This window comes from Conger conger, chromosome 7 (assembly GCF_963514075.1).
Source record: "Conger conger chromosome 7, fConCon1.1, whole genome shotgun sequence".
Taxonomy (NCBI): domain Eukaryota; kingdom Metazoa; phylum Chordata; class Actinopteri; order Anguilliformes; family Congridae; genus Conger; species Conger conger.
Window position 1 is genome coordinate 40,785,344 of NC_083766.1, and position 72,089 is coordinate 40,857,432.

The window sequence follows — 72,089 nt, forward strand, 5'->3', positions numbered from 1 at the left end:
ATTTCAAAAACATGTCAATACACTTTTAAATATAAATTGTTTAACCAATCGACTAATCGATAAAACAATTGTCCGATTAATCAATAACAAAATAATTGTTTGTTGCAGCCCTAAATCACTAAGTGTATTTCCTTTTAATTAGCGGTGCAACCAACTGCTCTAATTAGTGAAATTGGTCAGAAAGAGGTGGGCAATGTTAATGAAGGCCTCCAATACCCTGCACAGATTTACAAGTCTGGTGCCACAGTATCCAACTACGGGAGTGTCACAACAAATTCTATCCCCCTTGCAAAACTTATCCCTCCCGGGGTCACGTTTCCGGTTCCGTCTCTGCAATGACATCAATCATATTTGTTTACTGCTGTGTGTGTAGGCTCTGTATCGGCTAGCTAGTGATGCTTTTGTGAATATGTAGTGCTTCATATGTAATATTTAGATTATTTATATACATTGAACCACAATATAGTCCACATCTAGCTAGCTAGGAATAAACAGCTATGGCTTATCTGCCTTGTTAGCGAGCGATCTATTGACGGAGCTAGCTATTTATTATTTTGCTGGCTAGGGAGCTAACTTAAATATACTGTATATACCTAACGTTAGATGTCCTGCTAATCTACTTCCCTAAGTTACATATATTAATTGCTTATCCGTTTCACTAACTAGCAAGCGGTACTGATATTAGTCCACCGAGAGATGAGCACTAGTTCTCTATCTCTATCGCTATCCTAAACTGTAGGGGAAATGGCCATTTTTATGTGTCGCTAACTTACATACACCGGACTAAATAAATGCTTACTGGCAGAGTAATGACTAAGCGTATGACGTTCAAAAAAAGACACGCTAGCCAGTTGACACTACCGTACCCATGGGGAATGTATCTTATACTGTAGATTGCATCATAGGATTGCATCATAGCTTGGCAACCACGCTGTCGAATTGACGCTAATTACGCATGTAACAGGAAACCGGAAACATGACCCCGGAGGGGATAAGTTTTGCAAGGGGGATAGAATTTGTTGTGACAGGACTGTGCTTTCTCTATAAAGAAGTTATCCAAGCAGTAAGGTTAAGTAATACCATTATGTTAATAAATATATAACATTACGAGCAGTGTAATTTACAGTTGTGACAGTTAACTCGGGGCATCATGGAAAATACACAGGATACCTTGTCGTAGATAAGACAGCTTCGAAGTTGCTGGAAAGTGTATTTCTTCACTTTGAAGGAGGTAGGCTACTGACGGTATAAAAACTTGAAGCCTATAGGTAAGCTAACACCGTATGCTAAAATGGAAACCGAGCCAGTGAGTGCACAGAAATGACAATGAAATCGAACATCTCATCTGGGTCAGTCTGGGTCGGAAAAAGGGTTTATTACCCAAAAGGTTGGTGTATTCCTTTAAAACCTAGAGTTGTTGTGCAATGGAAGCAGCCAGAAACACGGTGAGTTTGTTACTACCAAAAACGGGTAGCCTGAAGCTGCGTTAACGCAGTCTTTAAAACTTCCACTTCCACAATTCTCAGAGCACACCCCCATGGCTCACATCTTTGCTTTTGCTTTGCATTTACTGTGATCGTTCAGAATTAGGTACCCAGTGCGCATGCTATAGTGCCAAAAGAACCATAGTCCAACATGGCTGCCTCCATGAATTGGCTTCTTGTGGCATTGAGCAGCTCTCTTAGGAATCCATGGGACCAGAAAGCGGATGCTGTCTGTCGCCACTAGCTTTTCCCTTGCCCCTCCCCGCCGAGTTTACTCATCTTCTTTTGGTGCTTTTGTCCTACCCTCCAAAAGGAAGTTGGCAAGTGAAGTTTGCGAGGGCAGAACATAAAAAGGATTAGGCTGCAGCCATGGTTTTGGCTTTTTCTGCTATTATGAAAAACATATTTGTGAGTTTTCTGTAAAAAGCGCAAAAGAAGTCAAAATATTCTGATTTGATTTGATGCAAGAGTCTAAGATAATTGTAACCAGTAATGAAGGAGCAAGGAAGCTTGGAGTGGTGATGGACAACAGACTGTCCCTCTCCGAGAACATTGTGGCGGTGACCCGGTCATGCAAGTTTTCCGATACAAGATCCGGAGAGTCCGCCCCTTTCTCACTCCCTACTCGACCAAGCTCCTGGTCCAAGCAATGGTACTGTCCGGCCTGGACTACTGCAACTCTCTCTTGGCTGGCCTTCTGGCATCTGCCGTCAGACCCCTCCAACTCATCCAGAATGCAGCAGCTTGTCTGGTCTTCAACCTTCCCAGACATTCCTACATCACCCCCCTGCTCAATTACTGGCTGCCTGTTATAGCTCGCCTCTAATTCAAAACATTGGTGCTAGCTTTCCATACCATTCTGTTGAGCCACAGCAGGTCACCTGGCACCATCCCTTCATTGCACCTGCACTTGCTGGTCAAGACTGCTGCCTGTTCTGGCTCCACGGTGGCGAAACAATCTCCCCATAGAGGTCAGAACAGCAGAGACTCTGACCAGCTTCAAGCACAGACTGAAGACGTACCTCTTCAAGCGGCACCTCTCCCCACCCCTCCCTACCTCCCTGTAATCTCTTAATTGACTGTTAGCTGTTATTTTTTTGTTCAGTGTTCGTTAGGATGGTTCTATATTCAATCCCTTATCAAGACTTATACACCAAGTATAATTCTGCCACTTCGTGCCGTCTGGCGCCTCACCTGCACCTCACACGCACGACTGCTGTCTGTCCTGGTCCCACGGTGGTGGAATGACCTCCCGGTGGATGTCAGAACGGCAGAGTCTCTGACCTCCTTCAAGCGCAGACTGAAGACCCATCTCTTCAGGCTACACCTGTCCCTCCCCAACTCACCACCATGATTAGCCTTAGACTGTAATGGCACTTATGTATAGATTGTAGATATTGTTACTTGTATAGGTATTGTTGTATTCTAGCTGCCAACTGTGGTATGCTAGTTTGAAAGTTGATTGTACTCTTCAAGGGTTCTGATTTTCTGTATGTTTACACGAGGACTCGGAACTGTACTGTCCTCTCAGGTCCTCTTTGCACTTGTTCTTGTGTTTGATTTGCACTTTGTTGTACGTCGCTCTGGATAAGAGCGTCTGCTAAATGCCATGTAATGTAATGTAATTCTTTTGAGGTGTGTTGCATAAAATATGGTTCTCAGATATTTAAGATATAATCCATAGTCAGATTAATCTACAAGGCCCAAGTCCTTATCTTTGTTGTATTCTTAGCGCTTGAAACTATACTTCACTCTAGGGTCTTTCAACGCACTTTTCCCTGGTTATGGGTATGAACTCAGGATAAGAGCATCTGCCTATAATGTAAAAGTTAGCAATGAAGAGATGTGCATATGATTACTACCTATGTTCTTTGCCAACCAGCTAGCAAACATAGAAAGCAAACATGTTCATGGCTTACGGTATTTCATTTCATCAATTCATCTTGAGCTTCATAATGTGACAACAGGTGCAATGGAGATGTAAAAGCAAGACAACCCCCAAAAAGGTAATGGTTTTGCATGTGGTGGACACAGACTATTGCTCTCTCCTTATCCTTCCTGACTGATTCTTCTCTAGTTTTGTGTTCTGCTAGTGTCCTTGTCACTACTGGTAGCATGAGGGGGTACCTGCAGCCCAATTAGCTTGCACAAGTAGTCCAGCTCCTCCAGGATGACACATCCATACGTGCAGTCGCAAGAAGGTATGCTGTATCTCCCAGCACAGTCTCAAGAGCATGGAGGAGATACCAGGAGACCGGCTGTTACACTAGGGGAGCTGGACAGGGCCATAGAAGGGCATCAACCCAGCAGCAGGACTGGTATCTGCTCCTTTGTGCGAGAAGGAACAGGAGGAGCACTGCCCTACAAAATGACCTCCAGCAGGCTACTGGTGTGCATGTTTCTGACAGAAACAGACTCCATGAGGGTGGCATGAGGGCCCAACGTCCTCTAGTGGGACCTGTGCTCACAGCCCAGCACCGTGCAGCTCGATTGGCATTCGCGATAGTCCACCAGAATTGGCAGATGAGAAGCAGATTCATACTGAGCACATGTGACAAGGGTGAAAGAGTCTGGAGACGCCATGGTGAACGTTATGCTGCCGGTAACATCATCCAGCATGTCCGGTTTGGCGGTGGGTCAGTGATGGTCTGGGGAGGCATATCCTTGGAGGGTCGCACAGACCGGTACCAGGATGAAATCATCAGACTGATTGTCAGACATTACACTGGTGCAGTGGGCCCTGGGTTCCTCCTGGTTCAGCACAATGCCTCATGTGGCTAGAGTGTGTAGGCAGTTCCTGGATGAGGAAGGCATTGATGCCATTGACTGGCCCTCATGTTCCCCTGACCTAAATCCAATTGAGCACCTATAGGACATTATGTATCGCATCCGACGCCACCAACTACTGCCACAGACTGTCCAGGAGCTCACTGATGCCCTGATCCAGGTCTGGGAGGAGATCCCCCAGGACACCATCCGCCGACTCATCAGGAGCATGGCCAGATGGGAGTGTGTACAGGCACACAGGGGCCATACACACTACTGAATCACATTATGAATTACCGTGATAAAATTCACAGTTGGATCAGCCTGTGATTTAAATGTTTTACTTAGATTTTCAGTGTGATTTTGAATCCAGCCCTCAACGGGTTGATGATTTTGGTTTCCTTTGACCGTTGTTATGTCATTTTGCCATTTTGTTCTCAACAAATTATACAATGTACATCAGTAAAGATTTTCAACTTGAATAAATCGTTCATCAAGATCTGATGTGTCCCTTAAATGTTCCCTTAATTTTTTTTGAGAAGTGTATATAGAGGTAGGAATGTAATATGTTCCCAAAACATCTGGATGAAAACAATCATTGTTTTATGAACTACTACACATTCTGAACTTTATGATGAAAATAAATTGTCCATTGGACAGAATGTGCTTTTGCACCTGTGCTGAGAGGCTGTTTCCTGTTACTTCCAAGGCTTCACAGCCTGGCCCCTCTTACCACCTGGAGTTCCTATGAATTGTTGTCTCAATTCTCAAAAAATGTATAACTGTTCCTTATACAAATTATACTCCCATGTTAATGTTACATTACATTACATTACGTGGCATTTAGCAGACGCTCTTATCCAGAGCGACGTACAACAAAGTGCAAATCAAACACAAGAACAAGTGCCAGAGAGGACAATACAGTTCCGAGTCCTAGTGTAAACATACAGAAATTCAGAACCCTTGAAGAGTACAATCAACTTTCAAACGAGCATACCACAGTTGGCAGCTAGAATACTGGCAACGTGAGGTTGCGTGAGGTTGAACCCAACTGCAAGTAAAAAAAAAATAGAAGCTTTTTTTTTAAGTTGGCTTGGAGTGTCTGGTAAAGTGTCTGCTTTTTACTGCTGTACAACCTTTTTATTCAAATATTATGTATAATAATGAAGTCTCATGGGAGTGACAGGTAGTCCCAGTGTGGGCTGTGCACTACACACATTATTATTTATTTATTTTTAACCAGAATCTCTTTACCTCAAAAACACTTTCAGCAGCATATAAAAATGTATTTGCAATCCTTAGTCAGCTTAGTCAGCTTAATTCTTGCTCACCCCTGATCTACCACCCTGAAAGGAATACCAACATTTTGGGAAATATACCTTCTTCCAGACTTAGATGAGATGTTTGATTTTTGTGCATTCACTGGCTCGGTTTCCATGTTAGCATAACGTGTTAGCTTATCATAAAGACTGAGAGCCCATAGGAGCCAGTAGCTTCCCTTCTTCAAAGTGAAGAAATACACCTTATAGCAACTCCAAAGCGGTCACAAGGTATCATATGTATTTGAATGATAAACATTGTTTTCAGAGAAGTTAAGACGGTTGGAACTATAGCCGCTGAACCCATATTATCCTTCCGTCTTCCACTGGTTAAGTGCATTGATCCATGCACCTTCTGAAGGTAGAGCTAGATCTGGCACAAAGTGTGCTTACTCACTCGGTGAATGTCACAAAAGTATTTTGCACATTTAGAGATTATATTGAGATAAATGTCACTTCCTCAATGTCACTCATGTTTTTTCCCATATATTTTTGGGAAATGTTTAAATAACTCCAGGACAGTTTATTGCCAAAAATCTTCATTCAGTCCCTTTGTGCGCACTCCTCTTCATTATTGAGCCTTCCCATCGACAGCAGCACCAAATCCCACTCCGTGCAATAAAGACATTCAATTTCCGTAGGCATAGGTTAGCAAGCCCCACATTTACAGCATCACTCCATACTGGATCTTTCTCTCCCCTTGGCCCCTTGCTGTTCCACTGGCTCAGAGGATTCAGCCTCCCTTCTTGCCCATTCAACATCCAAAAGCAGTAGTTCCTCATCTGTAAACTCAGGCTCAAAAATATAAGGTTCTGGATCACCGTCTATCCAGAAAAAATCGTCTTCATCCTGTCTTACAAAGTCAGCCATGATCAGAAGTAGTGATAGCTAGCTACTCACCTGAGTTTTGTAGACAAGTGAGTGAGCGCACTTTGTGCCGGATCTAGCTCTACCTTCAGAAGGGGCACTGCGCTTAACCAGCGGATGACGGAAGAATACATGTGTGTTCAGCGGTTATAATTCCAACCGTCTAACTTCCCCTGAAAACAATGTCTCTTGTTTTTACTATTGTTTGTATATACACGTGTATTTCAAGTACACGATACCTAGTGTAAATAAGACAGCTTTGGAGTTGCTGTAAGGTGTATTTCTTCCCTTTGAGGGAGGTACGCTACTGACTCCTCCTATAGGCTTCAAGTCTTTATGCTAAGCTAACACGTTATGCTAACCTGGAAACAGAGCCAGTGAATGCACAAAAATAAAAATGAAATTGAACATCTGGCTAAGTCGGGAAAAAAGGTATATTTCCTAAAATGTTGGTTTATTCCTTTAAATCTTTTTGGGGCTGCTGAATGGTGGTTAAGGCACTGGTCTTATTCTTGTGTCTGGTCTTATTCCCAATACTCAATAAAATAAATTGTGCTGACTGTGGCTAGTTGCTCCACAGGGAGATGCATAATTAGCAGTAGCATCACACATGAATAGAGAAGGTTTAATCAGTAAGGATTTCATTGCTCTCCAGCAACCTGCATGTGCAGGTCAATCTTGTAAGTATAACTGTTACAGATTACACAATGTGTCTTACATTGGCTGTGGTGTGACAAGTGGTAATAGCATTGCATGATTCAGAAGAGTGGATAATTCTGTGCATTCCTGAATTGATGGCACAAGAGATTCAAGCAATGAGCGCAAATGGTCATACTCACTAGGAATGGCCAGACTGGTCTGAGCTGACAGGAAGCTGACAGCAACGCAAATGACTAGACATTACAACAGTGGTATGCAGAAGAGCCTCTCTGAACACACAACATCTGAATTAATAAGCTACAGCTGCAGAAGACATACAGTACTGTGCAGAAGTCTTAGGCACCCTAGACTTTATTATATATATATGTTTATGTGTTAGTATAAAAGAACACATTTGAGATTTCCAAACATTCATTTTCCAAAAGACTTAATTTTACAGAGACATTTTTGTATTTAATTTTAAAAAGTAACATTACTATAAGCAATTTACTACTTTTTACATAAAAACTTCAAGGCTGTCTGAGATCAGAAACAAGGAGCCAACCAAAGTCTGCAGAAGAACTGTGGCAAGTTCTCCAGCATGCTTGGAACAACCTCCCAGCTGACTGTCTTATAGAACTGCAGGACATCTTAGAGAAGTGATGCAGTTTTAATGGAGGTGGTCACAAAAAATATTGATCCTTGTTTTTAACTATTCTGCCAAATTACTAAAATGTAATGTAAAATGTATAGCCCTAGTACGTTTATTTATTGAATTATTTTTGAAAGAATCTTATCTGTGCAGGATGTTATACAGGTGCCTAAGACTTCTGCACAGTACTGTAAGTAAAAAATTCAAATAAATACCTAATAAAGTGCTCACTGAGTGTAAGTATTCAGACCCTTTAATTCAGTACCTTGTTGAAGCCCCTTTGGCAGCAATTACAGCTTTGAGTATTCTTGGGTAAGTCTCTACAAGCTTTGCACACCTGGATTTGGGCAGTTTATCCCATTCTTCCTGGCAGATCCTCTCAAGCTCCATCAGATAGGATGGGGAGCATCTGTGAATTTCCATCTTCAGGTCTCCAAAGATGTTCTATGGGGTTTAAGTCTGGGCTTTGGCTGGGACACTCAAGGACAGTCAGTCGTGAAGCCACTCCAGCTTTGTCTTGACTGTATGCTTGGTGTCATTGTCATATTGAAAGGTGAAACACCGCCCCAGTCTGCGGTCATCCACTCTGGAGCAGGTTTACATCAAGGACCTCTCTGTATGCATCTTTCATGCTCTCAGAGTCCAAGAGGGCTGTCATGCACTTTACTAAAGAGGCTTCCGTCTAGCCACTGAATCATAAAGGCCTGACTGGTGTTGTGCTGCTGAGATGTTGGTCCTTCCAGCAGGTTCTCTGCAGACGTCTTCCGAAGCTGATAGAGTGACCGTTGGGTTCTAGCCCGCCTCCCAAACCAAGCCCCTTCTTGCCCGGTTACTCAGGCATCAAACCTCTAAGTGGATAGGCTACAGCAGCAGAAGACTTAAAGAGTCAAAAAAATAAGTTGAATAAATACTTAATAAAGTGCTCACTAAGTATATGTTCTTATGGCTAGAGGCTAGTTAATGATCATTTCCTTCACATATATGTAGACAACTGACCACACAGCACATTCACACAAGAGGTTTAATCTGAGCTAAATTAAGCCTTTGAGAACAGTTTGAGACATGAATATCTGACATGCTAAGAGCAGAATACCAACAAGACTAAGCATTCTGTGGCAGTTTGAATAGCTGAGAATATGAATATTTATTACATTTATTAACAGCCATCACAGTGATGTCTATGCTCTTTACAGCATTTAATATGACATTATAAGCAAAGACTATGCACTGACAGTTGCACTGAGCTATGGGCAGGCATCTACAGTACCATATATATAATGAGAATATTATTTTTAGGAAGGATAAGACACAGCACATTAAATGGTCTAAGAACACACAGATTGTCTGTGTTTGTGTGTATTACTACCAGTGGAAGAGGCCCCTCTAGTGCTTGCGTCCAAACTTCACAGGCATGTTGCTAAATGCTACTCGCTGCATATCAGCGGAACAGCCACCTTGAATTGGACCTTTGTTTGATGCAGCCAGTCATACCTCAGTCTAGGAGTTAGTAATATCAGCAGTGCTAACGCTCTTGGGCCTGTGCTTTCAGTTTGATAGCGCAGATCATTGACAGATAGTTACTTCAGGTTCCCTCAGTTCCTCCATAGCACAAAGGAACAGTATTGCAGGGTCAGTGTGAATTTTTACTCAACGAAAATACCACAAACAAAACACACACATACCACAGCACAAACATATGCCAGGAATAGAAAGGCACCACCCTACAGACTTCTCAGGACTACATCCATGGGCACCTGCCTGGAAGTCCCTTATGCACCGTGACAATGTATCCACCAAGTCACTGGCATGACCAAGGCTGTGTTCACATCAGTGAAACTGTGCAAACTGTTTAATGAACTGAAACAGCAAGGTACTGATTGTCCAGTTGTAGGGTGCTGTTACTCTGGCGGTTGGCAAGTGATTGCCAGGCAGCTGCTGCTGGATTTGTCCCTGTTGTGGGTAAGCTGGTGTCTCTTCAGTGCATCCTTGAGTTTGAAGGTCCAGCCACACTGCAGACAGTGGAATGGTCTCTCCCCAGAGTGTACACGGCTATGTTTGTTCAGGGTACGTCGATGGTGGAAGGCCTTCCCACACTGTTCACAGCAAAAAGGCTTCTCCCCTGTATGGATGTTCCGATGCTCCTGGAGGCTGCTCACCTGTGTAAAGGAGCGACCACAGTCTGGGCAGCAGTGGGTGTAGGTACGGTCAGCAGGGGTACGGGGTTTGTGAGGTTGGGGTAGCGTCTCCTGGATCCAGGTGGGCAAGCTGCTTTCATGCATGGTATGAGGATGCTTTCTCTTCTGGCCCAGTCTGGACAGGAAAGGCCTCCACCTAAAATCCTCCCTGTCCTTCAGACATCCATTGACCATTGCATCCTGATACCGAGACAGAGCAGAGCTACACAACAGAGGTGGAGCTAGATGAGGGCTGACTGACAGAACCTCACAGGTGGTGGGAGCTGGCTCAGAGGGGGTGGGTGTTGCTAGGTGGGGCTGGGTGATGCTGCCAGACCTCCTGGGCTGGCTTAATGGTGGTACAGTCCCCTTGTGTCTCTCTGAGCTCGCCACTAAGATCCTCTCAACTGCAGCAAGTGATGAGTGATCTTTTGTTCGTAGCCTCCCTCTCCTGTCTGTGCACTCTTGCTGCAGGGAGTCCTGCATGCAGAGAAGGGCACTCTGTGGAGCATGCTCTCTGTCAGTGGGAATCTGAGGACTGTGGAAACCTTGTTCATAAACTTCCTGCTTGAGAGATTTTTTTTCATCCAATCCCTCTTCTTCCAGAAAAATCACCTCCAGCTCTGGGATATCCAGACTGAAATGGACAGATTCCAGTTTTACTGTGTCTAGCTTGTTCAGAAATGACTTGGTTATGTTTTCTTTGATGCCAGTTGGATCACAGATTCTGCGTTTAGTAGTCCTGAAAATAAAAAGTATGAAGAAGAAAATGGTATGAGGGATGTATGGTCCTGACAGCATTAATCTTTATAAAGTATCAAGGACTAGATCTCAATAAAGGTGTAACATTTAGTTGGGAATAGTCTGATACTGATATTAAAGCTGCTAACGAAAACATATTATAGCCTACCCTGTGTCCCCTGGCTCAGTCTGTCTGTCTGATGTGTCTGTCTGTCTTGTGGGTGTGGTGCTGGTAGAACAGCTTTCCTCACTGGATAGGCTCAGACACTCTTCAGCCAATCGGATTGCTTCCTCCATGTCCCGTGGGTGCTGTCTGTGCACCCAAACCCCAGCCTCATCCGGCAGGAGGGAGACAAACTGCTTCATGGCAACCTGCTGTTCCACCTGCACAGCAGTCCTGTGCTCAGGCCTGAGCCAGCGCTTTGCAGCCCAGTCCAGGCTCCGGCCCAACTCACGGACACCCTTCAGGGGGTCATACCTCACTGAAAAGAAGTCCTGCCGGCTCTGGTCCTCTTCTGCCCATGCTTTGCTAAGTATCCTGGCTTTAAGGGCATCATAATCAGGGAGAGTGGATGACGTGGAGATGGGACACTTGTCCTCTAGCACCTCCTGGCCCATCAGCCTTGCCAGCTTAGCACCCCACTCCGCCCTGGGCAGCTTGCAGGAGGCAGCAGCCTGCTCAAACACACTGAGGTACACCTCAGTATTCCCTTCCTCGACCTTTAGTCTTGGCATCCGCAGGCCCTGACCCCTGGGCCCAGGCCCATCCTTGTCCAGCAGCCGTGATAGGACTGCAGCCTGGATCTCCCCCTGACGAGCCAGAGCCTGCAGCTGCTGCTTGTGTAGGTCCAGCAGGGAAGCTACAAACTGCACCAAATCCATGGCTGCTCCTGCATGGAAGGATGCACAGGAAAATTACAAAACTAAAACACACAAAGTGACAGCAACATCATTCCGCTTCGATTGAAGTACAAGGTGGGCTGCCTTGCAGCAGTTATCAAAAAGGGGGAAATGCACAGTGGTTTTGTATTTAATTTCACGTGCTAATAATGCTGCTGGCTGGGACAAAATACTTGCAAGGTTCCGACAGTAGGAGGCAGCAGAGTGTCATTTGTATTTAGGGAAAAAATAGCTCTTTTTTTTTGCTGGGAAAATATTAGTGGTCACGCCTAATTATTCATAATTTCTATTCAATTTATACATGGAGTTGCTTACAGTACCTATCCTACAATGTGAATAGACATAAACCCTCTGTTTTGCGTACAGATTTACAAACTACACAACAGATAGAATCTGTTGCTGGGGTGCGTTTCCCGAACAACTACAAATGTCACGGCCACCATATGATGGCTCATTAGAGAAACTACCAATCTAGTCACTGTTCCCCAAAACTGTAATGACTAGGTCACAAATTGGCATGACTGTAGTTTCTACTGCAATACAAATACATAAAATTGTCCCCAGATTAGGGATGTGAGAAATCATCAGTTTTTGTAAACAGTTAGCATCCAATTTTTTAACCGGTTAACCGGTTAACCAATACTACTTATGAGCGCTAGGTGTTGTATCTTTTTTTTTTTTTTTTTTTTTTTTTTTTACTGGATTACTGAGAAAGTGAATTGAATTTTCAAACTTTATTTTGGACCATGTCAATAGTTAAATATCAACATTGTAAGTCAGATAATAGCCTAATTGCCAAATTAAAGATTCACATTTACAGTGACATTGTGCAATGTAACCTCACAGTTGCAGAAGTCTGGAGTTAAATCCCCGTAGTTTACATCCAAAGATGCTGATCGATCATGTCATCTTTTGAAATGCATCAGTTAAAATGATAATTCTTAATTTTTTCATCCCTCTTCCCAATGGCTTCTGCCTGATAGACTTGATTGCCATGAAATTTGTAAATATGCTGCTAATAACTTTGTTACAGAGAAGGTTGTGCACTCAAAATTGGGGTCACGCCTAAGGATAATGGGTTGCTTTATTTATATGTTGATACCGCATAGTGGAAAGCAAAGTTCAGTTTGCTGGTAGTTTGAATTCGCGTGTCAACAAAGACACACAGATAAAGAAACTCAATACAAATCAGCCATAAGTGAACTAAAAAACTAAAAGCTACCGATTTAAAACACACAGAAATTATTTGATATTTGAGCATTCAATTCCCTGTCGTATTTGCATTCTTAACCCGCTGAAATGGCGGCAGTTTGCTTGCTAAACAGCGTATTGTAATATTACATGCAACATTTGTCAAACGATCTATTGCTTTGTTTATTTTTATGTAGATACAGCATAGTGGAAAGCTACAATCAGTTTGCTGGTAGTTTGAATTTGGGTGTCAACGAATAAACACGGATCTTCTGTGTACCTTAAGAAACGACATGACATTACAATAAGCCATAAGTCAACCAACCGCTAGGCCTACAGAAATTATTTGATAACTCTAATACCATAGCAGTCAATTCCCTGTTTGCATTTAAAACCCCATGACATTTAACAAACTACATCACTGCAGCTTGTCTATTGCTAGGTTTTAATGTAAAGCACAAAAATACGCCTGGTCGTGAATGTGTATTTATTTGAAACTAAACTTACCATTTCAGCTTCAAAAATATTTTTTGGTTATCATTAGCCATTTTTTGTAACCGTTTAAAAATGTAACCCCTATTCCAGATACCATAAAAAAGTCCCTGCTGAGGAGAAAAACCCTCAACCAGTAGCAAGAAAAGTGGGAGGAAATCCCTGGAGGATCCCCGGCTATAGGGGAAGTGAAGCCCAATTACATTAATGCCATTTGGCAGACGCTCTTATCCATTACATTACATTACATTACATTACATTACATTAATGGCATTTGGCAGACGCTCTTATCAACAGCAACGTACAGTTGATTAGACTAAGAAGGGCTGTGTGGTTCTTATTGTGGCTACACCAGGGATCAAACCACTGACCTTGCGGGTCCCAGTCATGTACCTTAACCACAACGCTACAGGCTGCCCAATCTCTGCTGGCCAACAGGAAACAGTTGAGGTACAAAGTCCACATGAAGGGATACACTCAGTCAGCACTTAATTTGGTATTTATTAGACTTATTTTTTAGATACCGCTGTAGCCTATCCACTCAAGAGTTATGATGCGTTATGTGTTCAGAGATGCTCTTCTACATACCACTGTAGTAATGTGTGGTTATTTGCGTTACTGTCACCATCTGGCTGCTTTGACCAGTCTGGCCATTCTCCTCTGACGTCTCTCAGTAACAAGGCGTTTCTGTCTGAAGAACTGCTGCTCAGCAAAGTAAAAATGTTCCTAATAAAGTGCTTGGTGAGTGTATGTCGCTAGCTAGCTAGCTAACAGTGTCAATGTTAACTTACAATTGGTTACAGTCAGGCCTAGTCAAATATTATTTCCTAAGTATAACAGTTTGGTTTATTTTCCTTTAGACATGGATCCCTAAAAGGCAGTTAGCCACAGGCTATACACACAGTGGATAATGAATACTGCATCCGGTTTAAATGTCTGTCACAATGAATCGAAAGCAAACCTGAACTCGAAATGGACAGGAGACCTTTCTGCAAAGATTGCTTTTTATTTTCATTTTTACTGTTTATAAATTACAAAAAAAGGAAAATGGCCTCAGCTGGATTATTCTTTCTTACTTTTTAAAAAGATTAAGACTTTTTACGACCCAGGTGTTTTATTCATTAGGGCTTCAATGAGTCAGGTGAGTATAATTCCAGGGCTGAACTTTTTATTCTGAAGTAACTCCATGCCTTCTATAGTATCTAAATGCAGTGGCTATTCTGTCTCGGGTTAACAGCCATGGGCTCCTATAAACTGTTGTCCAAGGATTTCAGAATGAAGATGGCTCATTTCCACCATGTTTCAAACTACCTATTTCCACTGTCAGAAACATTATTAGAAAATGGAAGATAAAAGAACAGTTGAAGTCAAAGCAATGTCTGGAAGACCAAGAAAGATTTCAGATAGAATAGCCCAAGACCTGATAAGAAATGCTCAGAAGAACTCACAGATCATTGCAAAAGAGCCGCAAATAAGAGTAGCAAACACAGGTCTTGCTGTTCATAGGACAACAAGTACTTTAAGCAATGACCTACATGGCAGAGTTGCCATAAAGAATGGCCTCAACACAAAATTATGCACAAAAATAATAAAATAAAATAAAATAAAAAATAAACAAACAATGTGGAACAATGTGCTTTGGACTGGCAAAACCAAAATTGAAACTTTTAGCCACCACCAAAGAAGGTATGTCTGGAGAAAAAAAGGTGAAGCCTTTGTAGACTGTGAAGCATGGACGCAGATCCATTATGCTTTGGGATTGTGTGGCAGCTGGGAGCACAAGAAATATTGTGCGAGTGGAAGGAAGAATGGATTCCACAAAGTATTAAGATGCAAGAGGCTAATGTTCAGTCTAGACATTGAAGTTGAAGACAGATTTGGTATTCCAGCAAGACAATGATCCAAAGCATACCTCAAAATCAACCATGAAGTACCTCCAGGATGAAGGTTTTCGAATGCCCACCACAGTCCCCAGACTTGAATATTACTGAAATTCTGTGGAGAGATCTCAAACATGCTGTACATGCAAGGAGGCTGAAGAATATTTCTGAGCTAAAGGTGTTCTTGCGAGAATTTAAAGACTACAGGAAGCATTTACAAGCTCTTAGCATTGTTCGAGGAGGAGTTACAAGGTACTAACTGACAGGGTTCCCAAACCTTTTTACAGGGCCTTATTTTATCATTTTGAAACTGTAAAAAATGTAAAAGTAATCTTGCTTTACAATTAGAAGAAATGTATCATGTTTAACATTGTACCATTTAGAGGTAAGGTTTGCTTCTGTTCACTTAGATATTAATGGTAAAAGGCTTTTTGACCAGGGGTGCCCAAATTATTGCACACTACTCTATAAGTGCTAACTCTACCTAACAAAGTAATCTAATTTATCATAATTTCTCATTCGAAGCTGGTTGATATTTACAGAGCCAGCCAGCCATTACATTGTACGGGAATGTACAGTAAGTGTGCAGTGATGATTATACACTTAACACAATGAAGATAAATCAGAAACCAAGTACTATTCAAGTATTTATTTAATGTAATATTGGTTCATGTAGATGAAAATAAGTAAACAGGTAACAATATATTGTGAAAACAAAAATAATCGTCTCTTCTTCTCATCTAGTGTGGCCACCCTTTCCTTTGCATTTTTTTTTTCTTCACTCGTTAAACCATTCCATATGGTTTTGAAGTTTATTCCAAAGAGATTCTTTCGATGTTACAACAGATTTATTTATCTTGGTATCCAGCAAATCCCAGATCTGCTCAATTGGATTAAGGTCTGGACTTTGAGCGGGCCAAGTTCTAACTTTTATATCACCAGATGATTTATTTTCATCAAGTGCCATCATGTTTAACACTGTGACACTGCTCAAAGTTCGTATTACCTTAAATACTGGAACAACTGACCATCAGTAAGTAATTTTGCTGAATATTGTTGCTTCAAACCAGTTTAAACAAATTGTTTAGCATCAACAATCATGGAATGAGCCTTCAAACATGCATTCATGCTATGCAAAAGTAAAAAAAAAAAAAATAATAATAATAATAAAAAAAAAATAATAATAATAATTTCAGTGTTTCTGTTTTTTTACTTTTACTTTTACCCCAATGTAATTGTGTATAATCATCACTGCACACTAGTGGAGCTATGTTAGCTTGCTAAGTAACACCAGACAGGAAGAGGCAGAAGTAACATCCATTTGTTCGAGCCCCTGCCTACAGTTTGATTGACAGGTCTTCTTTGAAAATGAAAATGATAATGGAAACCCTCAATTTTTCATTTACATTTTTGACTGGGTTTTTGTTTGATCATATAAAAATGATAATGCAAAAGGAAGCCATGCCATTTAATTTGATTTATGTTACCCTTGTGGCACGAAAACATGAAAATGGAATGCTACAGGGCCATTTTAATTATCATTAGATTTTTGTCATGGATAATGATTAAAATAAACTTATCTAAAATGTGTTTTTTCTTTTTAATTCAAAATATGACAGGGTTATTTCGTAGATGTCGATACATTAACTTTTAGCAGGCTTTTGCATTTTAATCGAATACATTTTTTTAACAAGTACAATATTGGCGAGTCAATTATGCCGCTCTACGTGAGCCAGCCGTTTTTATCTGAATTATGACATGCTTTTAATGCACATGGAATGAACCCAAAATGTTATTGCCGATTTGCATTTTCATTTTGCTTCATTACATTACATTACATGGCATTTAGCAGACGCACTTATCCAGAGTGACGTACAACAACGTGCAAATCAAACACAAGAACAAGTGCAAAGAGGACCTGAGAGGACAGTCCTAGTGTAAACATACAAAAAATCAGAACCCTTGAAGAGTACAATCAACTTTCAAACTAGCATATCACAGTTGGCAGCTAGAATACAACAATACAACAGCCAATAAAAAAACAACAATACCTATACAAGTAATATCTATACAATCTATACATAAGTGCCATTAGCTTCCATAGATATTATCGGTCCACACTGTTCCCATGGCACTACAGGAAAAGAGAGCATTACTGGTTAAATAAAGGTTAAAATAAAAAATGTGAACAAATTGTAAAGTGTCTCATTTAATTACAGTAGACAATTACATTTCCTGGACAATGAATGTGTTACATTCTATTAATATCTGATTTATGATCTACAGCAGGCCAGTGAGGAAAAATGGGTCCTGCAAAGAAATTGATTAAGGGCTACTTCAAAGATTTGCTTAAACTGTTTTTACACCTCCGTCCAAAATGTTAAAAAGGGGAACCCATATAAAATCAAGTATTGGGATCCCTGTTCAGTTCAGACCAAATGTTTTTCATGGGATTTAAGTCTGGAGACTGAGATGGCCATTACAGGACATGGTTGTTGTTTTTACTTAAAGTTACAATAGGTCATTTCGGACTTCTAATGGTCAAGAGAGGAATTTCAGTAACAAACACCCTCAAACCACAACACTGTTTATCCCTCCCCCTTCTCTGTGAACGTGCTAATGTTGAAACCCCCCACCATTGGCTGTGGCAATTAGAACCAATTTTTTACCAATTACCTTGAATTACTGTATCGCTATACAATGTTTTGGTTCAGTCGATCAACTGTACAACTGTATATGCTCTGGGACCACTGGCAGCAAAACATCTCAAAAACATTCATGAGCGACTGCCATATTTAACAGTAGAAATTAAGTGCTTCTCTTTGTATGTATTACATATTGCCGCCAAACATGTTGATGGTGTGTGTATAGCCAAAGCTTTCAATTTTGGTCTCATCTGACCACAGTACTCTCTTCCAGTCATAATTCCAATGAGGTATGGCAAACTCAACAAGCTTGCTTTTGTTTTATTATTATTATTATTATTATTATTATTATTATTACTCCAAAGAGTTTGCTGGTATGAAGGTGCCATTATGTTTTTTTCTATAGTATTGTATTGCCAATTTCACTTGGTTTGATTTTATTTACAATAATTGTTAGAGATGCCAATAATTTATTATATGCAGCTTTTTCCCACTATTTTATTAAGAGGTCCAATAATTTTGAAGCCCACTGTAAATATTTGGGGTACAATTCTACATGCTGCCACAGTATGCACCAAACAGATAAACGGGCCAAAGAAACACTGGTCAATCTAGGCTACTGAAAGTCATATCATAGCAGGGAGCATTTAAAATTACAATAGATAATAAGCTATCTTACAAAAAGAACAAATGCATGTTACACATGAAGTTTAACCCCTTAGGTATCGCCCCCTTTTCTTAGCTTGAAAATGATATACCCAAAATAAGATGGTTACAATTCTTGAACCCTTTTGAGTACATAATCCTCGTCTCTTCTGAAAGGTAACCCTTTGGGGTTAAGCTCAAACAGTGGAGTTTTGTTTTTTTTGTTTTTTTCTCACTGAAAATATTTTCTGTTTTTGAGTGGATACAGATTATTGTGGCTTTTTAGAATGAGAAACTACTATACATTTGGTTCGCTGGACCCTTGCCGTGAAAAGGACACTGACACTGAGGGGGCGGCCTGTAGCGTAGTGGTTAAGGTAAATGACTGGGGTTCTAATCCCGGTGTAGCCACAATAAGATCCTCACAGCCGTCAGGCCCTTGAGCAAGGCCCTTAACCCTGCATTGCTCCTGGGGAGGACTGTCTCCTGCTTAGTCTAATCAACTGTACGTCGCTCTGGATAAGAGCGTCTGCCAAATGCCAATAATAAGAATGTAACATTACCTTGATTTGTGTAGTCTGTGGATTTCCAAAAGGCAGGTCGTGAGGTCCCCTACGCTTGTTTTGCCACACACAAAATGAGGAACTGTTGTCGCTAAAGGAATGGAATCTTAAAAAAGGTTATAAAGAGAGAACCGGGTATATCCTGCTACCATAGTGATTGAAATTTGCAGAGCTTGTTTTTTTGTTTTTTTTTGCATTCTCCATCGAGACTTAAGGGGTTCATGAAAAGAAGTGACTATATGCCCAAGGGGCATGAACCCCTCTTTTGTAGGGGGGTGATGACAGTATAAGCATTACATTACAGGCATTTAGCAGAAGCTCTTATACAGAGCGACATACAATTAAGTGCAAATCGAACACAGCAAGCAAGTCTTTGAAGTAGCCCAACCTCAATTCCTTTGACCCAGCTTTCTCACTGGCTTTAGGCATGCTGTAGATCGTAAATTGTCAGATACTGATTGAATGCAACTCATTCATTGTCCAGGAAATGAGACACTTTCCAATTTCATTTCACATTCTGTATTATTTATTTTAACCTTCATTTAATCAAGGAAGACCAAGTGTGAGTAATGCTCTCCTTTCCAGTCGTGCCATGGGATATCAATACACAAACGATATCAATAAAAAATACATAGAAATAATAATCACAATCACACAATGACAAAATAAAGATAACAAGCAGTGGACAATAACGGAAAGAAAGGCGGAATACATTTACAGAAGCGAGCGTCTATCCGATAATACCTGCACACCGTTCAATTTATGAGCATCTTGATGAAGCCGCTTTCCCCAGTTCTGTATTCATAAAACTGATCTGTAGTGTAGCATGACCCTGAGAGCCAGGAGGCTATGGTAACTGATCTAAAATATTAAAGTGAATATAAATAATAGCTTGTTTAATAGTGCCCTGTAAAAAAAACAGCGTATATGGATAATGTCACTCTTGTTGTAGATTTATGAGACAATAGCTTGTATGTAGGCCACGGGTAGGGCTTTATTTATTTTTATTTTTTTTACATTTTAGGACAGCGCGATCATGAAATGTCTGAGCCTCAAAGTTTGATCGAAATGGGTGACAGAATATCGGTATTTTTTTCATCTTCTTCTTCTTCTTCTTCTTCTTCAAAAACGGCTATTACTCGGTACAACTGCCGCCGTGTAAACACATTTGTAGGCTACATTTGCAGGTCAGGCACACTTCATGGTAAAAAATATTTTTTAGGACCGCGCATGGCGAATGCACTGCAACCAAAACGAAGGTAACCATTCGCTTGAATGCACATCTGTAAGACATGTAAACAAGTCGGGACTTTTCACATTAGAAAATTAATGAAAACGTTAGCTAGCAGGCAGTAAACATAGCTGTCGCTCGCTAAGTTAACTTAGTTAATGTAACTTAGGCTAAATGTTTCAAGCCATATTTTTTCTAAAATGAAGCCACATTAAATCAAAGTATAACGATGTAAATGCAGTCGATAAATGCGCACTATCCTTACCTTATTTGTCTATTTATCTTGTCAATACAAGACGTTTAGCAAGCTTCTCATCGATATGGAGATCTACGTCGGAGGTCAGCTCCGTAAAGCTGGCAATCGTTGGAGACGGCCGGTTAGAGTTTTTTCAAAATAAAAGTTCGGTAAGTTAAATTATTTCTGAATTGTAATTTTGTCTCTTTTTAAAAAAAATATTGGCTGTAATTGTGCCATGATTGCATAGAATATAAGATTATACACTCATTTATGTGAAATCTGATCCCCAGCTATTTTTGTGTTGCTTTTTCTTTGCTTTATACTCTTCGGAGGGGTTTCGCTTACTGAGAATTTCCCTGTAATTTACAGATTTTTAGAAGCTTTGACTGAAAAATTGAAATGCCGACCATCATAAGAAATAACAATAATACAAAATTCTAGATTATAATAATGGTTATATAATACTTATATTATATAATAAACATGGCGAAACATTATTAGGAACATATTTACTTTATTACACCTACTTATTCATTCGATTATGTAACCAGCCCATTGTGTGGTAGCATTGCAATGCATACAATCATGTAGATACGCTTCAGGAGCTTCAGTTAATGTTCACATCAACCATTCAAATGGGGAAAAAATGTGATCTAAGTGACTTTGACTGTGGAATGATTGTTGATGGCAGACAGGGTGGGTTGACTAGTCTCTAGAGTTTGCAAAGAATGTGCTCAGTGAGTGAGTGTATGTATGTATGTATGTATGTATATCACTGATTCTTGAGAGTTGGGACAAAACATGTCCTACATAGAAAAGTCTAATTTATATTAAAAATCAAGAAATTCATCATGATTTACATACTTACAAAGTTAAATCTAAAGGAACTGTGTTTACCTATGTTATTTTTTAGCACATCTTTTTATCTTTTCTGGGGAAATTTGTTTAAATGTATGGTCTGTGGTTAGAAGGTCCATGTTATTGTACTTGTCCTCAGCAAGAGGTCACAATATTGACCAGCCCAAAACAACTTTAAAAAACTCTACAATTGTGAATACATATATATCAAATAAAAAAGAAGGGTTATAAATATATAAAACAGTGCATGAAGTCAAACAATATTTTCCGTAAAAATCTGCCTATCAAAGTTGTGTCCTCAGTTTCTGTCAACTCCGTCTGATTTTTTCATAAACCTCATTAAATCAGGAAATAGCATGGTCAGCTATATCCCTGAGGACCCCTTTTCATCTCCCTGCCTGTGCTGAATGCAACACTACCACACATGCTCTGGTAAGTTTTACATTTTTTGATATTTTAGACAAACAATGTCAATATTCCTATGGTCACAGCTGGACCATGTCAACACCATCTCTCCGTTATGATAAGTTTTTTTAAACCATAGTGGATTGAATTTAAGCATTTTAGTGAGGTTATTGAGACAGCTAGCAACTGAGGAAAAACTAGCTAGCTGCAGTGTACAATACATGTTTTGGAGGGAAAATACATGCCCTTACGTCAACTCCGGCAGACGTCAACTCCGTCAGGTTCTACGTCTGACGGAGTTGACGTGTAAGCTGACGGAGTTGACAAATCCACCTATAACCTCTTAATGTGCTAATATATTATTTGTGAACATAGTAAAGGATTAAAATGTTATTTCAGGGTTTTATTTACACATAAATGTACACATGTAAATGTACATGCATTACATTATTTAACCATACTGTATAACCTACACTTCTGACTTGTAGAGCATGGGCAGGCTGTGGTCTGCTTATTATTGTGTAACTTTCCCAGCACTTATATATTAAATAAAAAAGCCAGTGTGTAGATTTTCGCAACATTGATTTTCCTCTTCCATCCTCTTATGTCTTATTTATTTAAGGAAATTGTTTTTATAATATTAAAATTAAAAACAAAGTTTGAAAATGCCGATATTAGAAATCTAGGTTTTCAGAATAGAAGAAATCACAACTTAAGTTTACATGTTGTATTTTATTTCATATCAGAGTAACTAAACACTATTACAACATACTTCAGAACTTTAGATTCTTGTTGGACTGGAAGAATTAAAATTGTATACTTTTTAGTGTGTCTGACGGAGTTGACACAAATCAAGTTCTAAAGGGAAACATGTTTATTTGTTAAAATTTGTTTTTATTTTTAGAACCTGTTCCTTTACATGGAAATATATCTACAGAAATATATAACTCTAATGAATATAGTGCGCTTTTTAAAAAATATATATTTTTTTTAAACGTGTTTTGTCCCAACTCTTAAGAATCAGTGATATATATATTTTTTTTTTTAACCTATATTACCTATGGGGACTCTGTACTGCTAGGTGTCCTAACTTGAACAAAGCTCACATGCAGTAAATCAGCTGGAGGAAGCGATAGTCAAAATAGTCAGTGACACACTTGATCACTGCATTGCCAAAAGTAAAGGGATTATTATGGATGAGATGACAAATATAAATGTTGAGAAGTTGTTGATTGTGTAGGATCATGTTTCAGAACGAAGGAAATTTTGAAAGTACATCTAGGGGCCTTGCTATTTGGTTAATTTGGTTAAATCAGGTTAATTTTTTTGTCATCGTTGGGAAGTTTTACACTGCAGAAAATTAAAAGGAAAGTCAGGCCAAAACTAAGGTCCCAAAATGCCAAGAACATAAGAAGAAACATTTTTTATGAAGTGTACTGTCAGTTCCAGAATTACTGGTACCCTTTATGAAAATTAAGAAAAAATGCTGCATACAATAAACACAGATAATGATCACATGCTCAGTAATTTTCCTACGATCAAATCTTGTTCCGGTTTTAATGTGCAAATGGCCTTCATGCTCATGCTCCCAGTTCCTTTAGTTTTTTATATCACAAACTAATCTTGCATCAACTGCCTTTTCGTCATTACAAGCCTATGCCCGCGGTTGAACTTATGAGACCTTACTTCTCTCATATTGAATATTATTAGGTAAAATTCTAAGATAAATATAGGCTAATGTATTACCAGGAGTTAGTGAAATGACAGCACTCACGTCAAAGGGAGGAAATGAAATATAATATGAAGAGGTCTAGCTGTTCACAGGACAACAATACAAGTTGCCTGAAAGAATGAGCTCAACACTAAATTAAGCATCTTAAGTATGCAAAATAAAACATTGAGAAGCCTGAAGCCTTTTGGAACAATGTGCAAAATGTAACTTTTTGACCATCACCAAAGAAGGTATCTTTTTGAGAAAAAATTGGTGAAGCCTAAGTAGAAAAGAACATTTTGCCAACTGTTAAGTTTGGGAGTGAATCCATTATGCTTTGGGGTTGTGTAGCAGCTGGGGGCAGAGGGAATATTGTTTGAGTAGAAGGAAGAATGGATTCCACCGAATATTAAGAAATGCTAGAGGCTAATGGTCGAAGAGAGGTAGGGTATTCCATGAAGACAATTATCCTAAGCAAACCTCAAAATTAACCATGAAGTACCTTTAGGAAAGAGAGATGGTTTTGGAATGGCCATCACAGTCCCCAGACTTGAATACGATTGAAAATCTGTGGAGAGATCTGAAACATGCCATACATACAAGGAGGTCAAAGAATATTTCTGAGCGAGAGGTGTTCTGTTGGGGAAACTTCCAAAAGCGAGAATTGAAAGACTCTTAGCTGGCTCCAGGAAGCGTTTGTAACTCCTCCTCTGGCAACTATAATAGCTTGCAAAGTACTAACTGACAAGGTTCCCAAACTTTTGCACAGGGTGTTTTTCCTTCTTATTATTTTGAAACTGTAAAAAATGTAAAGAAAAAGTATACTTGCTTTCAAATATGAAGAAATGTGTCATTTTTAACTTGAACCAGTCAGATTCACTCTGTTCACCAAGATATTTATTGTAAAAGGTTTTTTTGACCAGGAGTGCCCACATTTTGCATAATGTACCTCCTCTCCTCCAAACGCCAGCCCAGGTAAGACTTTTGGTATAATAATTATTTAAAAGAACCTAGTGATTAATTTCAAGAAATGTCTGGGCAGCTGTGTTGACAGTCATTTCTGCCGGGTGAATTGTGACCATTTCGTGATTTAAAATTACAGCGATCTCAGAGATGGCTTCTACACAATATACTATATATATTGGAAAACCACAGTGGAGACAGAAAAGTGGAAAACGGTTAAAGAGCAGAAGTGCTCCTCCTTTACCAATGCACAAGGGAAAGTGTAAAAAGGGATAGACTGATCTGCGAGCCGCAGACGTGGTGAACAGCTTGCCAGGGTTGCTTGCATTAATAAACAAATTTATTCTAAATCAGAAATCTGATTAGTCTACCACACCTTGCATGCAGAAATGAGTTGAAAGGGACACACTGGGTGACTATTTGTAATATAAAGTTTTTCTAAATACTCTGCAATGTATTCAGTACGTTTCGACAACGTTGTACAGAGTTGCATAATCCTCATTGAGAGTTGAGGTTTTCTTTTGCACATACAGATTCATTGTAACAGATATTTAAACCAGGGGTGCCCAAATTTTTGCACCCCACTGTCAATGCTGTAGGCACAGGGCTAGAATTTGGTGTCAAATTCTTTTTCTGTGTCATCCTGTTTCTTTCCCTGATTCTGGAGTGTCCAGACCGTATTTTATTTTCCTCTTTGATGCGAGTGGGCTTTAATTATTAGTCTGAAATGGACGTTTTGTTTTGGATAGGTGTTGGTTTTCCTATGTCGCACCACTAGAAGAATATACATTTTACACTCTATGAAATAGTGAGAATGACCATTTGAAATGTATATGTCTCAGTCCTCAAACAGGGCGCACAAAATGTAGGGGATATGCCCCTACACACTGTGTAGATTGTGAGGATTGAGACATACAACTTTTCGTGCTAATAATCCTCATGCATGGCGCCAATTATGTGGTCCAGCAGTATAACTGCAAAAGGTAATCAATCTCATAAAATGACTATTATCTAAAGTACCAAACCAAAAATGTGGAAATGTGATTACTAATTAAATTACGAATATTAATGGTCAAATATATTCAGATAACCCAAAGGTTGGAAGTCCTTCGAAAGACTGATTTGACTTGGCAATCTTGTTCATGTTACACCAAAACAAACACCGGGTTTAATAAAATAAATTCATTAAACAGACATTCAAACACAGAACATAGACAGGGTTGAGCTAACAGGAAGTTAGGTAGGATGAGGTAGGAGTTTGCCTGTGCGCATGAGCACGTAAGCACACGTGTCCTTTGTCTGAACAAAGGAAGGAAATGGGTAAAGGTAGCTAGAGTAGGCCTGTGTGGCGCTATGGGTATCAGTTGACAAAGAGAGAAGCATAGCTTAAACTCAAAGTATTACAGTACATGGGTAGTGGGTTATTCCCAACTACCAGCTATGTTGGTTAAGAGTTCTGAGTGAGTGTTCAAGTTAGCCGTGAGCAGCAAGAGAGAGGTTACATGTGTAGCTTCACTCTATACATATGTGCGAGCTGATTTACGGAAGTATACATCTAACACAATGTATTCAAATGATAAACAAAAGACAAATAGAAAAACACAGATTCACAATATCAGTTAAGACTTTGCTAAACACTGGCTATGCCTGGAATGTTTGTTTAGTCTTACTGAGTCCACACACATTGCTGGTTCCAAGAATGGTGAGGTGCTGTCCTTGTATTAGTGGCGGAATTGATGTCCTGGGGAGATGCGCAAAGCTATGGTCTTTCCCGTGCTGTGTGATGTCGTCTGGACCATTATGTCACTGGTCCTTGTTCCATGTGGAAAAGTTTGTTCGCTGCAGTTTCTAGCGGTGAGCTCATGTAGCAATTTGTGTGCACCAGTTTCAGCTTAATATAGGCCACTTTACGTTACCACGAGCTATGTGTGTCTGTGATGCCTAGTGGTGCACTGTGGAGAACTCGGCCTCTGTCAGAGTGTCGGCAGCAGAGCGTGATGCAGTTTCACTGGCAAAAGGCAAGAGAGTGAACAAGAAGGCAAGAGAAAAAAAGAGGGCTGGACAATGTGATTGTTGTAACTCTTATACTGTGAAAGTTTATTGCTCCCAGCATTACAGCATTGGAATCATGGGAAGTGTAGTTACGTAGTCCCTACACATATTTTCTTCATTAAAATTCTATTTCATCAGCTTTTGTATTGCGCTTGTCTTCGCTCTTCCAAAAGTTTATATAATGATTACAGGAAACTGCATAGAGCACCAGGCTAGTATAACTCTGCTGTAGTTTCATCCATTCATTGGCACTTTTTGCTATTTCTGCATAGGCTGAGATGTGTTCTACAGTGTGCGGTGTTCTGCTGCCGAATAGTGAGTATTGTTACGGTAATAAATTCAGCGCACCTTGTGGTTGTTGGCAGCTATGTAAAATAAAGTTCCTTTCTATATTTAATTGCTTGGCTTTAATCTACTTGCTGTCATTGCAGCATGAGTCACTGCTGGTTTTGCCCTACTATTTCATTCATGCTATTTTGTTCACTCAAGTCTTTAATTGAAATCAATAGCATTCTCATTTTTCGAAGCAGCTCATTGTATGGGGGGACGTGGCTCCTCTGTCTTATTGGTATAACATTTGAATGAGCCGCCCTAAATTCGGTAAGGAATAATCCACTAAAAGGTTGTCATTACAAGGTTTTAATGCACGGGAGGCGAGTTACCTCCATGGAGTGCATTAAAACCATATAATGACCACCTCGGAGTGGATTATAAAATTTTCTAGCCAAACATTAGAGGGCTTACAGCTATTAATATCTTGATGTAATGTTATTGTACTTCAGAAAACCATTCCACAATTTTTAAATGCAAGAGGCTTTATTGGCATGACAAAGACAAATAAAAATAAAAAATAAAAATTATTACACACTGATGGGTTTGGGTCTCTCCTTAAGTTGTAGCAAATTGCAGGCAGCCTATGAATTTAGAACAGTAATTAGGCTTGACTGGCACAACCTGCCAAACACTGAACGATTAGCCTATGAGAATAATCACCTGGGCTCTGTCTAAAATGGCTCACCATTCACGAACTAGTAAACTAGATTGGGCATCATCTATCTATCTCTGTTCAAATTCAAAAAATAAATTTTACTCACATTTTGAGGGCACTAGAAAATATTCCACACTACATCGTAAAATCTAGTGAACAACCGTGGTCACTAGAAAGGTGATTATTCAATAATCCAATACCCTGTTCACCCAGAAAGTGGCACTGTTTGTTAGCTAGCTAAAACAGTATAATGTCATATAGTTGACATTAACATTATTTGTAATGAACGAGTAGTTTACATCCAGTCTATCATCTAAAAGCACAAACAGCATTCTTCTAAACTGTTCTGTTAAATTTTCTGGGGATGTGTTGTAGATGTTTACTCAGTGAAAATGTGTTCTTTTTAAAAAAAACATTGTACATGTATTTTAGCAAATGAAAACTAAGGAAACTTAAGCAGTGAAATTTTAACAAATAATTACAATTAATAAGACCTTCAAAATTGACAAAACTTAACGAAATCAATACAAAAAATTTCCCGGAGGGCACAGTGTCAATTTTGCTTGGGTTAGAGCAGGTGCTGGGGAACAAGTGCCCCTCTAGTCCACTAACACACCGGTTTTGGATCCTCCTCCTGAGAGTGGGGCGACATGGCTCAGGCAGTAAGAGCAGTTGTCTGGCAGTCGGAGGGTTGCCGGTTCGATCCCCCGCCTGGGCTGTGTCGAAGTGTCCCTGAGCAAGACGCCTAACCCCTAAATGCTCCTGACAAGCTGGTCGGTGCCTTGCATGGGAGCCAATCGCCGTCGGTATGTGACTGTGTGTATGAATGGGTGAATGAGAAGCATCAATTGTACAGTGTTTTGGATAAAGGCGCTCTATAAATGCCAACCATTTACCATGTTTTATGATAGACCTTGATGTTCCTCATCTCCCACAGGACCTGCTTTACGGGGTTCAGGATCCCCCACTGATACTGGAGCTGGATTGTCTTGCATCCCCCAGGTGGACTGAAGAGGGCGCCCTCAGCCGTCAGGGAGGACCTCAGCAGGAACCTGCTCAGGGAGACAGAGGAACCAGACCCACCTGGCCACGGAGCACTCCCAGAACAGGTGGTGTACAGTACTGTGCAGAAGTCTTAGGCACCCTAGACTTTATTATATATATGTTTATTTTTTTGTGTGTTAGTATAAAATAACACATTTGACATTTCCAAATATTCATTTTCCAAAAGATTTAATTTTACAGAGACATTTTTGTTTTTAATTTTTAAAAGTAACATATTACTGGAAGCAAATGACTACTTTTTACATAAACATTTGATCAAGGCTGTCTGAGATCAGAAGCAAGGAGCCAACCAAAGTTTGCAGCAGAACTGTGGCAAGTTCTCCAACATGCTTGGAACAACCTCCCTGCTGATTGTCTTATAGAACTGCAGAACAGCATTGGCTCAGAGAAGTGATGCAGTTTTAATACCGAAGGGTGGTCACAAAAAATATTGATTTGATTCAGTTTTTAACTATTCTGCCAAATTACTAAAATGTAATGTAAAATGTATAATACGTTTATTTAGGACCTTTCATTTAATTATTTTTGAAATAATCTTATCTGTACAGAATGTTATACAGGTGCCTACAACTTCCGCACAGTACTGTACCTATTGGACACATCATATCTTGGCCAAGGAATGTGTTTTTGAAACAATATTTGTATGTATAACACTACAGGCCACTCTGAACACAAGCCCACAGAAACCTTACAATCTTGACTTCGCAATGCACATATCGACACATAAAATTAATAGTTTTAAATTAGATGAATAAGACCACTGCGATTTCTTAATCTTTACTCATTAATATGTGAGTTTCGCTCCATTCATTCTCTGGCAGGGGAGGGGCAATACTATGTGCGAGAACACCAACTGTAAACCACGATAAAATGACATACAAAAGCATATTTTCCTCTTTTGAGGTAAACATCACGCAACAAGTTTCATTACGGAAAATGGCACGGATGACTGGACGTCATGAGTAAGTGCATTTCTTCTGTGTGTACTGCAACTTTGTTTAAATATTCACCAAAATGCGTGTTTGTAAATTCCCACACTCTAACCATTGCATCTGAAAATAATACATATGTGATGTGTAGTGGCATAGCCAGGATTCTAAAACTGGGTGTCCATCGATATTAGCATACTGTATCTACGTTCAAGGAAAAAGCAGAAATAACTTAGCTAAACAGACCAACTCCAAGAGCAAGTGTATTTCTTACGATCATATTGGTAAATATGTGTGCTGTATTGCAACTTCTCTCTGTGTTCGTCTGAATATTCAGTAATGCGCATTTGTACCAATGAAACAAGTGCTATGTTTTCTCCCAATGTTGATCCTGCAAAGAGTGTGATGCCCCCTTGTGCTTGCAGCTAAACAGGAACCGTTTTGAAAAATGGCACGCAAAACTTAGAGGTGTGAATGGCATCTTCATTGTATGTAGTTTGTGTGGGGATTTCAATAAATTCCTGAATCAAAAAAAAAAAAAAAAGTATTCTTTTGATTCAACTTGGTGAGCCGAGGCATGCTGGTTGGCCAGTTTGTACTTTAGCCACCGTCTCCTCCACTGGCCAATAGGGCGCTAGCTGGTCTCGGTGGAACACCACCACACTGAAATAGATTCCCGTATTTATACTATTCTCCCAGCTCCTTCTATTGTGGTCCCTAAATTCAACTCCTCCATAGGTTTGCTCAACCTTTTCAGTTGAGTCACTATTATATATTCAAATTTCACACAATTCTGTTTACCATTATATAAAAGTCTTCCATTTAATTAAATAAAAATGAGACAGTTAACTATTTAGTGTCTGCTGTTATAATTTATAATTATTTTAAAATTATTTATTTAATTCCATAAAAAAATATATAATTTACTATTATTTAAAAAGTCCTCATCCAATTTTATAAAACAATAAATAAACAATTCACTTCTTATTGGCTGAGCTATTTTCAAGTTATGCCATTAGGCCTAGGAGTTATATTTACTCTTCCATGGATGTTTACACTTTGACCCCTCTTAGGCCCTGGCCTCTGGGAACTACTGTTTCAATGGCCAGATTTCCCTGGGACTGGTGCCTCAATGGTCAGCCTTGAACATGTCTTATCTGTGTCTTCCCTAAGCTCCTCTTTCTCTCACAGGCCCCCCAGCACCTCTGAGAATGATATTTACACACAGTGTTCTGAGAATGTTTCTCACATAGAATACCTCCAAGACTGTTTCAGCCATCTACCGCTTTCTCAGGCACAGTCTTTTTTTTTAGTAACTTCCACATGTCATATGCCTCTTCTTTCCACTGGCCCGTCACTCTGAGGATGGAGGGGGTTTGTTTGGGTTTTCTTGACGCCCAACCAGTTGCAGATCTCCTGGAACACCTGGGCAGACCTAACAATAACTGAAAGCAATAACTCACTCCAAGACGTGTTGTATATAGAAACTACGAGGCTGCGTGTTAGGCAACGCCCCTTAGCTGTGATAAAATTTCTATATACCTAGAAATATATATATTCTATGTTTATGATTCTGCACCATAACTGTATGCCTGTTTCATTTTACTTGTCTAGTGTTTCAGTATTAATAAATTGATTTGGTTTATTTCACTATTGCTGATTTTTGTATGAAATATTATACTGTATATCTATTCCCCTGTTCCCAGATATTACTTTATATATTAGATATGCAGCAGTGTGGCTGTACTGCATGGGAATTGCTAGTATAGGGATCTCCATATTCCCCTGCATCTACATGTGGCAAATATTGCACCGCACCTACCATAATCACCTTTTCTTTTGCAGTGTCTGGGTGTGTGTGGAGGCACGAGCACATGTGCTGTGGTAAGTAGCCTAAGTGCCCTCCTCCCTGTGCTGCAACTATTTACTGCATTTTAATCTACTCGCTTTTTATATCAAGTACATCAATTTATAATTGATAATAAACTGTTGAATTGATGCATTTGCCCTCAGTCTATTCATAAATAAATTGGTCTTAGCCCTCGAACTTGAAATCAACAGTTTAGCCAAGTTACGTTAACGCAACAGTAAACAGCGGTGGGATCAGCTCTAGTGCTGGTAAACTGACTTACCTTTCATACAAGTTTTCAAACGTTGAAATTTGTCGTGGTTGCTCCCGCATCTTTAATTTAAGTCTCCATATTTTGCTAGTTTGGCTCGATGAGCCTGAATTATTTAAACTCAAAGGCGGAACAACTGTGGAACTGTAATCTTGGCGAGCTATGCATGATACACAGCGTAGTTGCAACTAAAAGGTGCATGGTGTGGGTGTGTTTTAACTAAGGAATTTCATTTAAGTAATTGAAAAATAATTATTGGCTGTGACATTATTCACTTCGTCATTTTCACATTGCCATTTGGCAGACTCTTATTGTTCACGAGTTCTTATTGACAAGTCCGAGTCGAGTCTCAAGTCATTTTTGGTCGAGTCTGGAGGCAGTGTATGTGAAACTTGAGTCCGAGTCACTGACTTGAGTCCCCATCTCTGTAATATGGGTCTTATGACATGTAAAATACTGTATTTTTCTTACTAAAGTATACACTTTTTATCCTGAAAAAAAGGGTTTGCACTTCTCCCCACCTGTCACCCACCCCCTACCTCTCCCTCTCCTTGTGCTTTCCTCAAACAGCAACAGGTCGAGAAGAAAATAAGTACAATAATCACAACAATAACATCTTGTTGACTAATATATTCATTGAGGTCCATTGATTGAAGTTGTCAAATACGCAATCTCCATCAACAAGTCAAACACATTTTCACATGCTATTCATTATTCAAAAGCAGGCTTATTAAGCATTAGCTAGCATTTGCTTAGCTGTACCATCTTGAAAATGGAAATGATTAATGTCCTGAGTCAAGAATAGTTTTAAAATAATTAAGTTCTTATCTTTGTGAGATAACTTTGCTGAATAAATATGTTTTGACAAACAAAAATTATCTTGTGTTTGTGTTTATTAATGATAATTAATTTAACATTTTTCCGGGAATCACAGGGACACTGAAATACAAACATAACCCAGCCACGAGATTCAATTCAAACCCATAAAAACTCAATAAACCAACATTAGGCTGTAATGATCAACCCAGTTTTGCTTGGCTAAACCTAACCCAAATCAATGTGTTGGATCAACCCAGCATGTGCTCAGCAGCTGGGTCAGAAACTACCCATATTGGGTTATTTTCAAACCAGAATTTTTTAGAGTGTAGCGCTACGTGAAGCAACTGTGTTTAAAAAAAGCTAAACCAAATAATCATAAACATGTATCATGAAAATGTAGCTACCATTAACTTCATATAAAAACAAAGCTCATAAGAAGAGAATGTTTATGTAACCGCAAGAGTACAGAAGAACATGTATCTCAATGTCAGTTATGTAGACTCACTGTGACTTCAGAGAAACAAAGCTCTCGAAGCTGTTGCAGATGAATATTCCATGAATTACTGTACAGGATTAGATCATCCAAATAGGCCCCACACCCTGTCATTCCTTTAATTATGATGTTAACAAGCCTTTGAAAGCAAGCTGGCGCGTTGTGCATTCCAAAGGCCATGACTGTATATTGTAAAAATGAATCAAGGGTGACAATCTTTTTGGCTCGTTCAGTAAGCTTGACCTGCCAATAACCTTTTAGGAGGTCTAACTTAGTCACGAACTTCGCCGAGCCAACACGATCGACACAATCATCCATTCGGGGCAATGGATAACTGTCGGGAATGGTAACTGCATTACCACGTCTATAATCAGTGCAAAAACGGTATGACTGATTACTTTTCAGGACTAACAAACACAAAGTCACTCCACGTTAAGCATTGTACTTCCAGCGTGTTCCACCCTGAGTCCCAAGGCGCTTTAGAACGCTATCACCAATCGTTTAAGTCCATGTTGCGTGCCTATTGCCTTGAAGTTGGTGGAGATTGGGAGGATGCAGTGCCAAGTACAGGGGATGTGTAACAGCTGCCAAATTAGCTGTAAGTTTGCTCTATATGTACACTGCCCTTGCTGTCTGGTCTCTTTTTGGCCACCCTCGCTTTACTATATCCTACACATTTTCATAAAATGCAAAGTGTTTTCCACTTTGTACAGTCAGTGAGACTGCGGGCACTGCTGTTGTTGTGCTATGTAATGTAATCTACAACCTGCCTGTGAAACTGTTGCTGAACATAATGCTGTTGTGATTCTAATGTTTTTTTCAAACTTTAGATTTGCCTGATTTATGTTAACATTGTGTCTCCCCGTGTTAAGTCTATGGACAATTCATTATTGAAATTTAGAATTTTGATGTCTAATTCAAATTTAATAAACTACACAGTCATGCAATTATAAAAAGCATGTATGTCTCTGAATTACAGACAGAATGAGTGGTCCCAGCAGTGTTTGTTTCGTATTGATCTGTAACAGCTGGCTTGCCAACTTTGAAAACAAGCCGTTATAAGAAAATTGGCTGGTAGATTGTTTCTAACATATCAAAGAACTTGCCACAGTTCTTAGGTAGGCTTTGACTGTCTCAATTTATTTTAACTCTCAAGGTAATCCCAGACAGCTGCGATCATGTTTTTTAATTTTTTACTATTTATTTCAGATTTTTTCCCTTTTTTCCCTTAGCCAATTGTACCCTATCTAATCCAATTAGTGTTTGCTGGGGATACATCATCCCTTGGTGGCCCAGAGAACAACATGCCTTCTTCAAGACGTCTCGTCTCATAGCCTGTGACCGTGATTCTGAGGCAACCGGGATGCTATTGTACGCGGCGATCCTACCAGCCCCAGCCGAGTCCCTCCCTCTGTAGCAGCGAGCCAATTATGACACTCCATGAGAGCTGGCCAAACTCGGTTTTTTTGGCAGGACTGGGAACTGTAACAAACTGATGCCTGCATCAAGGTCTGTTACTTTAGCTGTGTGCCACCGCAGCCCGGAGCTGCGATCATGTTTTTTATCAGAAAAGTGATCTATTGTACCCCATCTATTATCAATTCCTGTGTGCAGCTGAGGAAACACCATCGCAACCCTGCCGCGATCCTCCTCAAGGAGTCCCTCCCCCCACCCGCAGAGCAGCAAAGTTTCAGACCATGCGCCTTACTTTACTTTATTTTATGAAATACTCTCTGTAACATCTTTTGGGAAAATTGATACTTGGAAATCCGTTTTTATTTTCCACTGATACAACTAATTGAGAAAGAAATTAAAAAAAAAATGTCTAAAACCAAATTTATATTACAAAATCTAGGGTGCCAAGCTGAAGCTGATTATTCTCAGTACTGATCTTTCATGCTGTCAAACGGTCTCTAAAACAGGGTGGAACTCTAATTCGAATGGCAAATGGACACAGTTGAGCCAACCCCAAACCCAGCAAACAGTGGCTCAGAAAAGCGAGCCTGGAAGCGGTGGATGAGCTGCATTGAATTGGAAACGGCATAAAAGGCGATCAAGCCCCCAGCATAGTCCAGGTACACCCCAATCCTAGAGACCTTCAAGGAGGATGGTAGGTCTTTGTTGATCTTGTTGTGCCAGGCAGAGTATCCAGTGTCAGAGCAGAGCAAGGTCCAAGACTTGTCGTTGTAGCCCAGCAGGCTGCTGGAATTCTTCCCCTTACGACTGATGCTTTTGTAAGCCAATCCAAGGGAAAACTCCCCAATCCACTGTACCTCCCAGTAGTACCGGAAGCCACTCAGTGGTTCCTGGCACAGCACTTGTGAAAAGCTGTCAAATCGCTCTGGGTGGTCAGGATAGAACTGAGTTGACTTTTTTCTGGTCACTTTGTGATTACCGTCAGACAAGACCAACTCTCTGTATGCCGTGTTGGGGTCCAGAGTAAGCTGACACAAATCTGAAAAAAAATAAGAATTATAAAATTATATATATATAAGACAATACTTAGGTACAATCATACACTTAACAAAAAGGAGTACAAAACATACTTTAACCTCAGTGTTTTACTAGTAAAACATGAGGTGCTGGAACAAAACATAAAGTGAGGAAGGTTAAAGAAGGATATAAGAGGCATACAAGTTAAGCTAAATCATTGCAAGTATGCTACGTAAGTCAGTTAGTAGCAAAGGACTAAAGCAAACTAAATAAGTTACAAAAAAGGAAATGGCCACCAGTCAATGGAATACAACGAGGATTATTAAAAGCACAAACATATTACTGAATTTAATCATCAGGTACCCACATTAGTGTGCTAACTAATTATACAGATTGTAATTATGCAGGTTAGAAACCACATACTTTATAACTAACTAACTATTCAAAAGAGATCTAGTTTATAGTAATGCACACACACACACACATATTTTGTAAGAGTAAATTAATTAACTCACACTTTAGAAAGTCTGATCTGGTTTCAGGCTCTTGAAGCTCTTTCCTGGACGGAGCTTTCGAACAATAAAAAACAGATGAATTCATGAATAATCCACACAAAATGCTACAATAATCACAAATCACAATGTTTTATACATTTTTCAATGGCGTTTTTGCCTTTCACAAATTTGAAAATGTAGCAATTTGTGAAGCGTTTTAAGTTGGTTTAAGTGTCTCCTTGAACTTTTAAACATTTTTATTGAAGAACTTTATAAATAAAAATAATTTTATGGGAAACATATCTACATTTGTAGTGTCAGCTCCTCATCGTTATAGTAGAAAACATAATTCAACATTAATATTTTTCAACCACTTGTGATTATCATCAGATGCTTTGGTGGAATAAATGGTTAATTAAGCACAAAAAACACCATTTTATGTGAAATTCTTGCATTTGCTAAAATCCTTAAAAGAGAGGAAATTGAATTGATCAGCCCTAATGCTAACACTGCTATAGCCATGTATAATGTCTACTCTACATCAAACAACATGTGCTCACCACTGGGCAGATTATGGTTTAAGATTCAAAACTGTCAAATAATTCATAATCTTAGAGTAGTGCACTGTATTGGCAATGTTGCACATTAAAGTTAGCGGCAACAGACTTATTTTGCACTCTTTCTAAAGCATGCTTTATTTCCAACATGCCCATGTGTCCTATTTGGGACCGCATATGTTGTATCATTCTTTCAACATAACTTGTCCATAAAGTGCTTCCGTACGTAGCATACGGCTTTGAAACTAGAGTGGTTAATTGATCAATCCTGCATTACAGTTAGGCCTGGTGGCATAATTAACTAGGCAAGGGGGCATCAGAAATGAATGAGGGGGCACAACTATTTTTTGCTTGGTGATAACACAAGAATAAGAATAATGCAGAAATACAGGCTACTGTACCGCTTTAAAAATATGAGCAATTCCCAACTGGCTCAAAAATGGTATAGGTAGAATTAAATTATTTAAGGGTATCCATAACACAGAATTTTGCGTAACGTAGCAATACCAAAATCAGTAGTTGGTGAGCCATTTGCCTTTGCAGTAGACCTGCAAGATGGCATTGAGAATGGTTTTGAAACGTGAGATAATGTGATATTTTGACTGGAAGTGCCAACCAACGCAAACGGTATACACTCACTAAGCACTTTATTCGGTAGATCTGTACACCAGCTTATTAATGCAAATATTTAATCAGCCAAACTTGTGGCAGCAACTAAATGCACAAAAGCATCACAGCAAGCGGGTGAGATCAAACGACGTCCACCACCAAAACCTTCATTTGGATATTTTAATTAATTGGATTATCTACCTCTTCAACCCTTGAAAACTTGTTTAACCTCACTTTTATAACATGGACATGGCAACTGAACCCAGCAAAAAGCAGCCAAGGAGAGACTGGTCTACTGAGACAGAGGAAGAAACAACCAAAATCGAGGTCAGTGTACTCAAAGACCTGAAATCCAATCTCGAATTCTCCCAGTCACAAATCGTATCGCTTCAACAGCAAAACAATTAACTTAAACAGTCAAAATGCTATCTACTGAAGTAACAAACCCTGCTAATAAAACCCTGAAAAAAACCCTGAAAATAAAACAATTAAAGCATCTATCTCGGATCTCCAGTGCTGGTATGCCTGAACAAACACTAGATAACCCAGAAGAATTGATCAAACAATTAATGCAATCATCCCTGAAACTACCACCAGAAACAGTAAACAAAATGACATTTGATCGAGTTCACCGCATCAGCGCAAAAAATGACAACAACAAAAGACCGAGCAATTGTCGCCAAATTTTGTACACTACAAATAACTCATAAAGGGCAAAGGAAGGGAACTTACTACGGTATGAATGACCAATATCCAAGACAAATTCAAGAGAGAAGAAAAAAACTTTTTCCAATTATGAAGAAATTCCAGGAGAAGGGAAGACGAGCTGCATTGACTGCGGACAAGCTCTATGTCGATGGACACCTCTATCGCGACCGCAACATCACCACTTGGCTCTAGTCACCCCAAACATACAATAGTCCATACGCCAACATGAAAACAGACCTTTAAATGTACAACCTGCTGTCCACTAAAACAAATGTTACACTTACTGCTGACTCTACAAACACTACCTATCTGTCTCTGTCTCTCTCTCTCTCTCTCTCTCACTCTTTCTCCTCCTCTCTCTTTCTCTCTGATTTTACCAGATCATCTTTCTATGTTTAATACATGTCTCAGTCTTTTTTCTGTTTATGTCTATCTGTTAAAACTAGCATGGGAAATGTGTATAAAATGGAATTTGTATCATGTTATAATTATGGTGAAGCTGCTTCATAGTGATGTCAGTATCATTCTTTTTTTTACAGGTCAGCTCAAAATGTAACCCAAACACTGCAAACCAATGTTGACACAACACACATTCATCACAAATTTTTACACTCATACACACACAAACTTCCTTGCACAAAATATAGCTGTAAAACTGATCCTAAACCATATCAATGTCTTCACTGAAGTTTGTGACCTGGAACATCCGTGGGATTAGTTCACAGGCAACAAGAGAATGATGATACATGATTACAAGCCTGATACAAGAAACTCACTCAACAGAATCCGAGAATTAAAAATTGAAAACCCAACAATTTAATCAAGTATACTCATCAATTTACAATTCTAAGAAAAGAGGTGTGTCAATTTTAATAAACAAAACCGTGTCATCAACGCCTCCATTAACAACAACTTCCATCCATCCATCCATCCATCCATTATCTTCACCCGCTTATCCTGAACAGGGTAGTGGGGGGCTGGAGCCTATCCCAGCATACATTGGGCGAAAGGCAGGAATACACCCTGGACAGGTCGTCAGTCCATCACAGGGCACACACACCATTCACTCACACACTCATACCTATGGGCAATTTAGATTCTCCAATCAGCCTAACCTGCATGTCTTTGGACTGTGGGAGGAAACCAGAGTACCTGGAGGAAACCCACACAGACACGGGGAGAACATGCAAACTCCACACAGAGAGGCCCCAGCCAACGGGGATTCGAACCCAGGACCTCCTTGCTGTGAGGTGGCAGTGCTACCCACTGCACCATCCGTGCCGCCAGTAACAACAACTTAACTATTGCAAACATATATGGACCCATATATGGACTCTTCTCCAGACTATCACACCTGACATTCTCCCATTTGTCACCTCCCTTGTCAACTCCTCCCTGTCTTCTGGCTGTTTTCCAGCATCCTCCAAGAGGGCCCACATCACTCCGCTGCTAAAAAAGCCTACTCTGGATCCCTCCATCATCCAGAACTACCGCCAGAACTATCTCTTCTTCCTTTTCTTTCTGAAACCATCGAACGAGCCGCTTCTACTCAACTTTCTTCTTTCTTTTCTAACAACAACCTGCTAGACCCCCATCAGTCTGGCTTCAGATCGGGCCACTCGACAGAGACCGCACTCCTCTCCGTCAGTGAATCACTCCATGCCGCACGAGCAACCTCCCTCTCCTCTGTCCTCATTCTTCTAGATCTCTCTGCTGCCTTCGACACTGTGGAGAATCCGCCCCTTTCTCACCCCCTACTCGACTCCTGGTCCAAGCGATGGTTCTGTCCCGCCTGGACTACTGCAATTCCCTCTTGGCTGGCCTCCCAGTGTCCGCCATCAGACCCCTCCAACTTATCCAGAATGCAGCAGCTCGTCTGGTCTTCAACCTTCCCAAATACTCACACGTCACCCCCCTGTTTACTTCCCTCCACTGGCTGCCTGTCATGGCTCGCATCAAATTCAAAACATGGGTGCTAGCCTTCCAAGCAGTTAAGGGGTCTTACCCAGCTTACCTACAAAAAATCATCAGACCCTACACCCCTGCCAGACTTCTTCGTTCAGCCTCCACAGGCCACTTGTCACCTCCCCCTCTCCGAACCTCCACCTCACGCTCACGACTACTGTCTGTTCTGGCTCCACGGTGTTGGAACAAACTCCCCGTTGAGGTCAGAACTGTAGAATCTCTCCCCACCTTCAAGCGCAAACTGAAGACGCACCTCTTCAAGCAGCACCTCTCCCCGTCCCTTCCTACCTCCCTGTGAACCTTAATTGTTGTCTTTGTGATTTACTTTGTGTTTTGGTATTTTTAGTTGGCTAGGTAAGCAGTGTTTGGATCGTTAAGTTTGGTCACTTTTGCTTTGTTGTTTGTTTGTTTATTTGTTCGTAAAAAAAAAAAAAAAAAAAAAAAAAAAGGCCCTGGTCCTTATCTTTGTTGTACAGGTAGCAGTTGTACAGGTAGCAGTTCCATCTAGGGTCTTTCAGCACACTTATCCCTGGTTATGGGTATGCACTTTGTTGTACGTCGCTCTGGATAAGAGCGTCTGCCAAATGCCATTAATGTAATGTAATGAATCATGGTTATGTTTTGCTTCTATTTATACACAACTCAGATAAAAAAGTTTTGAATTGATTTCTTTGTAAGGGGTGCAATTTCTTTCTCTTTCTTGGAATGCAGACAACACTTGTGGAAAATAGACAACAGTGTCTTATGCACAAACCTGCAAAAACCTAGGTTAAAGGTTAATTTAGGAGGATAACATATACATAGTCTATATAAACCACCTGGCTAAATCATACTCAGACAGCAGAAATGAGCTCAGCTCCACAAAAAATTAGCCATTTTTAATTTGATTAGCCAGAAGAGCATTGAGAAGGGAACGTGTTTTTTTTTTCTCTGAAGGAAAAGACCTTTTAATGTGTAGTCATGAGGGAATCAGTTACCTCCAGCAATTAATACAATGTCCTCTCGTTCCATACATAAATGCAATCTAGGTTACAGCGCATAATCACAAACAAATAAATATGTCCATAGCGTTCCCAAAAGGTTAACCACTTGCACTTTGTTGTGTACAAGTAATTGGTTACAAATTTACGATTTTATTCAAACAAATATTTTGATTTAGGGGAGACCGAGGCACAAATGAACATGGAGATTTTGCATAGTTGAATTTGTGCAAGAATGATGGGTTTATAAGAATATAGAGATTTGTCACCAGCAAGCAGAAACTGAGCTTTACTTGAGTACAACTAGCGCAGCCGGGGCACGAACGCTGTGTTCCAACATGTCCCTGCCTGTTAGAAATGCATCAGCCACAGTAACTTTTAATGTATAATCCATGTAGACCATGTATTTATTCAGTCCGATTTAGCACTCACTCTTCTATAATGCCATCACATTGAAACGTTGAATGGGAAGTCATGACAAATTATAGAATGTTTAATTGTGCAAGCATTATTAGAAAGCAAGTAAATCCAGGTATTATTACAAATTTAATTTATCTGCAAATACCTGCCAGTTTCTCTCTCTCTCTCTCTCTCTCTCTCTCTCTCTCTCTCTCTCTTTTTGCCACAAGGTTACATTATTGAAGTTTTAAATACATTTCTTCTTATCAAGAAAACATGCAGTTATCCGAGATGATTCAATGCTATTGTCAGGTATGTGGGCCGGAGGAACCAAACGTAAACTCAGGAGTAACGAGAAAATAGCAGGTTTAATGACGTAGGCAGATAAGGGGCAGACAGTGCATAATCCAACGAACAGGCCAAACAGGATACAGAAATTGTGATCCAGAGAGAGTCCAAAGAGCCAGGCAGGTGTGAAAACAGAAACCCATAAGTCCAAAAACCCAAAACCCAGAACAGAACAGAATGTAAATTGACAAAATAATGGGCCAGAACTGACAGCATACATCTAACACAGGGAAATAGAACTGACAAACTAGCCACCAAAGAACAAAGCAGGCAGGTTTAAATGAACTAACAAATTAACTAAACGATTAACAGATGTGAGTGCTGGGGAAGGACCGGAGTGAAAGGAGAGAACATAGAAAAGGGGAAAACAAATAGAAGGGTAGGGACATAACAGCTACATTCACTAACGAAATCGTAGTTCGCGTTTATGAAAGGCCAATTAGTATAGTAAAAAAGAAATACCTTGGATATTTTAAAGAGCTAGCAAACTTGATTTTTGTCACAGTCATTGGCTAACCATTGTGTTGCTTGCTAACATGTATCTGCAATGTGGATAAATAGACCCTTTCTTTTTTCAAGAAGTCAGGGTATGGTATTTTTCTTGAATAAGGGACATGCTTTTCACCTTATTACGAGCATCTACAGTAATTCTGACAAATAGCAGAGCCATACACACATTAGTACTCCTTCCGAGTCTGGGAGTGGCTGAAGACAATGAAGCAAACTGATCTGAAACCTCACTTTGATCCTCATAAATTCCTGCGTTCCTCTGAAAATAATCTATTAGGTTGTTGATTCAAAGAGAATATTTTACTGAATCCTCAGCAGCCTGCCCAGTGGTACATGTTATTTGAAGTCGACCCCTATAATTACAGTACCCATAGCAGGTATTAATGCATTATACATTGGAAGCCTTGTCAGTGCATAGGTCAAGATAATGTTCTCGGTGCTTCTGTGAATTTCCTGTCTTTTTTGGCTTTTGCCAAAAATTATTAATGACTAATATAATTTGTATTTACCATTTAAAAAGAATAGAGAACCATAAGTCTGTTCCCTATCAAATACATAATGGCCCTTACACGTAACCGTCACAGCAACAAGAGCTTCAATTAAGTAGCCAACAAGCCTTTTAATCGTTTTTTTTTTCCCTGCTTATATTGCATTGGTGTGACCACTGATATAAATATGTCTGTAATCAGTAAAAACAGTGTTTAATGATTAAAAATGCTTTAAACTGTATAAACTTGTCTATAAACACTTAATATTTCATTATATGATGTGTGTACTTATATAAGTAGATAATCATAAGTGAATTGCATTCAAAAGTTACATTTTTAAATGAAAATGGAAATCTTGTAAGCTCATTGAGCCGAGGGGTGCATCGTTTTGTTATTTAAATATTTTGGTACATCGTGGTGTTCACCCGCCATATTTACGTTACATTACATTATTGGCATTTGGCAGACGCTCTTATCCAGAGCGACGTACAATTGAATAGACTAAGCAGGAGACAATCCTCCCCTGGAGCAATGCAGGGTTAAGGGCCTTGCTGAAGGGCCCAACGGCTGTGCGGATCTTATTGTGGCTACACTGACCTTGTATGTCCCAGTCATTTACCTTAACCACTACGCTACAGGCCACCCTGTATATTTAAAAATGCATCTATCTAATCCATCTAATCCTACATCAGTTTCACCTTCTTCCCTCCATTGGAATTACATGGCACTGCATGTGGTGAAACCTATGTAGGGTTGCGTGAGCATATTACATTTTTTTCTTTCCAGCTTGCTGTAGCAACATTCCCCCAAAGTTACAAAAACAAGGATAAAAACAAGAATGAAAAACTTATTTTCATTGTGATCGAGGGTCTGTAGTTTTTTTATTTACAAACAGCTAAGGTTAGGATTTGGGGAGCTCCATCACAAGATCACTTCAATAGCTGCTGACTACACAGGTTAGCTAAATATATGTTAGCTAGCTAGCCACGTGACCAACCAACCATAGGTGACACATTTTGGCTAACTTTACAAACTAGCTACATGATTGAAAACAGTTACTAGCTAACTCTGCCTATATTGCAAGCTATGATAGTAATGTAATTAATGTAGTGGCAGGCAGTGAAAGATAATGAACAAAGAAGATGTGATGCGTCATGCCAGGATGTGCAAGCTGTTGATAGCTGCAAATCTGGAGATAACGTTACATTAAGGCAATGTCATTTTGTAAGCTTGGTGGTAACAACTAGTCTGCTGTTGTTAGTTTAATGTATTTACTTTACAGGACTTAATAAATGTATTAATAAAGAAGTTGCCATTATAGCTAAATTGTCCTATTTAACATTACATAGCTAGCTAGCAAATGCAATTAGCTAGTAATGTTAGCGTTACTTTACCACCAAACCAATATAAACTAGCTAGCTCATCATAGAAGCATAAAGCTAGGTAGCTATCCCAACAAGACACACGGATAGACATTTGATGGCTAGGATAGCTACAGACTGACCATAGATGCTGTTTTTTGTGGTGTAAAGTATGTTATCCAATTATCCAGGGTCAGACATAATGTTCTAGAGCAGCAGGGCAAAATGAGATCCTAGAGCAGCAGGACAACAAAAGCTTGAAGTATAGATAGATAGACAGACAGATAGATAGAAACTCCGCCCTCCTCCACTCCCCTAGAATAGTGTACAATTCTAGCAGAAGTGACTTCATCATGTTCACACCCAGCAGAGCCCTTAAGTTCCTTTCTGGAGTGATGTCACTTCCGTTCTACCATTTTGGCCCCATATGGCTCTGGCAATGTAATCCGTATTAATTGGATAAATTAATCCTGGAAATGTTTCATGTATATTGGTCCCAGAATGGCGAAACTACGAGGCTGGCGATTTTCGTGGTTTGCCACTGTGTTATCACAACCGTGCCTCTGTTAATACTTTATCATCAGCCCCAAAGCAATGAAAAGTGAACAGAAACATTGGAGGCTAGCTAGCTTCATTATAATCAAATGTAACTTTCCATTTGGCTGTCCTTTAAACTAATAGCCTATGACACAAATACCCTGCAATTAAAAAGGAAAGGCATCGAAATAACCTTGCAACTTTTCACGCTTACTGAGTGCATTGAGCAGGGAGTCAATAAATAATCCATGGATAAAACTATAGCAAAAATGTATATAAAATCTGTTCATATGTAGGGTATTATTGTATATGAATATGAATCTTTGTAATTGACAGGTTTATCATCTTCATCATCACTACCACCACCATCAGAACCATAGCATATTGTCTCAAAAATAAATGAATGAAATAATGAAATATATTAAGCTATTTTGTTATGAATCCGTGGCGGCACGGATGGTGCAGTGGGTAGCACTGCCGCCTCACAGCAAGGAGGTCCTGGGTTCGAATCCCCGTCGACCGGGGCCTCTCTGTGTGGAGTTTGCATGTTCTCCCCGTGTCTGCGTGGGTTTCCTCCGGGTACTCCGGTTTCCTCCCACAGTCCAAAGACATGCAGGTTAGGCCGATTGGAGAGTCTAAATTGCCCGTAGGCATGAGTGTGTGAGTGAATGGTGCGTGTGCCCTGCGATGGACTGGCGACCTGTCCAGGGTGTATTCCTGCCTTTCGCCCAATGTATGCTGGGATAGGCTCCAGCCCCCCTGCGACCCTGATCAGGATAAGCGGGTTCAGATAATGGATGGATGGATGGATGGATGTTATGAATCCCTCTGTGCTGGGAAATGTATATATAAAATTAAGCCTTTAAGGTGCTGGCTGAAACCGTAATGCTCCTAATTAGAGAGATTCCTAACCTACAGTTTGTGCTGCGGGACTAATGAAAAATAATAATTTTTAAAAATGGCACGGGACACATCCACCATCCACCTCTGTGGGAAGACGGCCCCCTCATTCTTGCCAGGGCCATTCCATTCTTTGGCAGCGTGATCTCCTCAAGCTTTGGCGGGAAATTCAAATTATGAGTGGAAAAAAAAGAAATAAAAGAAAAACCATGCAAAACAAAATCCTTGGGCGCGGATGAGGACAGTGGAATCCCGGAAGCAGTCTTGAACGGTCTTCTCCAAAACTCAATCTCTTTTGCTTTTCCCCTTCCCCCCCACATTAGGAGGCCAACTTAAATCACCTGTGGAACAGAGGTGTGTCCCGCTGCCTGACGTCACAGCAGCATGTGCCAAATCAAGATAAAATAAAGGGGAAAACTAAAATAAAACAAGGAATGTCAGTGTACGTGATTCCCAGCTCGCAAGTGATCTAATTATAATTCTGGAATTCTGGAACAGAACACAAATACGTCACCCAAAGAGAAAATTACTCCCCTCTAATTGAACAGCCATATGGGCGCTGTGCAAGTATGCCCCAGGGCCGGAAGTAAGGGCTTGCCCAGCCCAGACTGACATAAATGAGAGAAAAAAGGAAGGTCTTATGCTTCTGTAGCCTATCCACTTTTGACATGCTGTGTGTTCAGAGATGCTCTTCTGCATACCACTGTTGTAATGTGTGGTTATTTGCATTACTATCACCTTTCTGTGAGCTTTGACCAGTCTGGCCATTCTCCACTGACCTATCTCATTAATAATGTGTTTTATTTTCCCTGCACCATTCTCTGCAAACTATAGAGACTGTTGTGCGTGAAAATCCCAGGAGATCAGCAGTTTCTGAGACATTGAAACCACCCTGTCTGGCACCAACAATCACTCCAGTCACTTTTCTTCCTCATTCTGACATTTGGTCTGTAAAGAAGCTGAACCTCTTGACCATGTCTGCTGTTCGATTCATTTTCATTTTTGTCCATTAACTGGCTCGGTTTCCATGTCTGCATAATGTGTTAGCTTAGCATAAAGATTTGAAGCTTATTGAAGTCAATAGCCTACAAAATACACTTTACAGCAACTCCGAAGCTGTCTTATTTACATAAGGTATCATGTGTATTTGAAATACACCTTCTTAAGGTATAGCTAGAGCCGGCATAAAGTGCACTCATTCACTTGTAAACAAAACAGTAGGTGGCTAGCTAGCTAGTTAACACTTTACTTCTGATAATGGCCTACTTGATTAAGGATGAAGATGATTACTTCTGGACATATCCTGAATCTTATCTGTTTGAGTTGAGTTGAGTTTACAGATGAGGAACTGCTGCTTTTGGATATTGAGCAAGCAAGAAGGGAGGCCAGTTCCAGGGGTTTGTTCCAAAGTGGGATTTGCAAATTGTTAAAATTTCATCTGTTAAATCAATTTGGGGGGATCAGAGAAAGCCTGTGTTATTTACTGTGGTAACTTGTGCTCTCAAACTAGCTGCTACCGGCCATGTAAACTTGAACTAAACCCCCAACTTAACCCGCAGCGTTTGGTGAAATTAATTAGGCACACTTGTCACTTAAGGTGACCTTTATCTGATCATGTGCTGTAAAAAAATCCTGGATGAAGACAGTGTTGCCAGTGAAAAACAGTAGCTTCCTGCCCACGTTTGGAATTAAAATGACTCCAACACTGTAAATGCAATCGGTCCACTTTCCCAAATACTTGGGCTTAAAACAATTGTGTTATTTTGAAATCCATTAAGGAAATACAGGTAGGCAGATCAAATATGAATCAAGATTCAGCAACTGCATTGCTTATTTCTCATATTCAGAAATATTAATTTAGGACAGTTTTCTGAAGTTAGGAGCATTTGTTGAATCCGTTTTAGATGGTAATCCCTCAGCCTTGTACACTTCATCACAACTTCATCACTGACTGTGTAGACACAGCGTTACTCTTGAGACTTGACTTGGACTCAAGCTCAAAGACTTCACACTTGATTGGGACTTGAATTTGATGACTTATAAACATGTATGGTGGTCTTCTACATGTGCACAGTGATCTAAGCATAATGAGAATTGCCTTACCTTTAAAACGTCTGCCTCCATTCCTGGGTAGCATTATATATACTGGCGTTTCACTGACTGTAAAGGAGGACATATGTGGACGTGGTTATTCATATCTTTAGCCCAGCTACCATTTAATCAGCTGTGTTGTATGTGGAAGCACCTACATTACCCATTAATTCCAACCAATATCTTCAATTCGTCAAAGTGCTTTATTTAAAGTGCTTTATATACAAAATTATGAACTTATGTGATATCATCTATAGCTTCTATAGCATATGCTCTTTTTTATGAAAGGCTGTACAAAGGCTCCTAGATGTCCCTTGCCTTGTCCTGGAATTTTGCTTTGGGAATAGTGTATGAACCCTAATCAGGTTAGTCTGGGAATCTTGTGTATTTGCTGGGTGATTGATGGTTCTTGGATATCATTGTCAAAATGATAACATGGCCTGCAGTGAGTTGAAGCAAAAACTCTTACTTGTTTTGGAGATTTTGCTCTGCTCTTTTTTACAGATGTCCTCTAGGTGCTCCTTCATATTGGTGACTGTTTTAGTGACCTCTTCAAAGGAAAATTCTGGGTTGATGAGCACTTTGGGCACCGTCGGTTCAGGAGGGACACACAGGGTAGGGAAATTCTGCAAAAGATGTGTAAATACACAGCAGTTCATTGCTAATCCAGATTGTGGTGATGCACAAAAAGATCCAATGGATCATCTCTCTTGATATGTAATTCAGAGCTATTTCTTCACAGCAGCTGACTCCACTTCCATACCATCTTTCCACCATCTCTGTAACTAAATGAGTTTTCAGGTTCAGTATTACATTTTATAAATTTTTACCCATACAGTGCAGCAATATACACCAAGCCCTTTATTAGGAACATTTTTACTTTATTACGCCTACTTATTCATGCAATTATCTAATCAGCTAATTGTGTGACAGCAGTGCAATGCATACAATCATTGTAGATACGGATCAGGGGCTTCAGTTAATGTTCACATCAACCATCAGAATGGGGATAAAATTTAATCTAAGTGACTTTGACCATGGAATGATTGTTGGTGGCAGACAGGGTGGTTTGAGTATCTCAGAAATGGCTGATCTCCTGGGATTTTCACACACACTAGTCTCAAAGTTTGCACAGAATAGTGCAAAAAAAATCCACTGAGCAGAAGTTCTGCAGACAGAAATGCTTTGTTAATCAAGAGATGTCAGAGGAGAATGGCCAGACTGGTCAAAGCTGACAGGAAAGTACAGTAACGCAAATAACCACACGTTACAACAGTCGTATGCAGAAGAGCATATCTGAACACACAACACATCATAACTCTAAGTGGATAGGATATTCCATCTAATGAATACCTAATAAAGTGCTTGGTGAGTGTACACATGCAGTTGGCCTTTACATAACCCATAATGCACTGAAATAAACATTTCAGAATATTAATTTGAATTTTAGTCTTTAGGATGCTTCTACCTGTAGGAAGTGGGTGTTATACCAATAGGAAATAGATGTTGTATATGCATTAAGTGGATGATATCACCTGTAGGAAGTGGATGTTTGTACCTACAGGAAATGGATGTTGTGTTTCAGGCAGTGAATGTTGTACCTGCAGGAAGTGGATGTTGTCCTCAGTTTCCAGGATGTGTCTGAGCTCCATATCTCTGCGCTGCAGCTCCATGATTTCCTGCTCCAGCCGCTCAACATAGCCCTCTGCCTGGGACATGGCAGCCTGCTCATTGGCATCAATCAAGCTGTTGATCTCAGAGCGCCAGCGCTCCACAGCCGCTGCCATCTCAGTGAAGGTCTTATTGCAGTCAGACATGGCTCTCTCTGAACAGCTCTGTCACACATGGAAAAAGCAGAGAGGAGGTGTGAGCAGCAATGATGAGAAGGAATAGATAGTTGCCTGTAGTACTATAAATAGGGAGGGCAAAGTGGAGCTTTATAATGTAGACCGCTGTGTGTGCGTGTGAGTTTGCCAATACATTTCTCACAGAAAATTTAATTTGTCCACTTCTTTACTTCACACTAAGTGTTCTACACATTTACTGGTCCCTGTGTGAGGTTAGTATGATGTACCCTATTAAATTTGCTTTTTAACGGCACTTGGTCATTCCAACGATATCAATTAAAGCATTCGATTACAGTCAACGGCACTGAAAATTTCCGTTGCACCATCCATAAATGACAAAAGTCCCACTATAGGATTGATTTAAATATTTAAAAGTTACATATTTTCTGAATCGCCTTTTCTCTTGGGCACTGTGGATGAAGCGGCAGGATCTGGATGTACAGTTGCTATATAAATTACGTCAGAAGGTACAGTATTGTTATTTACAGTATGCTAGCAGCCATACCATCATGCACCCAGCTCCTGCCAAATGGTTGAAGCTAAGCAGGTGTGGGTTTGGTTAGTACTTATGGCAGACCTCCTGGGAAAAACTAAGTTGCTGCTGGAAGTGGTGTTGGTGGCCCAGTAGGGGGCTTTCTTCTCTGTGGTCAAATTATCCCCAATGCCCCAGCGCAGTGATCGGTTTGCTGTCAGAGATGCCGTCTTTCGGATGAGACGATAAACCGAGGTCCTGACTCGCTGTGGTCATTAAAGATCCCATGACACTCTTCACAAAGAGTAGGGGGTCCCTGGTTAATTCCCAACCCTGGCTCTTTCAAACTGCCACCAAATCATCCTGTTTCAATTTGCTAAAAAAAAAATATATATATATCTCCCTCTCCATGTCAGCTGGTGTGTGGTGAGCATTCTGGCACAAAATGGCAGCCGTGCATCACCCAGGTGTATGCTACACATTCTTGGCGGTTGAGGCGAGTTTCCTACTCATCACTGTAAAGGGCTTTGAGTGGCTAGAAAAGTGCTATATAAAATGTAATTATCTATCTAAATGTAATTATCTATCTATTTGCTACCTAAACTTAGTGGTATCACTCAAAATCATTTACACGATTGTAGCCTGATATGTCTATTATGCAAATCTGTTTAAACTATTCACCAAACAGCTGGGACTGTTTTTTTGAGGTGGGATATATGGAGTGTCCAGCGAAAATATTGTCCTGGCAACAATCAGAATTCTTACAGTTCGAACTGCAACCAACTGCTATGTATGAGTGTGTGAAGTCAACCAGTAAAAGCTATTGTTATGACACCATTTTCAACCTCCATAAATGTAAACAATGGAATGTTCAGTGAAATCTGCCTGTTTTTCAGTTCTGTCGGGGTCCAGCATTTAACATTGATGGAATGCTGGTAAAATGAACGCTTAAAAGCCACAGAAACAGTCATTTTATCACATTAAAATTCCACATAAGCAGAATTACTGTCCACAACACGTTAATTTAAGGTTAAACTGATATTCTAATCATAATATTCATGTTGATTTCCGGAAATACATTTATCAGTTGTCCTACTATAAATGAAGAATCAATGAGGTGCCGGTGGGAAATGAGTAGCTGACTTCACTGTGGTAAATTAGTTGTAGGTTCATTGGAAATATAAGGCTGTTTGAAATGGAACTTACTTTAAGAACTTCCACATTGTGTCTTAGCTCCTGTAGCTCCTTCAACCGGTCCTGAATGATGTGCTGAATTTCTGCTTGTGTCACCACCAGCGTTTTCTGCAGGAAAACACAGAGTGGGAAATGTCTCTATGCTATGTATAGCAGGAATTTCACTCCACAGAAAATTATACTATTACTGTACATGTGAGTCCTTTATTGCTCATTTTTTTGTAGTATCGCATTTCCAATGCTTACATAAAGATATACTCAAGGTAATCTCAGGGTTGTAAACTCTGCTTGCTCTTTTTCATTCCTCTTAGCAAATTGTAACATGGCCATCTTGTGGCTAACTAATGGTTTGCAGCTTGTAGTGTAGTCATTTTTGTGAAGTCCTCTGTGGACAGAGGTCCACAGTGCCTTCCTCCTGAAGAGTGTTTCTCATCTGTTGGACAAGGGTTTGACTTGGACTTTTTGACTTTGACTGGTTTTTTTTTTTTCATTCATTGTGGTTCTTTGTCAGATCTTTTAAGGTTCCCAGTGCTCTATTTCTTCTGAATTAATTTGAAACATTTTTATTAAATTAAAACAGTTAATCGTATTAAGCTTAAGGTTTGGCCTATGTCTCAGACACTTTCTTATTATTTCCCAACCTCATCATGACTTTCTTGACTTTCATTAACAGGACTCATGTTGATACACAAAAACACACTGTACATTACATTACATTAATGGCATTTGGCAGACGCTCTTATCCAGAGCGACGTACAACAAAGTGCATACCCATAACTCTAAAAGCAAGCAAAAGCCTAGAATCATGATTAATTAATGAAAGCTCTCTTACACGTGTATTAGGAAGCAAATTAACACTGACTAATCAGAAAAACATGTAACCATTAGTCCCAAATATTATAGTGCCCTGAAATGGGGGATACAAATTAAAGGAGAAACCAACATAAAGTGTTTTAGTAAGGTGTTGGGCCACCACGAGCTGCCAGAACAGCTTCAGTGCACCCTGGCATAGATTCTACAAGTGTCTGGAACTCAGCTGGAGGGATGGAACACCATTCTTCCAAAAGATATTCTCTCAATTGGTATTTTGATGACGGTGTTGGAGAGCGCTGTCTAACACCTCTGTGGGGGCGACATGGCTCAGGCAGTAAGAGCAGTCATCTGGCAGTCGGAGGGTTGCCGGTTCGATCCCCCGCCCGCGCGGTGTGTCGAAGTGTCCCTGAGCAAGACACCTAACCCCCAAATGCTCCTGACGAGCTGGTCGGGGCCTTGCATGGCAGCCAATCGCCGTCGGTGTGTGAGTGTGTGTATGAATGGGTGAATGGAGAAGCATCAATTGTACAGCGCTTTGGATAAAGGCGCTATATAAATGCCTGCCAATAACACGTTGATCCAAAAATTTCCATAAGTGTAAAATTGGGTCAAGTGTAAAATATCTGGTGACAGCGAAGGCCATAGCATGGGATTCACATAATTTTAAATCAAACCATTCAGTGAACCCTTGTGCCCTGTGGATGGTGTATTGACATCCAGGATAGGTATTGTCATCTCATCAGGATAGAAATGTTTAATCATAGAATAAAAGTGGTCACCCAGAACACAGAATAATTTGATTTGCAGTGAGTCTTCCCCCTAAGGGGACAAGTGGATCCAAACTATGCAAGGTAAATGCCCCCCACAGCATAACAGAGCCACTGGACCCTCAATCATTCAGGCCTATACCTTTCTTTTGGTATTTACCACACATGCACTTGTCAAGAATATGTTGAAGGAGGACTCATCTGACCATATCACTTTTTCCACATCTCTGTAGCCTATGGTTTCTGTACCAGTGAACTTCAAAATGTGCATTCATCTTTGTAATGAAGGGTTTATGCACTGCAACACTACTACAGGGCATGTTCGTTTATTTGCCCTCAGAGCACCAGCATGCTCACTGGTCATTTGGAAATTCAGAGCACTATGCCCTGGGAGCGTGCACTGAATGCCCTGGTTGAAGAGACTGTCTACCCGAGTGTCCTATCATGGCAATCTAAAAGAATGGCTGACAAAGTTATTTTTGTTTGTAAATTAACAGATTTCTGAGCACTCTATGAAATTTGAATCACAGTGCTGAAATCAGAGCAGATTGACACTCGTGACAGCGTGGCAGCGTGACACTCGCACCAATAAGATCCCTCTTTACGTAGTTATCGACAGTGTTACGGACCGAACCTCAATCCACAACATAAACAAGATGCCAACGAGTTGAGGGCTCGAGTCTAGGGTTTTTAATTTAAAAAAATAGGGATTTACAACAAATAAGAATTAATAAGAATTTAAGTTAAGAGTCCAGAATTAAGTTAAGTGTCAAAATAACAAATGGCGTCCAAGAGAGCAGGGACCAGCAGCTCAGTCAGCGGGAGCAGGAACAAAAGGCATGGGATGGACCGTCTTTCTCAGGCATGCGCATGCTCCGTCTTCACCTGCGCACGGGTATATTATCTAGGCCCCGCCTGCCAGATCTCAGGGCACGGATTGGCACAGAGATAATTGGCAGGGGCACGCACTGTCCTATGTTTGTGGCCATGGCTACCAGCAGAGGGAGCCAAGCCAAACTTACTGTATTAGGTGACCACCAAGTACAGGGGATGCATAACAGACAGCCTGATCATGTCCTGCATTGGCATTCTCAGTCACCTGAGGAATAGTTGCTCTTCAGTTTTTCCTTATATATTGTACTAATGCACAAGTATCACAACCATTGAATTTGCACTTTTAACCACAATATCTGACCCTATTTGCTGATATTAGGAGGATGCCACAGAGCATGATAGGATGTTAATTTCTGAATTGTATCATGCAGTACAACTGTATGGAAGAATCTGCACTCGCTATGTTTCTCCACTCACTATGTTTCTCCACTCGCTATGTTTCTCCATGATTCAGGTTCGTTCAATTTTTCACCCGTCTGTCTATGTAAAAGAAGGCTTCACCCAATGTGGATGTAAATACCCTCAAATTAAAGCTGACAGTCTGCACTTTGACATCACACTCATTGTTTCATTTTAAATCCAATGTGCTGAAGGACAGAGTCAAAACTACAAAACTGTGTCAATGTCCAATGTTCATTACTTATGGACTGCACTGTATATGGATTTCCAGATAAATGGAGAATTTCTTTATGGAAAAAATGTATGGAGTTTCACATAACCATCTCTGTCAAATTCTGTTATGTAAGGTGAAATAATCTCAGGGTGATTGGCAGAACGATGAAAGATCTATGAAGCAAATTGATCCAAATGGATAAATTGTGCATTGCTGTTACATTATTTTACACTACATTACATTACATTACATGTAATTTGGCAGACGCTTTTATCCAAAGCGACTGACAGTTGTAAATCATAAAATGAGCACCTCCAAAACTAGTGGAACAGCAAGGTCATATCCGAATTAGTATTTTTATCTAGATTTTTAAAACAACATATCACCTTTTGTATCAGACCACCCAATTTTCATGTGAGAAAAAGTATTGGAACATGTGACTGACAGGTGTTTCCTATTTCCCAGATGTGTCCTGTTAGATTTATTGGTTAAACAATAGTTTTGAATGTCTACTCTTGGTTTTAGCCTTGGGTTTTGCCTGTGAAGACTGCATTAGTGTTAGAAAAGATAAACCAACATGAAGACCACAGAGCTGTCTTTGGGAGAAAAGCAAAGCAATTTTGAAGCTTAGAAAAGGGGGGAAGGGCCATTGCACAAGCATTGGGAATAGCTTGTACAACAACTTGGTATACTGAGCAACATCGAACAGTCTGACCAAGGGAAACAACAGGAATTAATTAAAGAAACCTTGTGAGAGCTCATCTGTAGTAAGAATTGGAAGGTGAAGAGATGAGCTACAAAAGTTCTAGAACAACGTTTTATGGATTGATGAGACCAAGATTAACCTCTACCAAAGTGATGGAATGGCCAAAGTGTGGAGAAAGAAGGGATCTGCTCATGATCCAAAACATACAAGCTCATCTGTCTGCCAAAATGTGTCCAAACTAATTGGGAGGAACTTCATCATGCAGCATGACAATGACTCAAAACACACTGCAACACAACAAAGGACTTCATTAGGAAGAAAAGGTGGATGGTTTTAGACTGGCCAGACTTTAACCTGATTGAACAAGCATTTCACCTCCTGAAGAGGAGATTGAAGGGAAAACAAACAATAACTGCCATAAAAGCTTGGAAGAGCATCACAAAAGAAGAATGCAAGAGTTTGGTGATGTCAATGGGTCGCAAGCTTGATGCAGTCATTGCAAGCAAGGGATATGCTACCAAATATGAAGTGGTATTTATTTTAATTCACTTACTTTCATTCACTTAATTTGAAATAAAATGAAATTCTTGTCTTGTGTTCATCTTTTTATCTCAACCCCAAATGTATTCAGTGTAATACAAAAACAAAGGAATTGGCCTTGCTGTTCCAATACTTTTGGAGGGGACTGTACACAGTCCAGTAGCATAAAGCAGGAGTAAAACATTTAAGCTGAGAGGTTGTTAAACTGTTGAAAAACATGCCACTCAAGTCAATTAATTGTTTACAGTTTAAAAAACACATTCATTGAGTATCAGAGAGCGGAATGATGTTTTCAAATCAAAGATTCACCCTCACAGTACTCACCTGTTTTTCAGCACGCTCCTCATCTGCTGAGACAATGTTATGACTGCGATGTTCTCTCACGGTGCACAGCACGCAGATGCACATCTGGTCAGAGCGGCAGAAGAGTTCCAGGCCCTTCTCATGCTGTGGGCAGATCTTGCGTTCCAGGTGTCCTGTCTCATCAACCAGTTTGTGCTTCTTGAAGGTGGACGACTCATAATGCGGCTTGATGTGGGTCTCGCAGTAGTAGGCCAAGCACATAAGGCAGGACTTAACGGCTTTACTCTTGCGGCCAATACAGAAGTCACAGAGGGAATCGCGCTGCAGGAATGGGAAGGGGGTGAGTTTAGGCAGCTGGTGGCCATCGTCATGTGCCACATTTGGGACATTCCTCCTGAGGACAGGCCGGGGGGTGAAGGTTGCCCTGCATTGGGGGCAGCTGTACACACCCAGGTGGTCCGCTTGGTCCCAGTAGATCTTTATGCACTCCAGGCAATATGTGTCCCCACAGGGGATGGTGACGGGGTCTCGCAGGACATCCGTACAGAGGGGACAACCGTATTCCTCTGGGGGAGCTGCGTAGGGTGAGTCTGCCATGGGACCAGTACCGATACAGCCAAAATCAAGGGTAAAGATTTCTTCTGTCCTCCTAATAGCAGCAACTGTATTTAAAGGCACCTCAGTGCTGTTGTGTAAACATGTAGAGTACAAGTGGAAATGAACATTATCAGCAGAAACTGGATAGTTTCCATAAACAGTGCAATTGTGATGCCTCCATGAAAATCGTGTGTTTGTGGTTGGAGACCAGTGATAGGGGTGAATGAATAACAACACCCTGAGTTTCTCAAGGAGACAACAGAACAATGTCATCTGGGTAAAAAAAATAGAATTTGGAAAAATCCATCCATCCATCCATCCATTATCTTAACCCGCTTATCCTGAACAGGGTCGCAGGGGGGCTGGAGCCGATCCTAGCATACATTGGGCGAAAGGCAGGAATACACCATGGACAGGTCGCCAGTCCATCGCAGGGCACACACACCATTCACTCACACACTCATACGCATGGGCAATTTAGACTCTCCAATCAGCCTAACCTGCATGTCTCTGGAAGGAAACCGGAGTACCCGGAGGAAACCCACGCAAACACGGGGAGAACATGCAAACTCCACACAGAGAGGCCCCGGCTGGGATTCGAACACAGAGAGGCCCCGGCCGGGATTCGAACCCAGGTCCTCCTTGCTGTGAGGTGGCAGTGCTACTTTGTGCAAACATTACCGTTAAAGATGACAGCAATGAGTCTTTTCCTATAATGTATGATAAGGTTAAAGAACACATCTGGAGTGACCATTCCTCCATGGAATCATGATATCCTTTGGTTTGCAGTTATGGACCCCCCTCTTCAGTTCAGACCACAGGTTTTTGATGGGATTTAAGTCTGGAGACTGAGATGGCCATGTAGAACATGGATATTGTTTTCACTTTCATTTCTGTGTGGATTTTGATGTATGTTTGGAGTCATTGTCCTGCAGGACAATCTACCTATGACCAAGTCTCAGATTCCTTGCAGAGACAACCAGATATTCTGCCAAGATTTCACGGTACCTTATTGAATTTATTGTGCTATTGATCTGAAATAGTGCCATTGGGTTAGTGGCAGCAAAACATCTCCAAAATATCCATCACCCACCTCCATATTTGATAGTAGGTATGAGGTGCTTATCCTTCCATACATTCCTCTTTTGCTTCCAAACAAACAACAAGTATTTAAACTTACATCTTTATTGTGGTATGTGTAAACATTTATGTTTTTTTTTTGTACCCATTAGCAGACTTGTGATGGTCAATTACCATTGTTCTCTTCTGAATTGACAGTTCTTTGGCTTTTAGCATGCTGATGGATGAAAATTGGAGTTTGCATGCTTGTTACCTCATTTGTGAAGTGATGAAATTACACAATATACACTCAGTCACACAAGGTTTTAGCCTTGGGTTTTGCCTGCATTTATGTTAGAACAGAAAAACCAAGAATAAGACCAGAGAGCTGTCTTTTGGAGAAAAGCAAGCCATATTGAAGGTTAGAAAAGACAGGAAATTGATCAGAGCCATTGCACAAGCATTTGGGATAGCTTGTTCAACAACTATGTCCTGAAAAAGAAACTGACAAACAGACAGACAAACAGGTTGATGACAGAAACATTGTGAGAGCTGTGAAGAAAACCCCCCAAAACATTGGACAGTGATATCACAAACAATCTCCACAGGGCAGAGGTGAAGGTATCTCAATCAACTGTTTGAAGAAGACTTAGAGAGCACCTCAGAGGTGCATTGAAGACAGCGAACATCCATGGCAAACTATGTTTGCAGCAAAGCAAACAGTTAAGCTACTGTTACACGATTTTAAATGAACATTCCATTTTGTTTGTCCCCAACGCATTTTTAATACAAATGGAAGCGACTTAGATTTAACAATGCCAGCTAGCTGATTCATTGCTAATCTGATTTATTTTAAGAACAAATATTACATTGATTAAAGTCCCAGCATCCGCCATCAGACCCCTCCAACTTATCCAGAATGCAGCAGCTCGTCTGGTCTTCAACCTTCCCAAATACTTGCACGTCACCCCCCTGCTTACTACCCTCCACTGGCTGCCTGTCATGGCTCGCATCAAATTCAAAACATTGGTGCTAGCCTTCCAAGCAGTTATGGGGTCTTCCCCAGCTTATCGACAAAAAATCATCAGACCCTACACCCCTGCCAGACCTCTTCGTTCAGCCTCCACAGGCCGCTTGGCACCTCCCCCTCTCCGAACCTCCACCTCACGCTCACGACTGCTGTCTGTTCTGGCTCCACGGTGGTGGAACGAACTCCCCGTTGAGGTCAGAACTGTAGAATCTCTCACCACCTTCAAACGCAAGCTGAAGACACACCTCTTCAAGCAGCACCTCTCCCCATCCCTCCCTACCTCCCTGTGAACCTTAATTGTTGTCTCTGTGACTTGCTTTGTGTATCGGTATTTTTTAGTTGGCTAGGTAAGCAGTGTTTTGATAGTTAACTTTGGTCACTTTTGCTCTGTTTGTTTGTTTCTTGTTTTAAAAAAAAAAAAAAAAAAAAAAATTGGCCCTCGTCCTTATCTTTGTTGTACAGGTAGCAGTGTCACGTTTCAGGTCTGTCTCGTCATGTTTTATGTTTATTCATGTTGTCTTAGTCACGTAGTGTCTTATCATGTATTATGTTAGTCTAGGTTCGTCATGTTGTTTAGTTTATTTCTTGTTACGATTTATTTTCTCGTCATGTCTAGTTATGTTTTGTTACGATTATATTACCTTGTTATGTTGAATGGTTATCGTCTTAGTTTCGTTTTGTATTATGTTTTGATTTATGTTTATTGTTACGTTAACTGGTCGTTGTTTATGCATACACTTTTACATGTCTTTCCGCAAACCTTGCGTTCCGCCTTTTCTCTCTCGCTCCTTCTGTCATTCACTCCCTAATTATTTCCATTTGTCTATTTACTAAAACGACTAACGCTAGATCAGGATTGGGTAGAAACTAACAAGACTAATCATGTGTTCATGTTACCTTACGTTTCTCGTGCATGTCATTTACTAATTTACTAATGCTAGGGCAGGATAGGTTTATTACTAACGATTACTAATCTCCTTGTTAAACTTGTCATCCATCGCACCTGTTTTCCATTTCCTTGCTACGCTCTAACTAATTGTCTACACCTGTCTACACCCGCATTTATAGCCCAGTCGCAAAACTGTTCTTCGCGAAATTGTCTGCCTCTAGTTTTACGACGCAACTCTTGAGCATTATTTTCTGATTGATTCACGTTAAGATCCAAGCCTGTTTTACCGACCATCGTTATTGATTTCTGTTTCGTTGACCATTGTTTGTTTTTGACCACGTCCTCGCCTACCGTCTTTGTACTTTTGCCTCGCTGATTGTTTTATGGTTTCGACTTCCGCATCGCCCTCGACTACGACTCTGCCTGCCGTCCGCCTGTACATCTGCCCCGCTGACAGCTCTCCTGCTACCGGACCTCCCTGCACGTTTACCGACTACGAGTTTGCCTCTTCCCTCGGCACCGTGCTGTTTGTTTGTTTAATATTTGTTTGGCTGGATCTACGTGTATGGACATTGCTTGTTTTGACTACGCTCCTGGGATTCGTCCCGAATAAAGCCCTGACGGGACTTTATCTAACCTTTGTTTCTGAGTCGTGCATTTTGGGTCCAACCCCCACGCACCCGTCTCAAGCAGTTCAAATTGTACTTCCCTCTAGGGTCTTTCAGCGAACTTATCCCTGGTTATGGATATGCACTTTGTTGTACATCGCTCTGGATAAGAGCGTCTGCCAAATGCCAATAATGTAATGTAATGTAAAATGTAACATAACAGCCAAATAATTGTCAACTTTTGTTCTCTCCACGTCTTCCAAGTCAGCAGCCATTTCTGTTCGTAGCACACTACCATTTCAAATTGTTAGCTAAGTTTGCAATCTTGAACGCACCTCATCTTTAGTATAATTTATTTTTTTGTTTTGTTCATGATTATGAATAAACTGCTGAACTGCTTCCAGATGTGGAATTGGAACGCCATTACAGTTGTTTTGCATAATTTAGGATCGCCATTACCATTGTTGTGCATAATTTACTAGTCTTCATAATCGTAATAAAATATGGAAAGAAATGGAGGGTGATCATACGATACAGGTTTGGGGATGATTAAACAACCCTAGTTGGAAAATGTTATACGCTGAATGACACTATAAATTTACATTTTGAGTTACTGTCAATGCATTAATCTTTTATAAAAGGATTTTATAATGGAATGGTGGGGCGACTTTGTTGGAAAGCTCACCCGCAACATCTGTTGGTTAAAACGTGAACGCACTATAGGAAAACAGCAGGTCTGAGCGTGGAGTGAGTTTAACACTTGATGCTTTCAACTAATGGAAAACTCACCATGTTCCAAACAAAACAAGGGGAAGCAGCCGTTTCCACCAGAAGTTAACGTCTGGTAAATGGTTGTTTTTCTCCTGAGGAATGTGGTTTATGATTATGGTTATGGTTGCTTAGTGACTATCTCAGACACAAAAACATCTTGATTGATGTGAATTGGACCAATAATTATAGAGAAAACAACAAATAACTGCTTTTTCAGACGGCCAAATGCTAGAGGTGATTGCGATGAGAAAGATAATCTCCTCTCATTCATGAGCACTGATCTAAAAAGAGACTGGATAGTTAAATACAACATGGTATCAATACTACTTGCTTGCTTTCACCTACCCAGTCTTTTTTTGACTCCAGTGCTCATGAAAGAGAGGACAAAATTATAAGCAAATGGCATGCTGATTTTTTCCTAGGCCTTAAAGTGATCAGTTTGGATCTCTTGGTTCATCTAGCACAGTAGACAATCAGGACTTGAATCTTGAATACACATTTTTTGTAGAGTGCAAAAACTTAATATTGATATTTTACAGATATTATTTATTGTAATTTAATTTATTTTATTGTTGTTGAAAACACAGTACATTGTTGTCAGATTCTTGATAAAACTCTGCTATGCTGTAAATAGTTGATGATTTTTTTAAAGTTGAGTAAATGACTTGAATTTTATACTTATATTATTTATAACAACATTCACATTGCATAGGCATATTTTAAAATCTCCAGTCAGCTTTTAGCACTGACTTAATGTAGGGCCCAAAGGAATTCTAAATTCTGTGATTCCGTCCATGATTCTGTTATCAAAGAAACTGTAGGGCCCTACCTTATTTCTGCCATGAAAAAAAAAAAAAAGACTTGGCACAGGGCTTTTCTGTGGGAAACCCTGGGGGGGGGGGCTTTCTTATTTAGAAGTACAGTAGAGTAAATTATATTTGAAATGAAACCATGGACATGATGAGGTTACAGTGCAGACTGTTATGCTGTGATATGAAGGTATTTACATCCATATTGAGTAAGGAATTACTACCTTTATTTTACATGTAATACACCCCCCTTCCCCTTTGTCCAAATTATTTAAATGAGCTACATTGTGCAATATCTGCTGCAGCATGCAGAAACTTGACCTCAAGCCGTTTTTAAGACAGGGGTGTCAAATTCCAGTCCTGGATGGCTGCAGTGTCTGCTGGTATTTGTGGTTCCCTTTCAATCAGCAGCCAATTAAGGCCTTGAGAACAAGGTGTGTGGACTCTTTAGCTAATGAAAGACTTTGAAATGTATCTCTCGTGCTGAAACACACCAAAAACCAGCAGATACTGCGGCCTTCCAGGACTGGAGTTTGACACCCCTGTTTTAAGGTATGCTGGAAGTTGTTGTTTCCAACTCCCGGCGCTTTTTCACCTGAACAATTAACTTCCTATATTCCATCTTTCTCAAGACTCTTACACGACGTTGGTTTACTTTGTGTTGTGACTGCATTGGTTTTCATGAAGTCAAGAGGAGAACACCATCCCCATTTGGGCTATGTCAGTGCTTCCCAAACTCGGTCCCCCTATGTATACTGGTTTTTGTTCCAACCACAATTACAATCCTAGAACTTTATCAAGCTGTTATTTTTTTCTTAATTATGTACTATTATGTTTTGAGGGATTATATATACACCTTGTCAGAAATTGCTATGCAAGCTATGAAGAATGAAATTCGTCATATTGTGCTTATTGTGCTAACTGCAAGTAATTACATAAAAAGGCTGATCTGATTCGAACTGATCTAATTAGCAGATATCTCCTATTTGGTGAAATTGGGGACACCTGGCCACTCAACCTAACCACCTTACAGATAATACAAAATACAAAAACAAAGCAAATGATAATGAGCCAAACCTGCATTGTGTTGATACATTTAAGGAAACAAGAAATTAAACACACACTCCCAATTAGGAGCCTATTGATTAACCCCAAATCTATAATTTGATTTTAAAAAAGTGCCCTAGTGTGATAGAATTATGGAAATATAGCATAATAAGCACAATACAAACATGGGAGTTTTTTTATTAATGGTATGCAATGCTATGTCTGACAAAATGTGGCTTAAGAGAGTAAATAATCCCTCTGAACATGAAAAGCATAATTAAGAAAAATTAACAACTTGTTAAAAAAAACAAGCATACACAGGGGCCCCAGGACTGAATTTGGGAACCACTGCACTATGGATGGCAAAACATATCTATTTTCATTTATGTTGGTGACTGTTCATTTGGAGAGGTTAATTTCAATTGACATTTGTCATCTCAATGATGTCACTGTGGCTTTTAAAATTTCAGTGCACATGCAGACTATTAATAAACAGTGCTACAGCTATCCACACATGATTATAGGTTGCTTTTCCAATACATAGTCTAGGAATATGCTTCTATGATGACATTGTACCAATGTGAGAAAATTTGGCTTTGGTCATTTGTCTACTGGTTGTGCGCACTATGACTGTGTAAATTCTAGATGTCTTTAGTTAGCAACTCAGGAAAAAACAGCCCATACTGTCAGAATGGTATGACAGGACATTTTTCTGGTTTTTGAACTGTGACTTTTTCCAAATGGAGGTATACCCTGAAAATGGAAAGTGGCCCACGCTAATATTAACTAGGTAGCTAAATTAGCTCATCCCTATCCATGAATCAGGCCACCTAACCTGCTCCCTGTCCCAGATGGTCACAAACCTGCCCAATGGAATACAGGCATGCTGCTTCATCCTCCTTAGCCATTGTAAAAACGTTACCATATTATTAATAATAATAATAATAATAATGCATTTTATTTATAGTGCACTTTACATTTGGAGACCAAATCTCAAAGTGCTACAGGGTAAAAACAGGGAATAAAACACCCAATGGCATGTATAAAATATAAAAACTAAGAAAAGGCTTTAGTAAAGAGGTAGGTTTTTAGCCCTCTTTTAAAAGCATCAGTGGTCTGCGGTGCTCTCAGGTAATCAGGGAGGGCATTCCACAGGCGGGGAGCAGCCGAACAGAAGGCTCGGTCGCCCATGGTGCAGAGCTTGGTCTTGTGAGGACGGAGGCGGTTGGTGTTGGCAGAGCGAAGGTTTCGAGTGGAGGGTTCTGGGGTGAGTAGTTCTTTGAGATAGGGGGGGGCATTTCCATAGATGCACTGATGGGTCAGAAGGGATATTTTGTATTCAGTCCGGGAGGTGATGGGGAGCCAGTGAAGTGAGTGGAGGATCGGTGTGATGTGGTCGTACTTACGCACTCTCATCAGGATCCTAGCAGCGCTGTTCTGGATATATTGGAGCCTCAGGAGGCTCTTGCTAGGGATCCCGATGAGAAGTGCGTTACAGTAATCCAGCCTGGAGGAGACAAAGGCGTGGACAAGTTTTTCTGCATCTGGGAGGGTGAGTGTGGGACGGAGTTTAGCAATGTTCCTGAGGTGGAAAAAGGAGGTTTTGCACAGGTGTTTAATGTGGGCCTCAAAGTTTAGGTGGGGGTCAATTTTCACACCCAGGTTGGTGACTATGGATGAGAGGGGAAGGACTTGACCGGAGAAAGAGATGCTGGTAATGGAGGATGAATTAATCTGATGGGGGGTGCCAATTAGGATGGCCTCGGTTTTGGAGCTGTTGAGTTGTAGGAAGTTTGATTTCATCCACGCCTTTATCTCCTCCAGGCAGGTAGTGAGTGTGGATGATGGAGATGGTGACGGCGGAGCTGCAGAGGGGGGTGAGTCAGTCTTAAGGTACAGTTGTGTGTCATCAGCATAGCAATGGAAGGAAATTCCATACTGGCTGACGACACGGCCGAGGGGGAGCAAGTAGAGGGTGAAGAGGACGGGGCCGAGGACGGATCCTTGGGGGACACCACAGGTGACAGGATGGGACCGGGATTTTTTCCCTCCCAAAGAGACGTACTCGGTTCTGTCGGAGAGGTATGATTTGAACCAATTCAGAGCAAAGTCAGAGAGGCCGATGGAGTGTAGCCGGTTAAGGAGGATGTGATGGTCAATGGTGTCAAATGCTGCGGTTAGGTCAAGCAGGATGAGGAGTGAAGGGGAGCCAGCATCAGCCGCCATCAACAGGTCATTAGTGACCCTGACTAGTGCTGTTTCAGTGCTATGGGCGGTGTGGAAGCCAGACTGGAACTTCTCTGCAATGTTATTGAGTTGGAGATGGTCCTGGAGCTGTGCAGCTACCACTTTTTCCAGGACCTTGGAAAGGAAAGGGAGGTTGGAAATTGGTCTGTAATTGGCAAGGACTGCTGAGTCCAAGGTGGGTTTTTTGAGGAGGGGTGTAATGATGGCAGTTTTTAGAACAGAGGGAACGTGGCCAGACTGGAGGGAAAGGTTTATGGTTTTGGTGATCAGGGGACTTATGGCACAAATGCTTGATTTAACCAGAGCGGTGGGAACGGGGTCCAGGGCGCAGGTGGAGGATTTCATCGTATTGATGATGTCCTCAACCTCTCGCTGTGTGATGTTGGAGAAACAGCAGAGAGGCTGGGAGATCCCTGGCTGTGGGATGGCAGCGGGGGCAGGTGGAGTGGAGGGGCTGATGAGATGGGACCTGATGGTGTCGACTTTGTTTCTGAAAAAGGTAATGAAGTTATTGCACTGTTCCTCTGTGGTGTCTGTGTGTGTGGAAAGTTGCGGTTTGAGTAGTTGGTTTATTGTGGAAAAAAGCTGCTTGGAGTTGCCAGGGCTATTGTTAATTAAGTTGGAATAAAACTGTGACTGTGCGTCTCTGAGGGATTTCGAATAGGCCTTTTGATGGTCTTTGTAGGCCATTTTGTGGACGGTGAGGCCTGTGGCCTTGAGGCGTCGCTCAAGGACACGCCCAGTTGCCTTCATTTTTCGCAGCTCGCGGGTGAACCAAGGAGCTGAGCGTGAGAAAGAAACCGTTCTTGTTTTAACTGGGGCGTGGAGGTCCAAGAGACTGGTCAGGGTATTATTGTAAAAAGCCACTGAATCGCTGGCTGATGAAAAATTTGTAGAGGAGAGGTGCTGGAGGTCCAAAATTAAGGCGTCTGTGTTGATGTTTTTGATGTTCCTGAAAGAGATTTGGCTCTTGGGCTTGGTGTGAGGGGGTGGAAATTGCAGCTCCAGTGCAATGACCCTGTGATCAGACACACCCAGGTCGTACACAAGGAGATTGCTGATGGGGGCAGAGTCAGTGATGACCAGATCCAATGTGTGCCCCCTGTTGTGTGTTGGGACGTTGACATGTTGAATGAGGTTTAGGCAGTCCAGTAATTGTAGAAAGGCAGATGCAGAGTGGCAGGAGGGGGTGTCGACATGAATGTTTATATCTCCGAGAATGATGATATTGGCAGATGTTGTACAGAGGGTTGTGAGAAGGTCATGCATTTCTGGGATAAAGGCAGAGTTTCGTTTGGGTGGGCGGTAGATGAGCAGAATTGTCGTGGGGGAGGGGGGTTTACATTTAAATGCAAGGCATTCGAATGACGAGTGGTTAGGCAGAGAGAGGGGGGACAAATCCAGATCGAAACGGTGGAATACGGCCAGGCCACCACTGCGGCCAGTGCTACGGGATTTTTCTATGTACTTGTAACCGGGGGGACAAGCTTTGTTTAAAGTGGTATAGACCCCTGGCTGTTGCCACGTCTCCGTGAGGCACATGAGGTCCAACCCTTTGTCCAGTATGTGGTCATGAATGAAAGTGGATTTGAGGTTGAGGGATTGAATGTTCAATAATTCCATTTTAACGGTAGGAGGAGTAATGAATCTCTGTATGGGGCGAAGAACTGTGAAATCCACTCCTCTTTTTCTGTGCAGCCTGTGCAGTGTGAAATCCTCTCCACGTTTTCTGTGCAGCCTGGAGTGAGGCAGCCTCACTATGTTTCCAGTGCTGCTACTAAATCCAGGTGCGACGAAGTTCTGATGACATGTACGAGGTGCGACAGAGCGTGCAGCAGAGCAGATGGAAGGAATTGAATGACCAGGCTGGAAGTAGACAAACTTTTGCCGGGAGCTTCTATGCATGTAACGAAGTCGGCGTAGAAGTCCAAGTTGTTTGATAACTGAAATGCACGAGGGGGTCGTGCAGTTGTTAAATTCCAGCAGCTGAGAGGGGAAATATTTCAGCATGGTTGGGTTACCCGTTAGCCAGCCAGGCAATCCAGTGCCGCTAGTTGGCTGAAGGGCGGCTAGCGGAGGGCGGCTGGCGGAGGGCTGGCTACTGTGGAGGTAGCGGTCCCAGGCAACGAGGCCAACCCGCACCGGGGACAGCTGAAAAACTGCCCAGGGAAATATCTCACAACAGCGCTGGTCGAGACATGAGCTGGAGCGTGGTGGACGTTGAAGTAAACCAGGAGTGCAGGTGATCCGAATATGGATGACTGAAACGGCGGGTTTAGACGGGCGGCAGCAGGTAGGAAAATCCGCACAAAAAGCTCAGTGCACAAAATGCTCAATAAACCACGCTTAAAAACTACTAATAATCTGTAAAAAAAAAAAGGTCCGTAAAATCAACTATAGAAAGTTAGATCTAGCTCAGGCGGAGAAGCGGCGAACAGTCAACGCCAGCGTCCTCTCCCTCTCAGCTCCAAAAACCAAACTAAGTTTTTCACACAACAATGTTACTGATATTACTCTATCTTTGTCAGACTCAGTCAGTCTGCCACTCACTCAGCTAGCTCACTCTTGTCAGGAGGTGGGGGAGGGTCAAAAACATTTCACAGCCAGGGGCAGCCCACATCATTTTCTTTGTTCATGTCAGTATCAGCCCAAAACAACTTCAAACTGGAGTGCAGTTTCTTACAGTAGTGGTTGTCCAAAATTAATGAACTCACCGAGTGGCAGACCACTGAGGGAAAAAAACGGGGATAGAAAAAAATGATTCGGGGTGATAGCCCCGCAAGCCAATGCCAGGCAACTCCCCTGCCTGTGTCAGTAGGGAATGATCAAGCAGACAAAGCTGCCAAGGAAGTGGCAGGGCTGGAGAATTAGTCAACAGCAGAACAAGACCCTGTTTTAAAAATAGAAGAGGTACCTCTGCAAGACCTGGTAGAGGCACAAGAGGCTATAACAGCAGGAGAAAAACTAGATTGGGGAAATAAAGATTAATCTTCTGGCCTATGGAGGCAAAACATGAAGGGGAAAGTGGCAGCACCCAGTGTACTGGTCCAAGTGATTCTCCAAGGGGGGAGATGATGAGACAAATACAGCAGCACTGGTTTATTCCCAAATTAACAGAACATGTGAGTAATTTAATCTCAAGCTTCCAATTTTACCAAGAAACAAATTGCTACAACTCCATGACACAACCGGTGGGTTCATTCATGTACTTAGTGATGGACTACATTCAACAGATCAAAAAAAAATTGGAACCTCCAAGTGTTCCAGGTATATGACGCTAAACGCGAACAAAAAACATGGCTGACTGACCATGAAAAACTGGTGGTGTTTATGTGGCAAGTGTATAAACACATGAACTGTCTGCATTCTGCACTGACCCAGCAGCAGAAATATACTCGTTAACTGTGCTTCCGTCTAGCTACATGCAGAACAGGTTATTTTATTTTAATGTCATACAGGAAAAATGCTCTACATTACATTTATTTTGTATATTTTAAAATAATTCTATTTAACTGAAAATCTGTGTGGGTGTGTGTGTGTGTGCTCTCGCAAATAGGTGAAACATCAATAACCCAGCAAATCATCCAGGTTCATTTTTGTCACACTTTTACAAAAAGTCTTTTCAGATGTAATCCCCATTTTCAAAGATGCTGTAGTCAGCTGCCATGGAACCATGCATGACATTGGCCACAGCAAATCCAGTCATCTGCTGCCTAGGGGTCACTTTTGTTGTACTTTTTTTCCCATGACATATTGTATGTAATTAATAGTTTTACAAATTTTAAGACTGTGCTTAGCTATAACATCTTATTTATAATGTTATTACAAGTTAGGATTCATGTTAGAGCGGTGGTTGGGGATATTGTGCATCTGTGGGAAAATGCGTGACATGAACACTTAGCATCTTGTTTCATATTTTTCAAGGTCAAAACAATACAAAAATGGCTTCTAATAACAGGACAGTGCAAAAAAGCTGATAAACCCATGGTTTTATGCCACCTTTTACACTGAAAAGGGTGTCCCATTTTAGCTGACATTTTTGTTGAATTTTATCTAACACGTTAGGTAAAATGGGATAGTCACTCAAAACACTTTCCCAGAAAGTGTTTCCCTGTTATAATTCATTTTAATGAATTATAATAAATTAAAATGTATGCATCATAATACAGTTATGGGGATATTGAAGTGATCAGATTTTGGTTTAGCACCCTTATCACTGAAACGTGAAAATACATGGCTGCATCCAAAATCAAACACTACACGCTATACACGTATGCTATAATTTGGTGTATTTAAGGCAGTTTTAGTACACAAGCAAAAAGTGTGGTGGATTTTCGAATATACTGCGTTGTCATAGAATGCCGACACTTTAAACACAGTGCAGGTTGATGACGGCAGCTTGTTGATGTGACTTTGTGTAATGAAAACAGAAAAAAATAATTAAGCATTTGGCTAAGCAAAGTTAAAGCGGTGTTTAAATTGTTCAACTCTTTTCAACGCTTTGGTTTGAACACCCCCCTTCTGTATGCTTAGGTCGTGACCTAGCGCAATGCTCTGTGGGATACTTGTGCCAGAATAGTTCGCACACTTTGATATTTCGCCATCAAGATATAGATGTATAACTGCAGACAGCCTCCCCTTTCCAGTCCCATGGATTCCTATAGGAGCTGCTCAATTATCGCCAGCCAGTTAGCTGGCTAAGTGAACTAACTTTTCTGAGCAAAACTGGCTAGCCAGAACGTATGACTTAAATTTCACAATCAAGGAATGTACTCTGTGAGCTATTATATTATGGTTGCGGTCCATTAGCCCTCTAAGAGCCAGCGCACACTCCGGTCTTTCAGTAGGTCAGAGCGATCAGAGCATTGTCATTCAGAAATACAGAGCACCTTGGAGGCTCCAAGCGCACTCTGGGTGCTCTGAGAGCAAATAAACGAACGCAGCTGATATCATAGCTAGTGGATGGCTACTGTGACAATGTGTCGTTGAAAAGCTATGGTTGTAAGACAGATGTGGACTGATTTGTGATAATAAAAACTCAATGATTTCTTGTAATTCTCAACAAGCTGATGTTAATGTCTGGTTCATAACTGGCCCATTGGGAATAAATTACATTTAGTTGCCTGAAGCTTTTATCCTAACCGGTGTACAATAGTGAATACCAAAGGTCACTGAAAAAAATATAGATTGGATAAATTATTAATACTCTATCATCAAGTAATCAGCCCCAAAGCAATGAAAAGTGAACAGAAACATTGGAGGCTAGCTAGCTTCATTGTAATCAATCCATTTGGCAGTCCTTTAAACTAATAGCCTATGACGCGAATAGCCTGCAATTAAAAAGGAAATGCATGAAAATAGCCTCGCAACTTTTCACGCTTACCGAGTCGATTGAGCTGGTAGTCAATAAATAATCCATGGATAAAACCAAAATTTAAAAAAAATGTTGATAGGTATAATGTAGGGTATTACTGTATATGAATTACGTTTTCATCTTTGTAATTGACATCTTCATCATCACCAACACCTTAATCAGTGCAATAAAGTGCAAATTAAATATATTAAGCTATTCTCATTATCTAATTATGTTGGCCTATTTATTTTTCATATGCGATTAGTCTTCATCATCAACACCATCATTTGATTTGATTTTTTGATTTGATATCTTTATTTCGAACATGTAAAATAGTAACAGAAACAGTAGTTGACAGTAAACAGACAAAATATAAAAAGACATCATAAATTCCCTCCACCAGCACTTAAAAAGGAGTAGGAAGTAACACGTATCTACTCCTACTCCTTTAATCCCTAAACACATCAACAAACAATAATAGATATACAAAAATAATACATTTACAAAAGAAACATTCATATACAAAAATAATAAATATAATTCCATACTCCTATACATTCATAGAAACACATGTTTACCCATATCTACATTCTAATCTAAACACAAATCAATAAGAACCCCTGGTGATTGTTAACGCAAATCTTCCTCCCTGTACTTGTGAAAATAATTTCTTTGTACATCTTTTTGAACTGGAGCATGTTTGGACATTGTTTTAAAGCAACATTGAGTTTGTTCCATAATTTAACCCCACAGATAAACAGAAACTTTTCCTGGTTGTTCGAATGCTATGCGTCTTAAACTTTTACTTACCCCTTAAATTTTAGCCCCCCACTCATTCAGAAAACATTTTCTGGATATTAACCGGCAACAGATTGTTTCTAGCTTTGAACATGAATAAAACAGTTCGAAATTCAACAAGATCGAGGAATTTTAACAATTAAAGACTGTAAGAATAATGAATTGGTATGTTCCCGAAATACCAATCAAAATATCATCATGCAAAGACATAAATATTACAACTAAGAAAATTTTTAATAACAGTAGGCTATTAATACCAATATCAAAATAACAATGAGGTCAAAAGAATATGGTGGAATCATATCAGCATAATAGCCGCTTAAGAGCAACATATTTATTTATTTTATTGATTCATCACCATGACACAACAACGATTTTGCAGATAACATTATTATTAGTTATACTGACAGTGGCAATGACACTGAATGTGGATTCATATAATCATCGGTCTCTTGGACTGAGAAGCGATCTGTGCAGAGAACTCTCAACCCTTTTAAAGCCTATCAGTCGATGAGTCCATCACAGCCTCATACTCACTCGTTCATGCATGGGTGTGCCTGTGAACAGGTGTGTGCAGTGTAACCAATTTGGAATGAAATAAATCCTATATCTTCTGTATAGCTCATAAAATAAATTGGTCACTGGAGAGTAATTAGGTTACTCTGAAAATAAATTAAGAGTTCAAAAGTATGGTCAGAAATAATATAATTTGACCGTCTTTGAAAGCTTTGTGCCACCAACCCTAGTTACCTCAGACCAATCAAAACAATTGTTTCATGTCAAGTACAATTCAAGAATGTTTATTCACTGATTTACTGGTAATATTTAAAGATTGCAGCACCCCAAAGCTTATATGTCCCATTTTACCTGGTGCCCCAATTTACCTGATTTCACCCTACCGTCTATATAGGCTACAACAATATGTTGAACAATTTTATATTTTTGGGTGAGCTGTATAAACCTGCCTGGTTCGTAGTCTCTCGTCACAGGGGAGCACCATTACCTACCTTCTGAAACGGATCGCGCATGTGACTCATACATTTTTTCTGAAAATGATAAGAATTAGACTTTACACACACTGAAACCAAAGCTGATCTCGAAGTAATTTCTTATTTGTTCATCATGAAAGTTACAATGTTCGGACATCCTAAGCTAACTTGGTGTTCAAAGGTGAGTGTACTGTACCTGCTTTTAAACGCTTTAAGGATGCATTTATTGTAAGGAAAACAAAAATTAAAAAAATGTGTTTGTAGACGCACAGTCATTAGAGATGATAAATTGCAGAAATCTGTGATATCCACAAGCTGATGAAAGGTAAGCGAACAGTGGTCACGTTGTAGAGCAGTGGTAATTTGTTTTAACCTCACCCCTTTCTTTATTACAAAAAAAATGTTGCAGTGCGACCATTGGCTCAGCAAGAATCTTAGCTTTAAAACACATTTTATGGATCGAAAAAGCGTTAAGAAATTATGGTTTTATTAACATTTAACTGGGAGTGCTTTATTGCCTAAATTCTAATGGG

General features: G+C 40.4%; 2 protein-coding genes across 2 annotated transcripts; both read right to left on the reverse strand.

Annotated features, from left to right (window-relative positions):
• Positions 1-7,047: 7,047 nt before the first annotated feature.
• On the reverse strand, positions 7,048-20,564 carry LOC133133045 (zinc finger and SCAN domain-containing protein 21-like). Its single transcript, XM_061249003.1, has 3 exons — positions 20,455-20,564; positions 10,812-11,532; positions 7,048-10,643 (listed from the first exon to the last, which is right to left on the reverse strand). Exons 2-3 carry the CDS (start codon positions 11,522-11,524, stop codon positions 9,626-9,628), a joined length of 1,731 nt encoding a protein of 576 aa, XP_061104987.1. The 5' UTR covers positions 11,525-11,532; positions 20,455-20,564; the 3' UTR covers positions 7,048-9,625.
• Positions 20,565-32,393: 11,829 nt separating this feature from the next.
• Positions 32,394-55,985, reverse strand: ftr84 (finTRIM family, member 84). Its single transcript, XM_061248898.1, has 7 exons — positions 55,381-55,985; positions 50,736-50,831; positions 48,812-49,045; positions 47,680-47,836; positions 47,223-47,279; positions 35,779-35,832; positions 32,394-35,285 (listed from the first exon to the last, which is right to left on the reverse strand). The coding sequence occupies exons 1-7, from the start codon at positions 55,954-55,956 to the stop codon at positions 34,762-34,764; spliced, it is 1,698 nt and encodes a 565-aa protein (XP_061104882.1). The 5' UTR covers positions 55,957-55,985; the 3' UTR covers positions 32,394-34,761.
• Positions 55,986-72,089: the final 16,104 nt, after the last annotated feature.

What these genes read in the sequence shown, in the direction of transcription:
- ftr84 (XM_061248898.1), bottom strand. Translation starts at nt 55,956, where the DNA reads ATGGCAGACTCACCCTACGCAGCTCCCCCAGAGGAATACGGTTGTCCC. An exon ending in GAGCAAAATCTCCAAAACAA is followed by an intron (nt 47,280 to 47,679) that starts GTAAGAGTTTTT and finishes CCTCCTTTACAG; the next exon opens with TCAGTGAAACGCCAGTATAT. An exon ending in CAGATCAGACTTTCTAAAGT is followed by an intron (nt 35,286 to 35,778) that starts GTGAGTTAATTA and finishes ATTTTTTTTCAG; the next exon opens with ATTTGTGTCAGCTTACTCTG.
- LOC133133045 (XM_061249003.1), bottom strand. Translation starts at nt 11,524, where the DNA reads ATGGATTTGGTGCAGTTTGTAGCTTCCCTGCTGGACCTACACAAGCAG. An exon ending in ACTGAGCCAGGGGACACAGG is followed by an intron (nt 10,644 to 10,811) that starts GTAGGCTATAAT and finishes TTTTATTTTCAG; the next exon opens with GACTACTAAACGCAGAATCT.